General features: G+C 43.5%; 1 long non-coding RNA gene across 1 annotated transcript; it reads right to left on the minus strand.

Annotated features, from left to right (window-relative positions):
- Positions 1-9,888: 9,888 nt before the first annotated feature.
- Positions 9,889-15,758, minus strand: LOC133214119 (uncharacterized). Its single transcript, XR_009725995.1, has 2 exons — positions 15,588-15,758; positions 9,889-15,459 (listed from the first exon to the last, which is right to left on the minus strand). It is a non-coding gene; the product is annotated as an uncharacterized LOC133214119 (long non-coding RNA).
- Between the last annotated feature and the right edge of the window lie 56,331 nt (positions 15,759-72,089).

Consider the following 72,089-nt stretch of genomic DNA (forward strand, 5'->3'; position numbering starts at 1 on the left):
CCCCAGCAGCACGTGTATATACCAGCACCTGTATGTCAGCATGCACCTCACTGGGGTAGGTGCTTGTACATGGAGCCCGTGCCTGCGTTTTGTCTGCGTGTGTTTTGGAGTAGGGAGCAGAATAAGTGGCTCAGAAAACTCTGATTGACAGCAGTAGTTTTAAGCTCATGCATGTCTCGCTACTTGTTCAATTTGTTTAGTCCAGTGGTCTCCTTTATTAGGAGCCTTAGGGTTTTTCTTTTGATTTGGCAGGATGATTATAATGAGAGCTCCTTAGTGCTACTACACCAGGGTATCTGCCCACTTGCTCTCAGCCTCTGCTGTATAGCTTGTGATTAATGTAAAACAGTCAGATGCCCTTCAGATCAGTTGAATTTGGGGATTCTATTATTAACATGAAAAGCATGCTGACCGCACAAAGCCCTTGGTGGTACCAATTAAAGACAGCATCAGTCAGCATTGGCACTTCTCATACCGCTGCTCTTTTTTGTTTCTTATTCTTTATTTCTCTTCATGGCAAATCTTTTCCATGGCGGTGATGTCCCACCCATCTCCACGTACCTGTGCCGTGCTCCAATCCCAAGGCAGGACTTCTTTGGGTAGCAGGGAAACACCTTGTTTTCCACCTTTCCTGCCCAATTTCCGCACCCCTTATCTGGCTCTCCATCCGGCCAGACGTGAGCAATGAGATTTGAGCACAATATCTCTTCAATATCATCATGCAGGGATGGGGAGTCTGGCCTGGATTGCCCCTAGTGGAAAGCCCTGTGGTGTTCCTTCCCCACTGGTGCAGTGGCTGAATTTCACAGTAAGACCCCAGCTTATCACCATTACCTTTTTATTCCAGTCAGTATTCCTTGAATATCAGAAGTGAAGAGCTGGATTATTCACAAAGTGTCCAGTGTTAAACCCTATTTACATGCAGAAGTTGTGCCAGCTTACCCTGAGGTTAAATCAGTGCAAACCCCTTCTGTGAGGACTCTTCTAAACTAATGAGAATGACCTCCCATAATTTCTTTAATTAAAGAACAACAACAACCTAAATCAAGATAAAACATGCTTCATATTAAATAAGGTTGGCCAAGAAAATGGTTTTGCATCCCTTGAAATGCTGACTACATCTTCTGCACTGACTGAATTACAGCAGTGCTTTGGGCAGAGCAAACCTCAGCTCTGGTATCTGACTTCAGCTCGAGCAGCAATGAGAGGGTGTTACATGTGCCCCCACCAAAGGCACCGGAGGTTCTGCCTATGAGGTGGCCAAGCCCTCTCCAGCACTCTGTGATAAATCCCATGCAGCACTTTTGATGTTTCACAAATTCATATAAGGTGTCTGGATCAAGACAAAGTGTTCTTTCTCATGGAAGCTCCCCCTTCCCTCACTGCGCTGCTCTGTGCTTGTCAGGAAGGAATAAACCTGCACCATGGAAGAGCAGAGAGAAAATCCTTCATTTCTGAAACTTTATCTTCCACAGTCAGGCTTTTTCTTGCATAAGGCTCGTCATAAATCTGGGGGTCTTGTAACTTTGATCTATCTGTTCCCTCTCTGTCTACAACACGTACTCTGATTGCGCTTCTTAATGGTCTATGAGGAATTGAGGAACACTCACGTAAGGGAAAAAACAGTGCTGGTTTCTTATTTCTCTGCTCATTTGTTAGGAAAAAAAGACCTTTAGAAGCTACATAGATGACCCTTTCAGCTGTGCAGGCAATGGCTATCCTCCTTCCTTTCATTGCTGATTAGGAAGGAGCTGAGCACAGAAGTAGTGTTGTTTCCCACCCAGCAACAACAATCTCATCACCAATATCATGACCATCTGAGATCATCTTGTTTATCTCAAGATATCCCCTTCTAAACCAGCTGCTTTCTAAGTTTGTGCTGAGAGGTGATTATTCACCTACTGTACACAGATCTAAACCCTTCACTTGCTTGTATCACCCATTCACATAGGGGTTGGTGTTTCCTTATAGTACTCGCCCCATCAGAGCTCAGACCCTCCTGTAAGGGGCTCTATGCACAGCAAAGCCAACTAGCCCCATGAAGCTTTGGGATATCAGTGGTGTTCACTGTGTATCGTACTGTAACAACCTTATGAACAAAATCAGTGTGATTAATCCTAGCAGAAAACGTGGGCAAAAAAGGAGTGTGATTTTCTCCTCAATCAATACAATGGAGCTCCCACCAATCTTTGAAGAATGTTTTATTCATGCATGAAAAGATACCAGGGCCCCAGTATATTATAGTCTTTCATGTTTAGACCTGTAAATGAACCCAAAAAGAATCGCAATATTTTGCTGCCTGCTCCACATATAGACCCAGCTTTCTAGTATATAAATTAAAGATAAACTGCATTTAATCCCATTAAGCATTAAAACGTAAGTAAACAAATTGACTAACAAAATAGAGGGGGATGGCAGCAAAAGAAAATAAGCTCAGCAAATAATTGGTTCTAAGGAAGTTAATGAAAGTTTGTGGTGTGCTTTTTATACGAATAGAGTTCAGAAGAGCTGATGGTTTTGAAGTGTTACTCACAAATCTCCCGTATCCACAATAGATCTTTTGTTAAGCGTACCTGCACATTTATTGTGTATGACAGCCTAATAAAATGAAGTCATTTGAATAAACACTGTATCGGAATACCCTATCTTCTGGGTGGCAATGCACATTTCCCCCGCTGAAGGAAACATTTAACATTCTCCCCATTTTAATACTTTTAATAAATATTTGCAATTCCTGTGATAATGCATAATGGCAGAGCCATGCATTGCCTCCAGAATGGATGTGGCTGCTGGCAGGTGGCCATTTTCCAATTTTCTGTCTCACTAATATACATTTATTATGTATTTCTAAGGGCTTTATATTTTTCCTTCCCCCTCCACTATTTGGCTTGCCATAAAATTGCTATTCCATAAGAGAAAGCGCTCGTGACAAAGAAATTCCAACTGAACCTGCCACTGACAAATGGACATCTGCTGGCCAAGCCAGAGAAGGAAAGCATTTCCCTGATGTAGCTCTCGGTTTGATCCCTTCCCATCAGCCAAAGGCATAATATGTTTGGCTCAGAGACTCCTATTCCAAACTGGTATCAAGAATCAGCTCTTGCTTAGTAATGTGTTCTGAAGTGTGACACTGCATTGCATCATGTTCTGCATGACATGACATGAAATAACAGAACGCTACACGATGGGTTATGACACAGGGAAGTAAGATGCAAGTGAATATTATGCATTACATATTTATTCCTTTCCCTAAATGGTCTGATCAGGGCATATGATGAGCTGTGAGTGGTCTCTTCTATACTGGCTTTCTACAATAGCCGTCATTATAGTATCTGAGCATCCACCAGTGGATAATTAAGCCTCTATTGACAGATGAAATCCTTGAATCTTTCAATAAGCACATATCGTTCTCTTATATTTAAGTATCAGTATTCATTTGAAGAGCACGGGAGCAGTGACTCTCTAAGTATGAAGCATAAACAGACAGGCAATAAGAAGTGGTAAAACTACTCAAATGATGCATACTTATCCTCTAAATGGAAGGAAGCTGATTTTGTAAAACTCTTTAGTGCATTCACAACAAAGCAGGGGATATCCTGTACCACAGCACATGTGCTTCTTGAACATCCTTTCTGGTAGCAGATGATGTTCAGGGAGCACGGTTTGTTATCAGAGAGCTATTTATGATGGCCAGGATAGAAGGCCACTGCATAAATATCTGCAGCTCTCAGGAACTGAAACATGATGGTGAAATAGATGGAAAGGAATATCTCAAATAAGCAGAGGGACAGAACCTCCCCACCAAAGGTGACTGCAAATTCAATAGCTTTTTCTTCTGGTTTTATTCAAAGCTGTGAAGCAACGGGATAATCCAAATTAATTATATACTGTTTGTTACACAAAACTCTATTTTGATTAAACTAATTCCTGGAATGATAAATACAGGCTCTCCAGCAAAGGATAAAGACTGCGCTGTACCGGTACTCAAAACATCAGGAGAGGTGGATTTGCTTTATCAGATATTGTTAAATATGCTCAAAAAGAACTTCTTGGCCATCAAGAAGTGACAAAACATGGTTCATTTTGGCACCTCCCATACACTTGCTAACACCAGGGAGCACAATCCCACCTTGCTTCAGCTGCACCCTGCACAGTAGAAGAGGCACAAGCAAGGGACATGTTGTATGGCTGCAGCAGTGACCGCTGAGTCTTCCTGCAGAGGCTCACAGCATCCTCAGCATCCAGTCTGAATAAAGGGGCAAATCCCCACCAATTTCATTTCACTTCTTTCCCCTTGTGCAGGCCTTACAGATAACTATATTGATGTCAGTGGCAGGTATAGACAGGCTGGCATTTGCTGAACCTACACTGGCTCAGTGGAGCTTGGCAAGCTCAATTAGGTGGTGGTATAAAAAAGGAATGGGGCCGTTTGCTTTGATGAAAGCAAAGCAGAGCTGCTGCAGCTGGAAGCTCACATTTTCCCTGTCGTGCCCGACAGAGTGCATTTGCTCAGGAAAAGTTGCGATTCCTGTTAGATTACTGGTTGGCATTTGACTGTAATTCATAGAGCAGCAAAGGCTACAGAAGGTCTAGTTAGGAAAAACGCTGCTGAGCGGTGTGTAATAGCTGCTGGGGCTGTGTTTGAGTTAATCCACTGCCATCTTTCTTTATCTTGGTCAGACACCACATTCATGTTTCCACCAAAGCAGCAAAGTGACTTTTCATTATGCAAACTACTGTTGCTTCTTGGGCTGGGAAGCCCTCAAAGAGGGTAAGGGAGAGGGTATCATCTTTCTCTGTCCCTTAGCTAAAATAGGACAAGGCTCCAAACAATTAACTGAGGATTAGGAACAGGCTGTTGTACAGGAGGTGAACCTTGGATTCGCTGCGGGATGATGGCAAGTTGCTTTATTGTCTGCATTTGTGGTTTTCCCTTTACTTGACCTGTGCTGGCCCCAGTTCAGGAAAGAACCACTGTTTGGAAAAGTGCTTATTGGACTCAATGTGAATGTTTCAGTGCTTTCCTGAGCCGGTCCCGGCAATACTGCAGCACTGGGGCTGTGCACGGCAAAGGCATATCTCTCACTGATGATCATGGGCTGATGCCAGGGCTCAGACTGCAATTGGGAAGTGCTCAAGTAGAACTCTTTTTGTCCTTTTTTTTTTCTTTTTTAACTGAAAATTAATTGTGTCTCATTCTTCTTCATGGAAAGCATCTATTTTGAAAGTAATTCAGCTGAAAATCATGAGGTTTTGTTGCAAACTTTTCAGTTAACCACCAGATTTTATCACCTGTCTGAAACATTATTGGAATCTCAAGTATGTGTTCAAAAAGAGAATTATTTTACATAAATATTACTAGATATTTATGTAAAACACATATTATATATTTATAACATATAAATATATATTATATATCAGTAAAATATAATATATATGTGTAACTATGTAATATTTAATTATATAACAGATATTAAAATACATAATATATATCTATATATTTATACATCTTTTTCACATATGATTTATGTAATGAAGGATAAAAATGCTAATAAGTAGTTGTATAAATTATTTCTTATAGGGTGATGCTCTAATATCATTTATATAACACAAATAGTGTTATAACACAATATAACAAATGGTTTTATATTGTTCTATAGAAATGCATAATTATATACAGGATTAAATTAGGGATTCAGGAGAAAAAAGAAGTTTTCTTCCTTTGGAATGGACAATATTTGAATGTTGGGGTGAACAAGGGCCCCTCCTAATGCCTCCTCCTGCCATTTCAGTCAGTGTCAAAGTGCTGCTCAGGTGTTACTTCTCTATTACTAAACATTAGACTTTTCAACCTGCTCTGTTTTGGGCTACTTGATTTCTTCTTCCTGCATTTACAGCCTTGCTGCCTGTTGAGAACTACCGTGGGGCTTGTTCCCATGCAAGATGCTCTTGCAATGAACCCATCTCACACTGGAGAACTGTGGTTTGATTCCATTTACTTTGTTAAGCAGGGGATACGTCACTAAGAGTTTGCGTTGCTCATGTTCAATGCAAGTTGATAAGAACCAGATATTTGAAGGAACAGAGAAAAGTAGATTAAAGATTTCCTGTCCCCTCATGGTTAGCTTTCTCTTAGATGAAATGAAGACTCTGTGAGCGGGCACAAGCAGGTGATACAATCGGTTCTCTACCAGTAAGCTGACAGTATCACGGTCTGAATCTGAGCATCTTTTGATAATGATTTCCTTGTGAGAAGAATTCACATATACATATTTCTTCCTTTGGTGCATGCATGCTGTTTCCTTAGCAATGAACTGCGGATTATGGTGCAACTCTGGTGGGTCAGTTGTCGAAGTACAGTAATTCGCCTAAGCATTTTTTCTGAGGGGTGCACTAGTATTTTTGAGGCAGGATGCTCTCTGAAAGGGGGTTCACCTGAAGCTTTAATCTCAGAGCACAAAACTTGCCTCAGATACAAACAGCAGGTAGATGAATGGGAAAACAAAGAGATTGCTGAAGAAAAAGACAAACTGCACTTTGCCCAGACGATGCACTTGAGTGGGGAACCTGATGGTCATGCAGAGATTTCAAGTTGTGCTGGTGCTGCATCGTGGTACCCTGACCCTTTAGAACCTCAACCCCCAGACCTGCAGGAGACCATGTGCATTGTCCCAGCAGCGAGTGCCTTGCTGCTGATTTCATCCGTTTCAGAGTTTAGATCCCTTGCAGAATGTTTCTCTGAGCTAACTTTTCACTACAAAGGGAGGCCACTAAAGAAAACAGAAGAAACAAAACCCAGCAAAATCAAGTACAGAAAAACCACCTGAAAACAGGGAAAACTGGGATTCTCCATGAATCTTCTTTGGCCCATACTTTTTATAAGTATTTAATAGGATACCTTGTAGGAATAGAGGGCAGGAGATGCCTGCATGAACTTAAAGGACAGCCTTTCCCTGTCACTCCTTTTACAGCACGGTCCACTAGTCCTCCTACCAGATATTGCTTGCATAGCATCACCATTTCTCTTCGGATAATCAGTATAGGTTGGTAATAATGCATAGCAACATACAATTAAAAATTAATAGTGAAATGATTACATTATTCTCTTGTAGCAGAACCCCCTCCACCTTCCAACAAAGGCCTTTAAAGCACTTTGGCTGTTTCCCAAAGTAGCTGATTAATACCCTGCCTAGCGCTACTACCATGATGCACACGTGCTATTGCCAGGCAGGAATTGCTACTGTCCATCCAGGAATGGGGCAGGTAGCAGGGATGCTCTGCTCAGCATCCGTCAGCCCACCATGCTTGGAAAACCTGCTCCAATGGCAACAGCACAGCCAGCCAGTGTTTGATACTACTGGAATCATCCGTGGCATTTGCAACTGCAAGACAAGGCGTTGGGAAGTCTGGAGAGAGGGGATTTGCTTTCCTCACCGCCAAAACAAAGGCTTTGCAATGTTACATATATTATTCTGATCACAAAAGTATCTTGCATTAGGGCTTTCAGTGTGAGATAATTGACCTTGACATTGCTTTCAGCTGAGGGCACGTAACTCTTATCGCAGTGACTTATCTTGAAGGAAAGCGTGCAACTGCAAGGAATATTTACTTACCATCTCCTCTTTCTTTTTTCTGTGCTCTGCAAGGACAAGTAGGCAGAAGTGTAGTGAGGGATGGAAGGCATTTTATGCGGATGAACACATGAAGAGGTGATTATGTATTGCTAAAAGTCTAATCCTTGGATAAACTACAGTTTGCTATTAATTCCTTGGACTTGCTTAGCTGCTACTTAACATTTCCATGACTTAACAATTATATTCTTGAGCTAAGAGTAACTTTCCAACCAAATGTGTAGGGATTAGAAACATTGATAATTATATTAATTAATATTAATGGCAGTGACAATATTTGTAGTCATATGACAAACACGAGGAAAGCAGGGCTTTAATTTTATCAATTAATTCTCTTTCTAATTGCTTTCACCATTCAATTGTCAGAACGTGTTCCACTTGCAGCAAGAATGTGTCAAGCAGGAAACGGGAAGTTAAGGGGAAGGGGAGATGTGTGTTTGTATATGGCATCGTCTGTTACCAGGCACACATTTAGCCTTGGCTGTGGGCTTTGCATTTTCTCCTATTTATTATAATTGCCAACCATATGAGTAATGGGTTCAGTCTCAGTTGAGACGGGTTAGTAGGCAGAGGCAGTCAGGAGCACAGAATGCCACTTACTGAGGAGCTCTCCATGTTATCCATGTCCCTCTTCCCACACCTTGCCATAGGTGCAGGATGAGCAGAGGACAGCAAGCCAAGCAGACCTTGGAAAAGAGAGCTCAGTGTGTGTATCTATACAGACTACTCAGATTTGTTTAATACATCTGGTTGGATCGAAGTTGTCTCTAGAGAAAGGCAGAGAGCTGCAGTCCATTGGCCTTAATCCTTCCCTGTGCTCCCATATCTTCATACTGCTCCACCAGCTCAACACTGCCATAAACCCAACCTAATCCACCCTAGCACTCCCTGGTGTGAGGAGAATCCCTCACCAGATCCCTCACTGAGCATCACAGCTGCCACAGAGGCTTCTTGGCACCAGGAGGGAGGTGAAACCCTCCCTGCAGATGTGTCCAGCTCATGGAAGAGCCAGCAGATGATGCTCTTGCTTGGTGTCCCAATAGGCTGGGGGTGTGCAAAACCCAGCCATAGGGATGGGAGCATCCATTGGGGAAAAAACACATATCCATAAAGCTTTCTGCATGAAAATCTTCATGTCCTGAAACCACTTTCCTCAGGGAGATTTCAGCCTATAAAGAAGCTTTAATGTGTTGAAGTTTCCCTCCGCACAGAGCCTTCACCACATAACAATCCAAGAGGCTAATAAAACAAATAATGCCTATCTCCCGGGGCAGTAAAAAGGAATGCCACCAGCTAAGAACTGTGCCTTCGATGGCTCTGCAGGCAGACACCAACAGCCCCTACAGCTGCTAATCCCCTTCCATGGCTTTACATTCGCTGCCCTCCCAGTCAATGCCTGGGTGCTGTATGGGATGTTTCAGCATCTGCTTTTCTTCTCAGCTCATCCCTCCTCTGGTCTTCCTTTGGATCTCATCCCTGTTAACACTGACAATCCCACCCAACACTGCACAGGATGAAGGGAGCTGTCACCCAGTACATGCTGGTTCATTTGCCTTTTGGCTTTGCCAGCTAAACTGGGACAAGTTGCTGTCTGCTCTCCCCAGCTACATGGGTATTGGGGGAACATGTCCTGGGGACTTCCTTATCCCCATCCCAGTGAATGTGGGGGGTACTCACTGATGAGGATTGGGGAATACTCCCAGATTTCTGCTTCTTGTCGGCTGGACGCTCTGCCCATTCCATTCCCCCTCCCTGATGACATCCAGAGCTGCTCCCCAGCACATTTGCATCTACGCATATTTTTAGGCTAAAACCAGGCAGCACGATTCTATCTTGTTGTGCAAGACTATCAAAAGGCATTCAGGATAGATTCGGGTCTTTTGTGTGGGTATAAACGTTGCTGCTTCTCCATATCCCCATCAGGGGACAGAGCTCAGAATTAGTCCTTTTGTGTTTGTTTCCACTACACCGGGATGGACCTGTGAGGCTTTGCTTTTCCCCATCAGGAAGCAGAGATTTAACGTATTGAACGCACCAGAATTGCTTAATGAGTGCTCAGTGAATATTAATAAAAGTTTGGACGTGACTCAGGCTACAATGGATGAGAAGTTTGAAAGCTTTGGTTCAAGATTACAGGAGGCTGTGAGAAAATATGGTCTCCAGCAGCTAGCATATAGTGCGGATATTTCACTATCCAGGGATCTCTAATTACTAATAATGTACAGGAACAGTATGATATGTCCTTACAATCGCAGAATCCTTTTCAAAGATAATCTTTAATAGTTTATTTGACAACCTGTAAAATTATAGAAAATTATTAGGCTGGGGAATTACAAAAATCCCCATGGCACAGTCAAACAATAAAATTATAATTACCTGTGGGTAATTGAAATTTAACTGTTTTTTTATTGTATATTACACATCAATAGCAACATAAGTTCAAGAGTGTCCCCCTCCCCTCCCTTTTCTTTTCCTTACAGAAGCGGGGAAAATGGACAACCCTGCTGGTAGCTTGTGAGCCCTTGTCACAGAACAGGGCTTGAACAATTTCGATTAAAGCAGTACGTTCGAGACTGTCATTAGACCTGCATTAAATTACATATCTGGAATGTTAAAAATAAAGAGTACTGAAGCTTATTCACAGCTGCCTGTGGTAAAGTACGGAGTCAAGGTTTTGATTATCTTTAAAGTTCTTATTTTTCCCTTTTCTAAAACTTATTGTTTCATCAAACAAATATCTAGCACATTTAAGAACAGTATGAGCACATGAGCAGAATTGCTTAAGATGGATAAAGCATTAGCGTGTTTCCATTCTGTGCTCGGTAGTATTGTTTAGTACTAACAATGGTAATTTATCAATTATACAAGGGGGAACAAAGCACTTCACCGGCTCTGAGCTCCAGAACTACCTATTACAAGGCCCAAAGCCTGAGACCCCTTCCATACCTCGGGAGGCATCATTTAACGTGAGCGCTTGCATTACCAGGCTTTGCCTTGTCCTCTCTCGGTGACCCCACGGTGGCTGCTCAGTACTCAGCACCACGGCACATCAAGAATTCCATGGCTTTTTTTTTTTTTTTCCTAAACCAGGAAAATTATAACCTTTTTTCTTCTTTCCTTCTGAACCAGGGCTCCTGATAATGAGGCGCGACTGTTCCCTACCCCTCCTGGCTGCAGCCTGCTCTTCTTGTCTAGGAGGTGAGCCCATCCACTCCCCGCTTGCTGTGTCGCTTGGGATGGCATTAGAGATTTTTAGACCAAGCCTAAGGACAAACCCCAACCTTTTTGGATGCAGCACAAACCCCGAAATACGGTATGTTGGACAATTCATTGCCTATATGACAGCTTTGTTACATACTACTGAGATGCACAATGATGGTGTTTGCTCCTGCACAAGAATCAGGCTGGTTACTTCTATTTGTTTCTGTAAAGTGCTTTGTGATCATGATGTGAATGTAACTGCACAAGCTAAAATAGCTCTGTTTTATTAAGAGTTTCAATTAAAGTGTTTAATAGACAGATTTTATCGTGAGAGAGGCATCACAAAGGCTGAGTACAACATAATAGCAAGGCAGGTATTGTTATGATTATTATTACTATTATTTATGTATAATAATTGAATTATTAACTGAAAACTGGGAAATCAAGTCCCTGCACCCCAGAGAACTCACAATAACATCTTTTTTTGGGCCAAGCAAAGCATCTCTGCTTTGTGGCACAAGTAATGGTGCATATAGCCCGGTCTGGAAATCTGTGACCCTGAATGGGTTTTCCCATTTCCAAAGATCAAAAGTGGCAGAAATTCAGTTGGATCCATCAGTGCCTGCCTTTTCCTCTTCCCATCGCCTTTTCCTCTCTGCCTGCTGGTGTAAGGGCCATCCCTGCACATTAGAGCTGTTTACTCCGTGTCTGTTTACTCAGCAGAGCAGTTGGAAAGTTCTCATCAAAGTGGTATTTGAAGGCCTTTACCAGGAACCTGAGAGGTATTTTGCCTTCCTCCTTGTGTTTTGGCCTCCTAAAATCTAAAGTGGAGCATTTGTATTAGGGTTAAACCAAGAATAAATCTTTCAGAAGGAGAAACCCCAAGAGGGACTGTATCATCAAAGCAGTTAATGGTCTAAGCTAAAGCAGAGAGGCAGGCCCCAAAATCACAGTCCTTATGCCAAATAGCCATGACCTCCTGTAACACAGTAAGGAGACGTAGCTGAGAGAGTTTTGTTCTGCTCTAGCTGTTTCCTAATCTTGACCCTTGACCAACACCTGAAGGCCATAGTAAAGTTTTCCTCCATCCTTACCTCAGCCCTCATTCCCTGGCAGATTCCAGCTGCTGAGCTCAAAAAAGAGAAGCTGGAGAGCAGTTGTCCACTAGGATTTATATATACGGGATGCTTGGAAGCTAAATCTTCCAACCACTAACACGCACCACACTGTAAGACAAAGAGCAGGAGATAAATTTTCCTGCCTTTGAAATTTCTGCTCGTGTCACTCACCCAGGCTAATTTTTACCATTGTGACTCCAGTGAGAAGAGCTATCCTGACGTGAGTGTCTTACTCTGCACTGTGATGCCAGGATGAAGTGAGCGCTAAGGATGAGCAATTGTAGCGCTGCCAGGATTCAAGCCAGGTCAGATTTGTCATTTGCTAAAAGTGCCTTGTTTTTTGACGTAGAAATCAGGGAAAATACATTGATGCAACATGTGGAGAAGGACAAGAAGATCAGTATTTGCCCCTATAAATATGATTCAAATAGACCCAAGCCTCACGGTAATGGGAAAACATTTCCAAGTGAAAACAGAAGATTTTAGGGATAGCCATTGACACTGAGTGCAACATGATGGGAGGGTCCAAAATCAGGGAGCTCCTTAGGGAAATCCTCATTAATGATCCTCATTTTGCTCCCATCTGAGGGTGTTTGAGCTCACAAGTGTTTAGGTAAAGAAGGCTGCAAGCCTCCAAATGAGGTTCGGCTGTTTTTCCTTCTCATGGATGAGGTTAGAAGGTTAATAAAGGAGTTAATCCTGGTCTGCTCTGCGAAATGGAATAGCTCACATATGTGAGGCTTCAAAAGGCTTTGGAGTGTGTGTGTATGGGTGGTGTTATTTCCTGACAGAGCTGCCCAAGAAGACAGGGGGTTGGTTTTTGGAAGAGGAGTTTGGCCTTTAAGTAAATCAGCTGGAGTGAAAATAAAAAAGTAAAAAGTAAAATGGTTTTGAGAGTGAATCCTAATTCAGTTGACTTAAACTTTTAAATATGTTAAGTTTGAAGGGCAAAAAAGAAATAGTCAATTTAGGGAGCATTAAGCTAAAACATCTCTCCTCAAATTGGAAAAACAACAAGGATAATAGTGAGCAATAGGATACAGATTCAGTCACTGGTTTGGTGGACCTGGAAATGTTTTGTGTTGCCTTCACTCTGGCCATTTGTAACCACAGAAGGGTTGCAGAGCACAGGCAGAGGACAGGCCCTGTGGGTAGAGCTAGGGGCTGGACACTCCTGTTTCTGGCCTCCACATTATGCCCAGCTGACTACAGCACCAAGAAGTTATTTATAAGGAGAGCTGGGTGTCCATTTGCTTTCCAGCACTGAGGGAATGCCTATTGCACAGCACACAAAATCACCTCAGGCCCTGTTAGGTTCTTCTGGAGAAATATATACTACAGTCAGGGTTACTTATATGCCTCCATGACATGATATTCTGCACAGATGAGGGTCCACAGTAAGGAACAGTGTAAATGTTATAGTCGATATCCCTTGGCAGAGAAACTGCACTGCAATTTTGTCTTTCTTCTTTCCTTCCTCCTGCACAAGGCTCCTGTGCTAGCAGCTAACCATCTCCTATAAGGAAATGGCATTGAGTTAGAGTTATATAGTGTATCATATTAAATTTTATAACAGTGCTTGGTGTTTTCAGAAGACTTGGGGGGGAAACAGCATCAATCAAGGAACCACATTTGACAGACTTGGAAGGGGCCTCCTGGGTCATTTTGTCCAAGACCTCTATGAAACAGGAAGGCTTCTGCAAAAGACCTTTCCCATAAATGTATCTAACCTTTCCTTAAAGACACTGAGTGATTGTGCCATAAATACCTCAAGCAGGTAAACTAGTCTGATTGACCTTACGATCAAAAAGTGGCTCCTAATACTGTATATAAGGGACAATTTTCCATTCCTTCAGCTGTAGCTAAGCAAGAAAAAAGGCCAAATACACAGTAATGGGCAACAACACAGACTGTGCAAACAGTTTTGCTTTCGCTTTACTGCCATCCCCTACCATAAATCTGGATGTACCACTGATACTTGGTTTCCCAGTGTAGTGGCTGCGATCCTCATGGTATCTATCTCACTTTGTCTCTGCCTTTTGTAGAGCCAGCATTACAGAGTGTAGAAGTAACGAAGACGTACAAGCAGCACTTTCCGATTCAGAAAGCCATTCAAAACCTTATGCCATGTAGTTAAAGTATTTATTTCTATTTTCTATTTATTAGAATTTGTGAGCTGTTTCTCATCAGGACCACGGCAGCTGGGGGAAGCACAGGCCTGTCTATGCCTTCATCAGCAGTGTCAAAGAATAATTTTCATTCTCTCCCAACAACTGTGCATACAGAAAAATAAATACCTGGTAGTTCAGCTGTTTGTGGTTGCAGAAGTAATGCACTGTGTGCTGGTTGTGGCCCCATCCTGCTCTGCTGCCTTTCTCTCAGTGAATATTACAAGTGTCTCTCTGTGTAGATGTGTTATTAAATCACAGATACATTCAGTTCTGAGAGCTGCCTCAGCTGCACATAAACTATCTTTGCCTTGCCTTTTTCTGCCTTTTCTGATGGTGAGAGAGCTGAAGGCTGTTCTCTCTCCCGCCTGTTTCTGTCAAGTGCATGGTACTTATGGAAAGGGGCTGTCTCATGGTGTCCACCTCACCTGGATCACCATTACCTAATTCATTCTGGATGCAGGAGAATGTTAGACACCCTTCAGTGCATCCTTGCAGCTCCCAGGGAAAAGCAAGTCTTAAAGGCTGAATATGCCACCGTGGTGCTGCTGTCAGCTGTAGGAATGAACAACCATCTTATAATCACACAACAGGTTTTGCTGTCACCAGCCACTTGCTGAATGAACATAGAGCATCACACCTAAATGAGACACTGAATCGGTCCAGTAAAAGCCTGTGAAAAGGCTTGAGACAAATGTTATTTTAAGGGATCCCCAGCAGGCCCAGCTGGCCAGCCTGCTTTACCACACAAGCTCCTAACAACTCTGTTCACAACCTGACCCAGAGAAGCATACTGCAGAGAGGCTGAGGAACACTCTAAAGGAATTTCTTCTTCAGAAGACCTGAGAAAGAAGTTTGGCAAGGTTGAGCTGTCCTGAGCTCGGTTTCAATGACCATTCAGTGCTCTAGGGTAGATCAGGCTGTCTTCCTGTTTTGTTTCCTGGGCCAGGAAAACTGGAGTCAGGTCCTGAAAGCAAAAGACACAAAAAAAGTAAGGTAATGTTGACAGAACACGATGATCCTGGGTTTGAGGACATGTTGGTGCCTCCGCATGGCCCTACCTACACTTCTGTGCTGTGCCTCCTTTATGCCTCATGCCTTCAGACTTGCTCTTACTTGTCCTTAGCTCAGTGTTGATCATTTCATAAAGATCTTTTCTATAAATGCCTTCTCTATACAATTAACTAAATGCCATCCTTTCTCCAGAGTTTTAAAGTATTTCCTTAGTATTTAATCACATAGCAATATGGGCTTGAATACACCTTGTCCGGTTGTTTAAGGGCAGAGGGTGGTGAGATCTTGACAACTCAATCTGATATCATAAAACCACAGGGGAAATACCTATGCCAAGAAAAGGAATGCAAATACTAACAGACCTGCTGTTCATTGCTTATATTCTTTTCAGCCATTGCTGTCTTCTCATTGAACCACCAAAGCAGGCTCCCCTCACCATAACAGCTCATCCTCACCCCTGTCTTGCCCTGAGCTCTGGCTGTTCCAGCAGCCCCTTCTCTGCTGAGACAATTTGAATCCCACAGCCATTTGCTTACACAGGATCCGAGGTACCTAACTCACATAACAAACTCAGGTTTGCTTCATGTTGACCTGCTTCAGTCCCTGCATCCCCTGTTTTCCACTTGGTGTTTTCCATTCCCCAGATTGTAATACATAGAGATATATAATGCATAGAGATATGTAATATGTAGAGATATGCAACACATAGAGAAACACAGGTTTGTTCTGTTCCACTGAAGGGGAAATGAAGACAAACAGGGATAGTTTAGCTCTTTTATTATTAGTGTTATATCCTTTTTGAGGGAGGGTTTTTGTTTTAGCCCAGACGAGTTCTGACCTGTACCCGTGCTGTTAGGTACTGCTGGAAACAAAACAGTGCGTTTGCATCAGATGCTCCTAAACAAAATATAATGACCAATATCATAGAGATTTTCTGATCCTGTTCAGTGAACAAATGCCAATCAGAAGCAAATATGGGGCTGCATCTTGCAATCCATTTGGATATTTACAACAGAACATGGCATATCATTTAATTGAAATTTGCAGCATGCTCAGTGTAATTAATGCTGTGCAGTGCCTAGAAAATCCTGATTTCTTAATGTGATACAATGCATGCATGCTGAGACCTTTTTTTTTTAAACTACTGTATCATTTTGGAACATTAATGGGGACGCACAACCATTAACCAGGAAAAAGAGCTTCGCTCACTTGGCTCTTTATGAAACTTCCATGCAGCTCCCCAAAATATGATGCAAACTACAGGTTTGTTTTATGAGAGAGGGGGGAGTCAGAGATTTAATTTTCCCTTGACACAGCATGATGCCTGAATAGCCAGGCAGCTATTCCTAAATTATGTGCATTTCATTCCTAGGAGCTGTGAGCATTTTGAATGGGCTGTTGTTAAATACAGTACACAAGCATAAATACTCGAGGGAACAGCTAGCTGAGATTTTGGCATGAGCAGAAATCTGTTATCTATCGTGGAAGTATCTGAGCACGTAATAATAATGCATATTGATTTGTCAGGAGTGCTAAGAGAGGGGTTTGGTATTCTGGGATGAGAACTGTTAAACTTGGGAACATCTTGTGTGATTATAATAAGCCGTGGTATTTGTGTGCCGTGGTTCTGGCAGGGACAAAACTACTCACACATAATCTTTAGACCTGAGAGGCTGGCCTGGCTCTCAGTTTTGGAACTGAACCTAAGAGACTCAACGCATGATAAAGACATATATATACATATTATATATAAACATAATACATAAATGAAGCATAGGGAGTTTACAGCTATATCTAGATAGGTAACAAAAAGGCAGTGTGCTTGGCAAGAAGGGTGAGGGCCAAAAGCCCTTCAACGTCAGGAGCTTTGCAGCCATGATTTCAGTGAGCTTGGCTATTAGTTTCCTACTTTATCATAGAATGATAGAATCATAGAATAGTTCAGGTTGGAAAGGACCTTAAGATCATCAAGTTCCAACCCCCCTGCCATGGGCAGGGACACCTCACACTAAACCATATTACCCAAGGCCTCGTCCAACCTGGCCTTGGACACTGCCAGGGATGGAGCATTCACAACCTCCCTGGGTAACCCATTCCAGTGCTTCACCACCCTCTCAGGAAAGAACTTCCTCCTTATATCCAATCTAAACTTCCCGTGGTTAAGTTTTAACCCATTACCCCTTGTCCTACCACTACAGTCCCTAACGAAGAATCCATCCCCATCATCCTTATATGCAGGTCTGATTTGAATTGTGCAAAAAGAAGAGAAAAAGAAAAGGATTCACAACCCCTATCACTTTCTACCCAATCACAGTTTCTACCAGAACACGCTATAAAAGCTCTGTTTATAGACTTGTTGATAGCAAAGCAAATTTTTCAGGTCCTCTAAATAAATCTGTTCCTAAATATAATGCTTCAACTTCTATATTCTCATCTGACACCTGACAATTCAACCTTAAGAGTAATTGGTCCTGTCTTTGAACCTCTGCAAATACTGTATGAGGAGGGTGGACAATTTATTGATTTAGATTGATTTTTGCAAGAAGCATATGAGGCAGATACAGTACGAGGTGTCACACGCTGTATATATGACAGTCCTCGAGACCATCCACAGGCATTGAGGCAGGGTTCAAGAGTATGCCCAGGTAATGTTGAGCCAGCGCTTGCTGCATGATACCTCACTGAGTGATTACCTGAGAGAGAGACATCAACCAGAAACAAGTGAACGGGCCACGCTGGGATTTCAGGGTGAGATGACATGGCTTTTCTGTTGGGAAGCAGCCCAAGCCATGTGCAGGAACCCAAAGGGTTATTCTAGGGCAGGTTGCCCAACCCACTGAACTCTTCCTGTTGATGAGCCTTAAGAAGGGGCTGGAGGAACGAACAGCTATTGAAATGAATGGTCAGGCGTTTTCATGCCTGTTAAGTGCGTTTTTCAGTGCTGTGGTTACTGGAGAACCTTAGAAGCCAGGGCAGTGGATTTGTTGGGAGTGAAAACATTTGTGAACTGGCTGTTTGGTTTGTGACAAAAATTGTCATTGATATTAACAGCTCTGAGCCCCAGGAAAGCCCTAAAAAACCCTAGGGAAATAGCAGAACAAAGGGGAACAGAAACAAGATGGCACTGAGGGTCTTATCACTGGGGAGGATGATTAAGATGTGAGACAGAGGGCTGTCCCACTTGTGTACCAGTTTGGCTGGGGAAATCACCCTCCTCCCGCTGCCTCGCTTCCCTCATCTATAATGAGGGAAGGAATAACTTTGCAGCACACTTTACACTGGCATTGCATGCTAACTTCATTACTGTTTGCAACAGCCTGTGCAATCCTCAAGAGGAAAGGAATAATAACAAATGAAAAAAAAAGAATGATAATTAGCAAGCACACAGTTTTCATCTCTAATCTTCATTTCAGGATTCACTCTTCCTGATGTCAATATTTTATAACAGAAGAATGAGAGATGCAAAGTTTCTGTTTGATGGAAGTAAATTCAGATTTAATATTGCTGGGGAGCTGGGTGTTTAATACACTGGAGCAGGCTGCAGGCAGCTCCCCTGTTTGCTGCTCCTTTGTCCCAGTTCAGGAGCATGCCCGTGAGCAGGGAAAGAAATGGAAAGGGGCTGCTCTGAATTTTCAAGGAGTGTTTTGGGGGGGGAATGACAGTACTTTGTCATTTAGCTCTGTCACGACGATTGGGAGTGTCGCACAAGGAAACAACATGACACACTCCTGGTAAATGAAGAGTTTTCCAAGTGATGTACAGCTGCCAAAGCTTTTGTTTGGTCACAGAGTGAGGCAGAAGAAAAAACACTCTGAAGGGGCACACATAAAAGAGGTTTCCTAGAACCATAGAATGGTTTGGGTTGGAAAGGACTTTAAGATCATCCAGTTCCAACCCCCCTGCCATGGGCAGGGACACCTCACATTAAACCATGTCACCCAAGGCTCTGTCCAACCTAGCCTTGAACACCACCAGGGATAGAGCATTCACAACCTCCCTGGGCAACCCATTCCAGTGCCTCACCACCCTCACAGTAAAGAACTTCCTCCTTATATCCAATGTAAACTTCCCCTGTTTAAGTTTTAACCAATCACCCCTTGTCCTGTCACTACAGTCTCTAATGAAGAGTCCCTCCCCAGCATCCTCGTAGCCCTCCTTCAGATACTGGAAGGCTGCTCTGAAGTCTCCAAAGTTTGTTGTAAATTGGTTTCCTCTGTGTGTTTATCCAATTGGCTATACCCTATGAGCAGCAGGAAAACACCCTCTTATATCACACACCCAGCTTCCAACCTGCTGAGGACTTTCCACAAACTCTTCAGGAATTTCCCTCTTCGTTAAATTGGGTTGGCTCTCATTAATAAAAGAATGGTCTAATGGAAAAGAGTTTCTAAAATTATACTGTAACCTAGAATTGCAGGATTCAGCTTTCTGTGCCTGAAGAAAAAGATTCCGAGGCATTAAACTTACTTTATCAAGCATTGCACCTGACATGCTCTCATAAATTTTACATACATTTTAACTTATTTTAATATTATGCAGGCTTGGTTTAAAATATTCCCATGAAGTAACTAAAATGAAGCTGCTCAGCCATAAATTAGAGCTAAAAAAATACTTGTTCCCCCCCCGCCCCATCAATATTTCTTTACTTAAAATGATGCCTTGTATGTAAGTTAAATTCTCCCCTCCTGAGATAGTTTGTGTAGCTTAACAGGCCTTACCACAGAACCAGTGAGCTCTATTTCTGTAGGGTTAAATGAAGGCTCTTCACTGTTTTAAAGTGTCTCATCTAAAAGCACATGAGACAATACTTCAGCAAGGCCCAGGGCCCACAGCTGAAGTTGCCACCATGTTCTTATATATGTAGGAGCAGCCCTGTGTTGGCTGGGCAGATGAAGGGATGATGGGCAGCTCTGTGGTGATGCCTCTTGCAGCCCATCATGGTCCTGACACCTCAAGGATGCCCCTTTGGTCGTGACATCCCTTTGGCCAAGATCACCATCCAGCAGGTAACACCATCATCAACAACTCATCACAAAGCTCTATTTGTGTCCCCATTTCTGAAGCCATTTCAAAGGCCGAGCTAAATTACACAAACATTTGCCTATCTAGACATAACAGGACTGTTATGAAATCCTGTCAGCTTGTTGCCATTTAGCCTGAACACACGCTGCATGTGTCTGTCGGGCCATACTTGGGCAGCTCTGTAGCACGCACCCTGTCCCAGACACTGCGGTGATTATGTCTGAATGCTCCTTATCTGATTGAAAAGCCGACAATGCCGCACATCTGTGCTCGCGAGGCTCTGCTGCCGCACTGCCACGCCAGTATTTATTTTGCTTCTCCAAGTTAGTTTTCCTTGAGAAGCAGCAGGGGCCTTCTTCAATGAACTGAAAAATGTGTATTGTATGAGGGTCTGTGGAGGGTTTGTGCTGGAGTGCAGCGGGCAAACGCGAGCTGGGGGATGACATTTCAGTTGAACATTTGGTTTACATCTTTATATGCCAAAAATATTAATGTCTTGACTTTAGCAAACTGAATTCAGCACATTATAATCTTTTTTTTTTTTTTCCTTTAAATGAAGTAATTATAGCCAAAACATTCTGTGGGTATTTATTCTTCCTTCTCAAAGGTGGACTTTTGCACATGAACATTTGGGTTTCGGGGCTGAATTGTCAGTAGCTGCTCACTTGACACTTCCCCGTTAGTTTGCATTGGAAACCACCAGTAGTTTCTTTTCTTGTGTTTATTGTGTTACCCTCAGAGCTTTGATCAAGACATTTCGGATAACAGCAAATCCAGTGAAATGCCTCTCTGATAGTTTTGAAGCAGAAATGAAGAATGTGGTTTGTGTCAAAGGATCTGTGGAGACAGTTAAGGTAACTGAGAAGCGGAAGGGCATGTATGGAAGCGCAGCTGAACGTCCTCTTCACATCTAATTGCATCAGGAATTCTACATTAACATGCAAGTCCTGTCCAAAGGGAAAAAAATAAAAAGCTTATTTTTAGGTAGAAGCCCTCAGTGGGCAGTAAATTACCCATAATATCCCCCAAACTAGCAATTAGCCCTGTTTGCTGACTACCTGAATTGTTTCACAGTAGTTCGGCACAGGCTTACCAGTTATCACCATACTTATCATCAGAGACGCAGCGTTTGGTTCCCGCAGCGCCACATACTCTGTGCCTAAGGTCAGCCATAATAACAAATATGTTTTATTTGCTTCTTTTGGCCCTTCAGAACTGTTTTCTCAGGCTTTTAGTATATGAGGAGAGCTGATGCTGCCATGCAGCTTTAAATGGCAAGGATCTGAAAACAGGAAGCGATTCAGAAGTGTGAGTATACTTTGGTATTAGTGAATGTGAGTGATTTCTGTCAATTCCCCTGTTAACAGATAGCCTTAAGCATCTGCTCTGAGAGAAAAGAGCTTTCTACCAATTGCTAGGGTTTCCTCTTCAGAAGTTCTGACACTGGAAGATGTTTTTCAACACAAGCCTGTACCTGAGGAGTGTAAAACTGGAAAATATGGAAACAAAAACCTATGGAAATTCTTTCCTTAAGGCTTCTGAGCAGTTTACATACCCCTGAATACAAATGCTTTGCAAAAATAGTAAGTCAGGTTTGAAAACAAAATCTATATTGCCTCCTTTGGCAGTAGAAATGATCATGGGCCTATACGCACACACAAATGCAAGCACACATATCCTAACAGCATTGTTTTCCCTGAACAGGCCTTGGTTTTAAAGAAAGAAAACTGAGAGTGACTTAAGCATTTGAAACAGAACACAGAAATGTTTGGACCTGAAGCATTAAAGTTCTGATTTTAAGCACTGTGCACACCTTTATGACTAATGCTCTACTTTACACATTATTTCTCAGGCAAATCCAACTGAATTAACATACACCTACTATCACCATTTAAATCCCATTTTCCACGCAGGTTCTGCATCCCATCGTACTGACATGGACCTGTAACTCTGCCTCTGATCTGGACTAGGTCTGAGTCCATCAGAGAATGAAGAAGACAGAGCAGGAATTCACGCTGAAGAGGAGCATCTGACAACTGCTGCTCGTTTGCAAATGCTCTCCAAGAAGCAGAAAATGGGAAGATTGCCTTTGTCTGGCTCTGGCTAAAACGCTTCAGCTTCTTGTTTCACAAGCAGGAACATCAGCTCTGTGAGCAGACAAACTGCCTCCTCCGTGTAGCCAAGAGAGGCTCTCAAAAGAGCAAACCATCTGTTAAAGGGTAAGCCATCGCTCTGACTCTTTTTGCTCTTGTAGGGACAGATTAATGTAAAGCACAGTGCAGGGCTACAGGTTGGTAGAAGGAAACAGCCCTGAGCTGCCCTGCCACTTTATACCTACTGATGATGCTGGACAACAAAGGCAAATGACATCAAGAAGACTAGGTGAAAGAATGATTCCCTTCTCAGTCAGAATTTAAGCCAGGACACGGGGAAAAGAGTCATACTGATCAACTTTCCCATGCTGAGAATTGCTCAAAATGACCCCAAACCTCCACTGTTTGAGCAACAGATCCTCATGCAGGGATCCACAGGCAATGAGCTCCAGCTCAGTGAAGCAGTGACCCTACTGAGATGCAAAGTGGTTGGCCATCTCCATCAGGCACTCCAGGGGAAAAAGGGAAGCCTTGGTGGGGACAGTGCCAACCTTTTCCTAGGGAAAGATAAAGTCTTGAGGTTGAATGTTAGTTCCACCCTTATTAAACCAGGCCTTGACTAAGAAAAATAGAAATAAGCTGACCATAAATTCACAGTCATCCCCATTGTGAGCATGTACGTGGATACCTGGCCCAGGCAGGCAAAAGCAGATTGATTAAAACACAAGGTTCACCTTGTTTTCTGAGCTGAAAGCTCATGCTGTGTCTTGGCAGAACAGGCATGTCAGGCCTGTAATAACCACTTGCTACCTTGCTTCAATCAGCATTAAAACCAGCACAATATTAACATCTTGGGGAAAATCCATCTGGAAACTGCGTTCTGGGGAGAAAAATTGAAAGGGAGGGAACTGGATACCACACCCAGCGTTTGTTTATGTCTTGACTTCATGGTGACTTTAAGGAACTTCAACCTTTTCCCTCTCCTCACCCGAAAAGGTTGATTTTCAAACATTCCCTGTTAAAGTGCAGAGCTGAACACTTGTTCAGAACGATGTGGCAAAGAACAGCGGTCCTTCAGCTGAAAGAAGTAAATTACTTGGTCTGGCAGAGGTTTGCATTTGCTACTTGGTGTTACTCTGGAGGAGGCTTTTGTGTTCACATCTTCCCACAAATCCCCATGCTCAGTGCAGCAGGGTGGCATTACCTGGGACCAAGCCAGCCCAAAAGAGGCTGTTGGGCCGTAAGAACCATGTGGTCAGAGCATCCTCACACCGCGATTTGGCACAACCACACACACTTGGATGTGGAAGAGAAGCTCGGTTTATGCCTTAGGGATTTGAGGTCAGAACACAAGAGCTGGGTTTTAAAAAGACTCTGTGTAAAATGGTTACTTTCTGCTGACATGGTAATACTGAAACTGACTTTTTCCTCTTGATGTCCTGGTATGAATATAGACTTGACTTTATTTGACAGCACCTCTTCTTTCTGTTGATGCATCTAACATTATAGCTTCAGGATTCAGGGGACACTTGTGCTTGGCATGAAAAATTTCACGTAAATCCTGTTGCAGACAAGTTAATGCAATGCTAAGTAAGTAAGGGAGCCAAAGAAAGCCTTTGGCTATCATTTACTCTAATTTTTTTCACCCCCTTTTTTCCTGATGTGCTGTATTCCACCACTGATAGAGTTTGAAGACTACTAATGATGTGCAGCACACATGCTCTAAAATCCATGTACTCCATGTGGCTGCATCACTGCATTACTCCGCATACTCCAGATCATTTGGCTCAGGAGTAGTTTTAGATGGCATATTAGGACCAAGCTAAGCTGTAGGTATGTATTCAGTGATGCTTAAATGTAATGCCTTGCCCTTCCTACATCCCAGCCTGTGGTATTCTGCCCTCCAAAATTCTGTTACCATGGGCTTCATTGGCATTGACAAAGTAGACCCTTTTTGCCTTTGTGTCTCACTGGAAAATAAACCACTGGGGCTGGTTTGCCAGCCACCTCTTTTGGCCAGTTGGGTGCAGCTGCCTCACAGACCCAAATTTAAAGGGATTTGGGTAGGACAGATTTAGGCTCCGTTTTTATTAGAGCTGTTGGGTAGGTACCAGGGTGGACAGTCGTCTTTACAAGGGTGAGCATGTACTAAAGGACCTAAGAGCATTGGCCAACTAAGTACTTAGCAGAGTGAGTAAATATCTTATAATTAAGCCTTTAATTGAGAAGTCTGTATTTAAAATAATAAAATCCTGCAGCTTCCATATGAAATATTACCTGTGTATGGCAGGGGGCTGGGGTCACATTCACTTTCTCCCACTGTTCTAAGAGCTGTTTTAATAGGTGGAGATATAACAAGTACAGGGCTTGATATGATAAGTAAGTGAACCACAACACTTAATGTATTTGCAGGAAGACATCTGAACAACTAACACTAATAACTAGCAGGTAACTTTGCTTAAATGAAGAAACTTTGCAAGTCACGTTCATTCAATCAGGGAAAAGAAACAGTGCCAGGGAAGCAGTGCATCCGTGCAGCACACTTTCTGTCTGCAGCACAAATGCTATGGTTTAACTTTGAACTACCTATGTGGGGAGGAAAAAGTTATCCTGCCTTCATAAATGAATTTGGGAATAATTATATATAATGGAAAAAAAAAAACCCTAACAAACCCACATTTAAAAAAATCACATCTGTTCATGGACACTGAATGGAAAGGGATGTGGAGTTTGCAACGGTGCTAATTCATTATAAATTAGTCCCATTTTTGATTGGCAACAGAGACTGAACACAAACAGAATTACATTAAGGGCAACAAGAGTCCAGGTTACAAAGACAAGAGTAAGGCAGTCGAACTTTTGGAAAGGCAGCTACAGGGGGGACAGATCATGCTGGGATCTGTTCAGCACTGGTCAAAAGAGCACTGTAAATGTTTATTTACTTACTTATTGTACTCATTGGCTTCTTCAATAAAAGAACCAATATTACTTAAAATCTCTGTCATGCAGTTCTCTCCTCAAACTGCTGAAGCCTGTCCCCAAGCTTCCTGCACTACTGTTGAATGCATGGAGTTGGGTCAGTGCTGCAGTAGCATAAGCGGGACAGAAAGAATTGCATCACATACAGGACAGAGGTGGAAAACCCTCTGCAGGGTAAGGATGCCTACAGGAGACCACTACAAGGCCTTTCTCTGAGTGCCAGGGTTATGGGCAGGGGTTTAGAACAGCATCAGCTGATAAGGCAAAAAGCACTTTGAATTGTTTTCAAGCCACACAATGATTAATAAATACACCTGTTTTATGAATTTCTGAATTGTGCACCAGTGCAAATCCACGTTAATATGATTGAGGTCAGTGGAGCATCAGTGGGAGAAATAAGGGTTCAGGCAAGATCAGAGGCCAAGCACATTTAAAACTAAGGCTCCATGAGGGATTCTTTGCATCACCCCAGTTTTGTACACCCAAAGAAGCTCACCGCTCTGGCTAGAATGAGGAGGGTTTCATTTCCTTTGGAATGCTGGGGTAAACTGTCCTTGTACAAAACGCGTTCAGGGTCGAGTTTTAGGCAATATTTTGTGCTGCAATAACCACACCATGACAGACAGACAACCTCTGCATCAGATAAGAGGAAAAAAAATCCTCTTCTGCAGGTCAGTACAAGGAAGGAGCCTGACAGAGCTATAAATACAGGCCCAGAAGTGTGGAATCTGCTGCATTAACTGCAGCCATGGGCCGTGTTTAGCTTTTTCCCCAACATTTCAGGTGTTTAGACAAAGAGCCAAATATATACATAGGGGAATCCCAGCTGCTCACTGTGAAGTGATTCTCTCTGATAATTGCTGTGGAGTTTTTCAGACAGTTACTTTAGAAATACATAACTGATGAGAGGGAACTGAACTGGGTCCAATTTGTTATGTGTCCAGCCTCAAGCTGAGAGGTAGAAGCTGCTGAAAAGTGAGGGAAAAGGCTGATCACTTTTCCATTTGCCACGTACAGGCCAAAGAGACTCAGTGGGGCCAGATAAAGATTTTCACATAACAATTTAAATGCTTTAATCAAGAAAACCCCTGGTCACCAAGCAGCTGAAGTCAGACATTTACTTTATGCAGCTGATTTCCAGAGGTGTGTGAATATGCTGCACTGCCCAGTAAAGGCAGAGAGTGACGAGGAGTGCTCGGAGCACAGGACATGATAAAAAGAAGAAAGAACCCTTCATGATGGTCTTGGTGTGTGATGTTTTTAAATCCTAACTCCAAAGGTGCCCTGGACGAGCTCTGCAGGGAGAGGGGTGGTGCTGAGATCTATGCACATAATGGTTGGGAGACAGAGGGGTGAATGGCTGTCAGCAAGTGCAGTCTGGCTTTTCTTGGTTTTAAATGTGAACCCAAACTCTGAAATGATGTGCATTTCCTGTAGCTAAAGGTTACCATTGGCTAGAAAAAGGTTCTGAGACTCTATTTTAAAAGCAGTGTTTAACACCAGTGTTTTTACAGGATGGTGCTGGCTGTGTGGATGCAAGTGGGAAGTCTCTCGAGGCTCATCTACCACTGGATTAGCCGAAGTCATGCCTAGGTTAGCGCAGCCAGAAGGATGGTAATGATAAGGCAAGAAAGGAATGAATGCGCAATGGGAGGGGAGTGACTGGTGATCTATTGCTAACCCAAAGAGTTGGTTTACTCACCTTGCCAGGGAAAAGACAGAGCAGAAGTGACACAAAACTTTATCTAAAGAAATGTTAAAAAGAATCTTCTCCTAAATAAAATGAACTAATTAAAATTAACATTGTGGTTCTTTTTTTTCAACCCAAGAAACAAAATTGCTTAAAGGGTTTTTTTTCCCGAGTGTCACTTTGGAAAACACGTTCTCAGCTTGGGGATGGAGAAAACCGAATCTCCATTCCAGAGGGTTCCACTGAGGCATCCATGGCATTGGGCTGTGCCACAAGGCTGGGGTCCAGAGATGCCAAAGACTCACAGCAAGCTCAGAGACAGTTTGCAAACAGCCAAGTCACTGCATAGAGGTCATCACTACAGACACTCAGCTAATCCAGCTTCCAGGCTGACCTGGAGTGAAGAACTGGTGCTACCACAACCTGAAGTTGACAGCCCCTATGGCAAACCAGTCATCTCATGCTTGAGTTCCCAGCACAAGTGCTAGATTTAGAGTATTATGAAAATATCTGCATTCTGAAGTGCTGTGAATTATACCAAATAATTCTGAATATCTCTTTTGCTAACCTAATGAATCAAAGCGGAGCTTCCCACATTATCAGCAATCACCACGGAGAAAATGGATTTCAGTGTACATAGTTTCTGTATAAATAGTGCATACCCAGCACATTCTTTAAGTAAGTAGTGTCTGATTGCATAATAATAACAATAATAAAGAGTGAGGTGGCCAGCTTGCAAGCAGGCCTATTAAAGTATCAAGTGCACAAGGCTAGCGTGCTCCTAACCGGAGGGAAGGCAGCAGGGATGGGTCCAGCTCACCAGTGCACTCCCCTTCGTGGCTTTTCCTTTCACCAGCAAACCATGGAGCCTGGCGAGCTTCTCCCTGAATCCTTGCATGGAAACAGGCTCCTGGCAGAGCCTGTGACTGCAGCAGGGAGGCAATACTTAGTGGTTTGGGTGAAGTAACTCACATTGCACCTTATGGCTTTGTGGGTAGGATTTTCAGTAGCTGGAAGGACCAGAGCAGCCTCTCCCCCCTGCTGCCATGAGTATCCTTGAGAATTCATGGAGAGCAGTAGGCTGGAGGAATGTACTTTATGGGGTGGCTGGATTGTATGTTTATGGCCTGAAATAAGAGATCCCAACTGAAACCACTTTGTTGGTTTTAACGGTGAGAGGCAGAATATGAAGCTCATATAACTCATGCTGGGGAGTGGATATGAAAAGAGAATGTGGGCAAAACCTGGGACAACCCACAGACTCAGAAGCTGTCTTGCCATTAATTACGTCTAATGGCCTAATACCAGTAATAAACACCTTCAAACTTAATACATTCCACATTCAGCCTGTAGAAACTCCCTTTACAGAGATGGCCCAGAACAACTAAATGCTCTAACAACTGGAATGCCAGGATTAGGCATTGCTGACAAGCAGTAGTAACACAAAAGCAGCAGAGGAGGGGGTGCTCTGAAGCCCTGGAGATAGTAATTTACCACTCAAAAGGAACTTCTAACAGCTAAAAGAATTAATAGGGTATTATTTTCACCCAGAAGTGAGCGGTCGAGACATACCAGAATGACTCTTCCATTTCAGCACTGCTGCAGTGGAGCTCCATAGGTGGCTGGAAACATCCAGTGGCCAGTCCAGTCACCAGAAGGACTCTTCCATTTCAGCATTGCTGCAGTGGAGCTCCCTAGGTGGCTGAAAACATCCGCCCTGTGCTGTGAGTCCATGGGCACATCCCAGCCTAGACACACTGCTGGGAATGGGCCACTTCAGGGAATGAGCCTGCTCAAGATACAGCCACTCACTCTGTCCTCAGCACTGCAGAAGGGGAAATGTCCCTTGTTCAGGTCCTCGGAAATAATGAGGTAAAATGGATCTATTAAAACCTCTCCAAAGGACCAGATATTAGAATATATGATGGGAAAAAAATGATGGGCAAACAGCACACCTTGACAGGGGCCCTCCTCTCACAGAGCCATGGTGAAAACTCCCTGGTCACAAAAGGAGAGCTGGGCATGAACCATGAAGTAGTCTGCAGTGATGCTAGAAAAAACCAAATCAACTGCTAAGGACACTGACTGCACTGAAAAAGAGGGTTCTGAAGGCGAATTTCAACACTGTAGTCAGAGACCAGGGTTTTCCTTGCTCTCCCAACAAAACCACATGAACAGTAGGACAATGTGCTGTTATTCCCATGAAAAAGGGGAAAGAAACCACCAGACATATCCTTAGGGTGAATGTGAGCTGTCTTAAGATCAAACCCAACCTTTTAGCATACATTAACTTGCTGTACTAATGCTGGTTTTGACTATCTGCATTGCAGCTTGACTCCAAGCCACACAGATACTCATGTTCAGGGCCAGTTTCTCTCCAAATACTCCCCAAACTTGGCTTTAGGGTGTTTGAAATAGAACTGATGTAGATTTAAGCATCACCCCAAACACGCAGTTCAAAACATCAGGGTTCCTCAATGGCCTCATTCATGTGCTTGAAATGAAGCACGTGCTGAATGAAGGCCCGTGGAACCAGGCTTCCCGGAATGCCGGGCACTGTTGGGTCAACAGACGGCTCTTTATGTTGGAAGCTTCAATACAGAACTGGTGCCCAGCTTTAGATAATCAGAATCTTATCCTTGCTACAAAGACCTTGCAAAGCACAAGTTATCACCATGAAACTAAAAGCTGCTTTTTATAGCTCACCCTAACTTTATTGAATCGAGAGGCAAAAGTTTCTCAGTACCTTTGCCATTAATTAAAAGGAGTAAAATCCTGTGACCCTTTTATAAGGAAAAATAGAGCGGATGTAGCTCCCATGCCCTGGACACACTTACATTTAGCTTGGTGTACTTCCAAAGGCCGCGATCCAACAAGATACTCAAACACCTGTATAACTTCAACACGCTTTCAAGAACTTTGGTGAAAGTAGGGAAAAATAAATCCTGTGAAAACACCGCTTTGTTTCTTTCAAATCTGATTTTTCAGGACTCTCAAATGTAATGCATCACCTAAAATATCTCCTGCCTCATGTAGAATATTTTAATATTAAGCCAGATATTTTTATATTTCCACAAATTAAATGCAGCATGGCTGAAGGCTTGACAGAAGCTTTAATTTGCACATAAAAAGGTAGAACGATTTCAGTTTTGACAGCATAAGCTTTTGATTTGTTAATAAAGGCAATTCTTTCTCAATTGTGAACCTATTCCCCAAATAAGACAATGCAGTTTGTAACAGAAAAACACACCTTCCTGGCGTGGAGAATAAACTTTTGATCCAAAGTTATGAAAGAAATTCAGACTTTATAAAAATGAAAGGATGAACTTTCACATTGAAGCTTTAGTAGTAACAGCACAAGAACCAGAGGAAGGTGCGTGTTCCTGCCACGTTCTCCGTACCTCTTATTAACATAACCTACCTTCATGATGTTTGGATGAGGTTCATTGCTAGAAAGCACCTGTGAAGAGTTGAAATCATAGAACTGTAGAATCACAGAATAGTTAGGGTTGGAAAAGACCCTCATGCTGGGGGCTGTGTGTCTGGAAATGGGTTTGGTAACAACACAGGTTTTCCTTGTCATGTTCTAATCAAACTCCAATTGAAGAACACTAAGATTTCAGACTCCTTGAGGAAACCCAAGCACTACAGAGCTGTTAAACCAAGACAACCAAAGGAAGCAGAGGCCAAGCTTTCAGACTGACTCCTCTGTGCCCATGTCACCCTTCTCTTCTCCTCAAAGACCACAGAGGAGGAAAGTGTGTGCAGCTATGGAGCAGTTCAAGCACAGCCAGCTTAAGCATGGAAAAACAATTAAGATGTGGATTTCTGATCTCAGATCAAGCACATTATTCAAAGCTTTCCCCATGTGACAGCCAAAAGCTGCAGCATGGAAGCAAAGCTGAAAGTACCCAGGATCCGTTTCAGTCTATAAAAGGGTAATGAAGCACCCGACCATGGGGCTGCCAAGTTCTCAGCTTTTACAGGCTCACAAGTACTCTACCCTGGCACCAAAGGCTGACTAAAGCTTCTCAATGAACTGAGCCATGTGTCCAAACAGTTTGAGGTACAAAAAGTGTTGTTACTACAAGCCCACCACTTCTGCCTCTGAGAGGAGACACTAATCCAGACCCAGTGATATACAGGCAATGAGCAAATGATGTGGATACACCTGAGGTAAGATACACCAACCCACCTGCTCTTGTGAGACCTCACCTGGAGCACTGTGTGCAGTTCTGGTGTCCTCAACATAAAAGGACATAGAACTGTTGGAACAAGTCCAGAGGAGGCCACGAGGATGATTAGGGGACTGGAGCACCTCCCATATGAAGACTGGCTGAGAAAGTTGGGGCTGTTCAGCCTGGAGAAGAGAAGCTCCGTGGAGACCTCAGAGCAGCTTCCAGTGTCTGAAGGGGGCCTATAGGGATGTTGGGGAGGGACTCTTCATTAGGGACTGTAGTGATAGGACAAGGGGTAACGGGTTCAAACTAAAACAGGGGAAGTTTAGATTGGATATAAGGAGAAAATTCTTTCCTGTTAGGGTGGTGAGGCACTGGAATGGGTTGCCCAAGGAGGTTGTGAATGCTCCATCCCTGGCAGTGTTCAAGACCAGGCTGGACGAGGCCTTGGGTGAGATGGTTTAGTGTGAGGTGTCCTTGCCCATGGTAGGGGTTGGAACTTGATGATCTTAAGGTTCTTTCCAATCCAAACCATTCTGTGATTCTATGACTAGAAATCTCCTGGACATCTGTGGCCATGGCATGGAGCTGTTGACTGTCTGGGTCACAAGAAAGAGGGGTTCCTTACAGATGATTGGCAGCAGCATATCCTGCTATAATACTAACTAAGCCCATGACACAGCCTGCTATCAATATTTTACTCTAGCACACATGGCATTTTGCAGTGACACTAGATACAGTGCTCTGAGGCTTACTGCTTCAGGCCTTCCATTTAATAACAAAGGCTCTTGAGTTTTGCAAACTTCTAAGCTCTTGCTGGAGCAAGTCAAGCAGTTCACTGTTATTTTCCAAACAGTATCCCCTTGTGCCTGTCTTTACCTTCATCTCACCACAGCTGCCTCCTAATCCAGTGTTGGTGAAGCAAGGCTGAAGGTATTTTGGTCATATTTTCACACTACTGATGCACAGTTGCTTTGCCTCTTTCCCCTTTCCCTCTGACTACACTGGGCTACGCAAATGCAGCCACATGGCACAATATCTCCTTTTTTATTAAATAAAGCATTTCCAGCTCCAATGCTTGGGCTTACACTAGGCAAGCCACATCCCATTAATGACAAGCAGCAGAAGGGAGGTCACTGGTATTAATAGTAGAAAACATTCAAGGTGAGATGAGAGGGGGAAAACAAGCATCCAGCAATTTCAATGAGATTATCACAAGTCATCTTCAGTGGTTTTTTTTTGCTTCACACTGATTTTTTTGCTTCACTCAGGAATGGCTATCTTAAACCATAACCTCTTCAGGTTTGAGCACTAAAGATCCTGGGCTCAATTGCCCTGATTTTTCAACCCCTCTACTCTGCTCTGGTGAGACACCCCCCCCGCAGTTCTGCATGCAGCTCTGGAGTCCCCAACAGCATAAGAGGGATGTGGAGCTGCTGGAGCAAGTCCAGAGGAGGCCATGGAGATGCTGCGAGGGCTGGAGCAGCTCTGCTCTGGAGCCAGGCTGAGAGAGCTGGGCTGGGTCAGCCTGGAGAAGAGAAGGCTCCTGAAGGGGAGACCTTAGAGCAGCTCCAGTGCCTAAAGGGGCTGCAGGAAACCTGGAGAGGGGCTTGGGACAAGGGCCTGTAGGGACAGGCCAAGGGGAATGGCTTGAACCTGCCAGAACAGGGGAGACTGAGCTGAGCTCTTAGGCAGAAGCTCTTCCCTGTGAGGGTGCTGAGGCGCTGGCACAGGGTGCCCAGAGAAGCTGTGGCTGCCCCATCCCTGGCAGTGTTCAAGGCCAGGTTGGACACAGGGGCTTGGAGCAAGCTGCTCCAGTGGAAGGGGTCCCTGCCTGTGCCAGGGTGTTGGAACTGGATGATCCCTTCCGACCTAAGCCATTCTCTTACTCTATGACAGAAACACGTACGGGTGTCTAGGGACAGGATGTGAGACGCAGCACTACCACACACCAGAGCAAACCCAGCTTGGCATGGCAGGAGCAGTATTTAAAGTGCTCTCATTTCACCTCTGGATCCTATTGTTGAAAAACTAAAATCATTTTTGTCACAGTTTAGTGGTGCAGCCACCTCTGGGAGCAGGAGCGATGCCATAGCTTAGTTCTCTATCTTAGGGTAATCAGCTGTAATCCCACGAACTCCAATGGGTTCACGCTGGGGAGGGCTCTCCCTTTCACAGGGTTCAGTGCTTTGGTCATGCCTGAACACAGTCTTTAAGATCACAACTCACAATACTACTCAGTAAAGCATCAATCAAGCCTCTTTTTTTAGTAACTTGGAAATGAAGTATTTCCATATATTATGTGTATGAAACATAAAAACATTGATGACATATTTGGGGCCCCAAAAATTCAGAGGAGTCTTACCACACGGTGCTGCAGTTGCCAAAGTTGAGTCCCAAGAGCTTTTTCCTGGCCTTGTCTCAAAGGACATCTTTCAGACTTACTCTCTCCTGCTAACACTCACCCTTCCCATGCTAGCAATGTATTTGACAACGCCAGTTTGATCTCCACCTGGCTGCCATCTCCTCCACACATCTGATCCTGCCCCGAACTCTATCCCTCTTGAAATAAATATGGGCACCACCCTGCAGACCAAGTGACCTGGAAACACTGCACAGAGATATATGAGCAATGGAGCAACTGTGCCAAAGGAAACTCACAAATCACACACTCTGGGCAATGTGACAACTGGCAGAAAGACAAAATAAAATGACTGCCTCTGTACCTTTCACAGACTCCCTCAGCCGACACCACTACAGTCTGCTGCTGAAGCATGTCTGCAGCAGCTAAACCTGCTGTTTCTCTAACAAACCTCTTGCTGCAGTCCTTCAAAGCAGAAGGAACTGGGGCAGCCAAGGTTGGGATGGTGCTGAGAGCCAAGACAGCCATTTCCTACCAGCTCAACAAACACCCAAGGACAGAGAAGAAGCAGCAGGCATGGGGGATAAGGGACAGATTTCAAGTGGTCACCTTGTAGTCACCTACCAGACCAGGTCCTTCTAGTAGTGCAGCATGTTTAGACAGGAAGCAATGACTGCAGCTCCTGAAATAAAGACACAAACTCTCAGGCACGGCAGCTGATGCCCCCATCATTCAAGCTGTCACAAACCACAGATGTCAACAGTATGATTTCTGCTGTCAATATCAATTTGGAAAGCACCATCGATAACGTGCCAGTACGGTTCAATAACGTTTGACTCTAGGGACTGAGCCTGCACTGAAATCCTTGCTTTTTTTCCCCCACTTGTTTTAAGCACTTTTCCAATAGACTCTATCTGTAGGTATGGGCTAGGCAAGCACAGTGGGTATCGGTGTCACATCAGCTCAGTGTGTCTTTGCTTTGGTGGATTAGTCAAAGATGCTATAAGCAACTTCCTCTCTGTGAGTGGTCAGCAGGGGCCACAGCATTCTTTCTGGATGGATACATGTCTCATGGAGATGCCAAAGGGAAGGGAAGACGTCTGACAGAAAAAGCTCAATTTAGACCCTATCAGGACCTCTGTGCAGACTCAGAACCAAGCTAGGACAATCTGGACTTGGTTTTTTGAGAAATGCCTGTTTTTCAAGATGCAGACACCTAGAAGATTCCCTTCTTCACTCTCAACCTGAAAACAGAGATGGAGCAGTTAAGGGGGAAGAGAAAGGCCTCTAAAATCACAAGCTGTGTAAAAAGTTTCTTTGCAAATAACAGTTTAACACTAAGAAGTTAGGCTAAAATGGTTGCAAAGTCTAAAATTAGTTACATTTTCAACTAAGAGCATATGCTTTTATTGTCTCTGATCTCAAATATAATCCCAGGAGGCTGTGAAAAGCATGCAAATTACGGAAAGCTAATTTGCTCCAACAGCGACACCTCCCATGTAGTTGGGAGGTCTATTAGACCCAGTGTACTCTCCATTATTTGCATATTAATAGCACCTGCTGAAATACTTTGGGATTTACTTTTCCTGCCAGCAGAGGGACAAAACAACCCCCCAAAAATGATATAAAATTCCTTTTTCCTAGAGATTTGATGAACAATAAACTCCTTAGGCAGGGCTAAGAACGCCGAAGTAGCGAGAGGCGATGGGGTAGGACTGCAGATGCCATCTGTGATTTGCAGAGGAACTGGGCTGTGAGTTTGCTCAAAGAAAAAGAGGAGGATAAATAAAATCCTAACCCAAAAAAGCAAACAACAAAAAAAAAAGCTCTCTCTGGAAAGTGCTGGGTAATTTGAAATCACTCACTTGGCTCCAGTCTGAAGAATGGAAAAGTTTAACTAAAGAAATCCAGACACTGCAGCAAGGATAAAAAAAACACAACAAACCCCCCCCCTCCACATCCACAACCAGGGAAAGCAGAACCCCCAAAGTGGACCTTGATTAAAAATCTACAAACCCTCAGGCTTTGATATTAGCCAGGCCTGCAAGGCCTTGTCTCCTGCACATAAAACAAAAGCTAAATTAAAACCAGCTACAGCCTGAGATTTACTTAAGAAGCCAACTTCCAATCTGTGCTTCTGACCACTGCTTCCCCTCCTGGCCCCCTAACTAGAAAAAAAAGCCCCTTGTATATATTCCTATAGCTCATCTTCTTCAGGGTGAGGGTGAAAGCAGCTTCCTTTCCACGGTAGCAAATGGAAAAAGCTCACTTTTCAGTGCAAAGCTGAGCCAGACCCCGCAGGCTGGACGTTTAACACGTGCCTCGCTCTGCAGAGTGGATTTGGGAAGCTGACCAGGGAGGCCAGGGCATTCCCCAGCACCTCTTTTTCCAATCGGTATTCCTACAGAAGCACCAGCCATGCGCTCGTATTCCCTTCAGGAGTTACAAGGGGCCCCTATTTCTCCCTGCTTTTTGAACCCTTTGCTTTAATTCTGATTGTGCACCCTTTTAGAAGAGGCACTGAAAGGCCCACTAGAGTTACTTACTGCTGGTGTGCTGGGTTTCTGTACCATTTTAACTACCTTCATATTCCCAAGCAAAGGATGCAATGGACTTTAAGTTAAAATGACTAAATTACTCTCCATGTATTAAAAAAGTAGTGAAAGAGCATTTCTGTTTAGGACAGTGAAGCACAGAAAAGTGCTGCAAGGGTAGCTTTGAGCCTGGTGAAACCCTGTGGCCACCTTCCCATGCAGCAGCAGAGCCTCCAGCTTCATCCCATTGCATTGTGTGACTCCAGTGTGAGAGGTGGAGAGAAGAAGGGGTATTATTGGCAAATGCATTATTATTGGCCTCTTCTCTCTTCACCAAAGAACTCAATTTGTCTTCCAGCTTTGCACAGCCAAATGAGACCTATGAAAAACTTGGTCAGTGTCAAGTGTAATTACTGAAGGAGGCAATCAAACCTTACAGCAACGGGGACCCCTGAATGCTCTAGACAGGCAACTCCCACCATGGCTGTCAACAAATGCTAATTCTCATTAATGTGTATGGAACTCTTAAGTGCTGCAACAGTGCAGTATTAGTATTAGCTGGTAGCTAATTAGTAATAAGCAGCAGAACTAGTTAAAGTTGCAGCATGGCAGGCAGATGCAGATTGGAGGACTCAGCTCTGAGCTTCTGATCACTGTTGGTGATAATTGCCAGCATATTTTTGCCTAGTCAAGAACCTCTAAATGGCTGGAAGGGAAAGGGGTTACCAGAAAGGTTCCTGAGAGGATTCAATGGTTCAGGGCACTGAGAAGCAAAGCTCTCTCTTTATGTTTAATATAGCAACTCGAAACTGTTAAAACCTGAGTGTTGCTATCATTCTGACAGATCCAGTGCCCTATGAAAATGGGCTTGCACCCCATTTCCAGAAGAAGAGGGGAGGGTCCTTCTTCTCTAACTTTTCTATATCCACCAATCAATTACCTGTTGTGGGCTGGTCACGGATGCTTAAGGGATGACCAGAGCAGGCACAATGCCTGGGTAGGGGAAGTGTCTTCACTGACAGAGAATAAACTCACCTCCAAAAAACAGGACTTGGTAACCCAAAGCATCTGTCACAGCACAGTCTTTCCTGCTGCCATGCTGTGTCTCAGAGAGATAAAGGCACAAAGAGGCATTCAGAGGAACCTGTCCTCTTACATGGATCCTGCCCTGGGGCACAGCATGGCAGGGAGATACCTACTTCTACTGCTTGCCATGCACGTGGCTAAAAAGTGCCCCAGCCTTTATGCAAAGTGTTCTTCCCGTCACAGAGTGCTATGTATTTGTAATGACAGCAATAAAAATAACAATAAAAACCCACCCTGAAAAGCAAAACCCAGGCCATTACCTATTATACCAAATTGAATTGGATGTTCCTTACCTGAAATTTCATGAGCAATTAGCAAACGGAATTATCCACAAACGCATGCATGCCCTATTATCCTTGCAGTGATTTCAGCAGCCACAACATTCCAAGCCTGCAGTTTGCCTCCAAACCACAGCTTTCTCTTCTTTCTTATTTTTAACATGAAGTTCACGGCAGCCAGTGTTTTACCACCTGCATGCTGGGGGAGAAAAGAAAGCAAGGGGGAGAGGATCAATATATACAGTATGTTTATATTCAGTGAGAGCTTGTTGCAGTGGCGAGCTGTGATGTGTGTGTTTGCATTGTCTGCAAAACGAGCCTTAGTGGCACTGCAGCTGGAAAAATAAGGGAAGAACTGGGACTGTCTTTGGTGACCAACTTTCATCTGGTGAGTTACAATTATATGGTAGGAAATGACAGCTTAGACCACAACCAATTTGTGAATCCCAGGAAAGGCAGAAAACTGATTCTTCATCAGGGCTGCAGAACCTGATCTATAAAAATTTGGGCCTCAGCAGGAGGTTGTGTCTAAGTGTGATTTGCATTTCAATGCTTAGTCCACCACAACCTTTAAATCTTCCCGCAGCACTCTCACAATGGCAATTTTTGTCCTCAGTGTGCTCAAAATACGTATTAGAAAATAAACAATCCTGGTACAGTGGAAGTCAGTTGTTAATGGGAAAGAATGCACCATTGATGCTCAAATTGTTTCACAAAATACCATTACATCAGAGTCTCTCATCATTTTAGGGGGGATCGAGTCCCCTGACTCCATCTTCAGGGACTTCATGTGGTGCTCGTCACTATCATTCCACTTCCACAAACACCCCAGCCCTTTCAACTTTTATCTGTCCAGAACCCACAATATGTTTGTTACATTATCTAGTTTCTGTAATAGGCTTTTCTGTAGGAAGAATTCATAACAAATAAAAGCCATTTCTCTGGAAAAAAAACCAAAACCCAAGCTTGTGAGTGATGGTTAAGGGAATATCAGGCAGGTCCCTTTTACAGGAGGGGCAGCAGCTCTGCCATCCTTCCCGCTGACTGATGGCACAGCTCCAACTGATCCTACATAGAGCAGCTACCAGCTCTGGCAATGATGATGCTCATGTTCCCCCCCCCAAACCTTTCTGGTCAGAAGATGAACCCCGATATGTGCTGGAGATGAATTATTCATAGGAACAGGATTATTTCCCTGTGCTGCCACTGAATCAAGGAGATGAATTTGCAGAGAGGTAAAATCTGCTCCTAACTCCTTTAGCCAAGGAAATGTTCCACGTCAATTGCTCACAGCCTCTTAACCCTGTGTCAACAAAGACAGGTCTTCATGCCCTTCCTGTGTGTTTGTGAAGCCAACTGAGCCAAACTCTTGGAGAGGAAGCCAGTGTGCAGAGCTGTCCATGGGCCATAGAAGATGGCAATTAATGTTCTGGCAGAGCTCAGATGCCTCTCCTTGCTGCATACGGAGCCAGGTTTTGTCCTGAGGAGCTGCATGCAGCCATAAATTCAAATTTACATTTATTTTGGCAATTTGATATCTGTTTTCCAATGTGTAGAATTTTATTGCCACTTACTCAGATATGGCTAAAGTTAGCAAGCCTTTCCAGGGACACGTTCTCCAGCTGATTGAATTTCCAGGGCTCTAAACCTCAAAGCCCAAGTAAAGGGTGCAAGGAGTATGTCTACCAGCAATAGAACATCAAACACACACCCCAAATGTGCCTCTAAGTTTCTTTTTGCCTTTGCTGTTACTGGGGTTGACAGGAATATTCTATTGATTTCAGCAGATATAGTCCTAATGAAGGATGTTTTTCCTATTCACTCATAAAGGCACTTTCATCCCTTCACTCTCATTTGCCATGTTGGAACCCAGAGATTTGTTTTATTGCACAGTGATACACGCTGGCATTTGCAAGACTGCAGCACTTTCACTGTGAACTTTCATCCAAGCTGCTCTCCTATGACAAATGGAAAGCAAATCCCCACAATGAAGGTTACGGCTCTTCTTGAACTGCACTGAGCAAAGTGTGTTGTTCCATTAGGAAGAGGCCAAGCTTTGGAGAAGTTACTCCCAGATTTGAGAACCTGTGCTTAGAGACATTTATGGGTGGCTGATTCTACAATATAACAAGACACTGACTCTCTGAGATTTCTGACCTGGGACATCCCAAACAACCACTTACTTTTCAACATTTGCCTTCACTCCAGTGAGTGTCTTAGAGCCTGATCAGAGTATTTCAGACTGAAAAAGAAGTCTGGTCCTGAAATTCCTCCTATAAATAAACAGGTAAAAACCTTCCTACAAATGAAGGATAAATAAGTTTCCTTTCCTTTGAGGACACTTCCTTGTTAAGAGCACAGCAAGCAGTCAGAAGTACAGATCTTACCAACTGCTCTTCAGCTTAACATCTCTGGCATTCAAAACATACAACTTCTGTGTTTGTACTACATTTCCCTAACAGCTTACATCGAGGCCAAACAGACAGCATTCTGCAAAGGTCTTCTAAAATAAGCTTATTTGAAAGAGCAAGGTCAATGCCCAACATATGTCAGATTCTGTGTGTAGAAATCAAAGAGTTAGGAGCAAATGGAATATGTCAGAGCTCATTGGTTTTCCATGCCAGGCTCTTTTACCAAGTTCACATTTCTGCTGCCAAAAACAGTAACAATCCCGTCGTATGGACTTCAGCTTTGGAAAAGTGTCTGTACATAAGCTACTTAGCTCCATAAATAAAACTAACACAGAGATAAATGTGTTTATCTGGACATGCTATTTATTGTCTCCATAACTGTATTTTTCCTTTAATGGGACACATGCTGGTTTCATGCTTTAGCCTTAGGCTCTATTAAAATCAGATTAAAAGCATTAGTAATGTAGTTAATTCCATTTATAATATGCCCACCAACAGAAAAGAGAACATTAATATATATATATATAGGATTTAGGATATTTTAAAATCATTCTGCTCCATTTTGATCTCTGCAAAGAAAGCTCTTTTTTTAAATCAGAAAGGAAAACTTTTCTCTGTGTTCAGATAAAGTAACTCTGCCATGTCTTTTAAACCACAGCTTTCAGAATGATATTTGTGATTTCAATTAAAACATGCTATTGTCAGTTTAGCCTCCCTCTTTGGTATTTTAAATTGATCCTAATGGCTTTGCCTTAAGTGATTTGCGTCCCATAGTGAATCCCTGTCATTTACAGCACCTCCCACTATTGCCCTCCCGAATAATCGCTACCAGATAATCACTTCTTCCCCCTTCTCCCAACATTATTGCTTGCTTCCCCTCTGACTTTGCATGCTGGTACAGTCTGCAAAGTATTTGCTCTTTAACATCTTTAACATATGGCTTGTTGCTCTGGCACACAACAGTCAAGGATTTAAAAGAAGGATAAAAGCTGCATGAAAACGGCCAAACTAATGGCTCTACAGGTAGGCTTGTATCTCTCCATGGCTGTTTTCCAGACTGCAAACAGAAGAGTGAGGAAATGAAGAGCAAGAGGGACTGAGTGGGTTGTGATTAAAATTTCTTTGGCAACACACTCACAGTTTAGGGCCTGGTAGGTGCTTCTGCAGCCCAGGTCCACTTGCTGCGCACTGCTTTCTAACAGAGCCTTGCGAGATGGAGACTGAGATGAACCTGATTAGGAAAGAAGAAGTTCCACTGGAGGCTTCCCACTGAAAAGAGCAGAGCCCTGAAAGGCTTTGGTTGAAAGCTAACACCAGAGCTGCCCTCTTGCCCCCTATATCATCCTGTCCTTTAACATCGCATCACTCACACACCATGGGATGCATACGAGGATGCACAGGGAACCACAACCTTTCCCCTTCTGAGAGGAGGATCCTTTCTCCTTTGCCTTTCACGGCTCTCATTATTAACTGAAGAATCATTTAGTTTGCATAATTGTCCTATGCCATACATAATTCCACCCTTTCTCTTTAAATTGGCTGATTAAACTAAATAAAGCCTTTTGTTTTTGTGGCTCCATCTATCAAAGCTTCTAGATGGACAGTCAGTGTGATGCGAATTAAAAAAAACCCCAAACTAATAATATTGGGAAGCATCCTTTTAGGTACATTCATGAGATCTACCACCAGGTGACTCCATTCTAAAATAGCTGTATTCTCATAAAACAAAATGCTTTCTTTCCTACACCCTGAACATCACCACAATGCCCCCTCCATAAGATATAGCACTCTGACAAAACAGTATTAAATAAAGCACTGTTACTTAAGGTATGAACTATTTCTTCTGGAATGGCACATGAAATTGTATTAGAGAGCTTCCAGAACAGCCTGATCTGTCCCTGTCTAATCAGACCTGATTAATTCAAATCAAATTGCAAACCTCAGTTTTATTTTGCTTTAAAAACTCCAGATCAACAACAAATCAGCTGTATGTAGATATCACAGAGGCAGTTAACACAGACAGCCTACAGACACGGAGTCTCACAGAGTCAAATGGATATGATTAAACATTTGGAACCACCTATTAATATTTTATATATTCAAATATATACAGAGCAGACAGGACGACTTAGAGGGATGCTCTTCACTGGGGACTTTATTACATTGATGCCTAAGAAGAGGAGATCCAGCTCAGGTGTCAAAGGGGGTTTCTTCAAAATAGGAGAATTATTAACAAATCATAGGGTTATGGGGAGGGTTTGTAACACAGAACTGCACTAAACCATGCAGTGATCTACACAGAGAATCAAACTGCCCGTGCAACACCGAGCATAGCACAATACAGAAAATAAGACAAAACAATCTCACAAATGCAAGATTGCAAATGCAAAAGAGGCAGCCCTGCAAGGAGTATATCAGAGATACACTGAGCCATTGTTTGTGTGGAATGTGTACTTCGATGGGCTCTCAGACCTGACCAGTTTAATCCACATCAGACCAGGGAGACACAGGGTCAGGAGGCTGAATGTGGATTTGGGCGCTTGGCACAGCTGTTTTCCTTAGGTGCAATACACTTGTCACTAGTGGTGGCACTTTGCATTTGCTGTATGGCAGCATATGTGCTTGCCACATTTGGGACCCATTATATCTCTTTCCCCTCCAGCCACTTCCCTTCCCTTCTTGTTAGCTGCATGTCCATATATTCTTCCATCCGTTATTGCTACATTGCAATGCCAGCTCTTTCCCCCCTCTGCTTTGCTCCACTGACTAGATACACTGCATGGGCTCTTCACAAGCTTCCCATATAACAGCCATCTGTAGATGGGGCAGAATTTTCATATATATTAACAAATATACATATATATATGCATATCTATATGCATATACATTCAGACATGCTCTACAACAAATCATATCTATTCCATCACCAAAACACTTACTTGTACACAAATATTTCTGCTACCAGGGAGAGCATACATTGACAAAGTTGAAGAACAGCCAAGGAAACCCTCCAAAGCACAGTGTAAACCCAAAGTAAAGCCTGAGGTGTAAAAAGGGGAGAGAGATGGACTGTATGTTCACATTTCAGCCCCTTCAATTAAAACCATAGCTCCTGCAATAGCACAGACTAATTAATACATGCTGATATATTGGCTTGCAGATAAAAGAGTGTATGACTCCATGTCCAGGAGAGGTAGTTAAACGTTTAGGCTTACTTTGTACACAGCTGCATGGACAGGACTGACTGCAGGACTCAGATTTGCTCAGTGTTGGGTCACTGGATAAGACAACAACAGTTAAGAAGGAATTTGGTTGATGTCTCATTTCAGGGGCTGTACTACCAGCTCCTAACACCAAATACACAGTGTTTCCTACCTGGATGATGGGACACTGCTTCAGGGGAAAAAGTCTCTGCTCTGGAGGGATGAGCTTGCCCAGGCAAGTTCCCCGCTAAGCAGTGCCCAAGCCCAGCAGAGGCTCTTTCTCAGGCTCCATGGAAGTGTGGGTGTGAAGGCAATAAAGGAACACTGAGCTTCACATAAAAGAGCTTTGTGCTCTTTTAAAGATCAACATTAAAAATGCAGCAGCCTCTGATTCACATTTTCATAACTATCACTATATCCTCGATGATCGGTGTTCAGATAGAGCAGGTCTCCTTCTCATCCCCCTTCAAACCAGAGCAACCCAGGGGCTGGGAGCTCCTCACCTCATTCAGCAACAGGTCAGGCCAGGAAAACCCCTTGCTTAGTTTCAGGCTCCCTAAGTAACAGTAGTGGAGTGCAAATCGCCTCTGGCTTTCTCTGCAGCCCCCATTACATTAATGAACAGCATTACATCAAAAACTGATGCTGACAACTAAATCCTTTCATAAGTCATGATGCTGTCGGACATGTTCCTCTGTTCTCCCACCCTCCTGTACAAACATAGAGGGAGAAGGCTTGGGAGGAAGGCCAAAATGTTGGTCTCTTTGAGGCAACTATTTGTGAACCAGCATGGAAATCAGTTTGCTCACTTTGGATGCAGTTTACAGGTAGCTGACTGCAGAGAAAGAGACCATCTGCAGATCAGCAAGAGACAGGGCTTCTGTTGGTACCTGCTGCTGCAGAGGGGGAGATCACCCTACCTCTAACACAAGTGACATGAAGGAAAATTCGTAAGTGGGTTAGAAAAGATGAGAGGCTGTAAAATGCCTGTCTGTTTTAATGTAAATAGTACAATATGCACATACATTTCATGCCATCTCACTGCCCTTACAAATGTCAGGAATGTTAAGTAGGTAGGAGGCCCCTCTAAGTACTGAGATGTTGATGCTGCGCTCTCCTCTCTGTGCTTTGCACATGTGATGCAACAGAAAGGTTCTGTGTTTTGGGTGAATCCTGCTCAGTAGCTCCCCATCCATGTCATTAATACGCCTTCCAATACCTGAAGTGGGCTACAAGGATGCTGGAGAGGCACTCTTCATTAGGGACTGTTGTGACAGGACAAGGGTGAATGGGTTTAAACTTAAACAGGGGAAGTTTAGGTTAGGTATAAGGAAGAAGCTCTTTATTGTGAAGGTGGTGAGGCACTGGAATGGGTTACCCAGGGAAGTTGTGAATGCTCCATCCCTGGCACTGTTCAGTGCCAGGCTGGAAAGAGACTTGGGTGATATGGTTTAGTGTGAGATGTCCCTGCCCATGACAGGGAGGTTGGAACTGGATGATCTTAAGATCCTCCCTTTCCAACCTTAACTATTCTATGTTTCTATGATTAAGTAGCCCTTCAGGAACCAAACTTTGCAAACTCCTTGCTGAGGAGCTTGGTACCAAAGCCACAACCTGGGATGTGGGTGGAGGTTTTATCAGCCGGTGAAAGCACCTGTAGTACGTGAATGGCCAACTCAACTGCTTGGAGAAAAGAGTCGATTCAGGCTGCCAATATTGGCTCTTGCACAGATAATAAACTAGACTGGCCTTTCTCCTGACATCACACTTCAATCAAAAAACTTGCTCACAAAATGTCACTTTCAAAGTTGCAGCTTTAAAAAAAAAAAAAGAAAAGAAGAAAAAGTCTTTATAAAAAATTCATGGCCACAATGATCTGATAATGCAGCTTTCTGATACCAGCAGATGTTTTGTCTAACATGTTCCCTGAAGCTGTACTCTGTGCCTTCATATCTTTCATTTCCAGTTGCTATCTGCTGACTGTGGGATGTCATGTACGTACCCTATAGCGATGCACAGCAATTCGCATCTAACACCGCCGTGCGTAATGAGCTTCACAAGATGCTTGTCGCAATAACTCCGCACTTCCCCAACCATATGGAACACAACACTCCAAAGCCCACAGACACTTTTTTTTATTACAGTTCAGATCCTTAAAACATAATCTGTGTGATGTCTAGTGAATGTACGTGAAGAGCTGCTGAAAACAAAGTTAACACTTGTTCACATCATCTGTTACAAATGTCCAATTTGGGACAATAAATTTCCTCGGAACCTGTTCTTTTGCTGACTCGTTGCTTTATCTTTTTTCTCTTTCTCTCACGTCGTTTTTTTTATGAACTATGCATATGTATTAAATGGGATTTGTTGTCCCTAGATACCAATTTGCATAAAGTGCAAGCCATCATTGGTTGGAGAGAAGCAAATTACTTCTCCAGCAAGATCACACTTCTTTTTTTTTTTTTCCCCCTTTTTCCTTTTTTTTTCTTTTAATTTTAACAAACCGCAGGCAGAGGCTGTTAACAGCACTTAGCCAGATATGCAAAGTATCCTTGTTCTCCAAAGCAGCTTGATCAATGAGCAAAGGAAGAAGGAAGAAGAAAGAGAAGTGAAGTACAACGCAGAAGTGACCCGCGACTCAGCGGCTAACCCAGACATTCACCTGGAAGGCGAGCTGCCTTGCTCTCAGTTAAAAATACAAGTCAAGTATGGCTTAGCACTCAGGACACAAAGCAAACTAGCTTGGAATCACCATCCGCTTTTCCAAGTATCCTCGGTGTGTTTCTGGAAGTCCCAAGTGTGCTTGTCACTTTTAGGTGTTGATCGGCTTGCAGAAGCCTTGCCACCCCTTTACTCAAGCTGGGCACCTTCTGAAGGACTGTGTAAGTACTGACTTGAAATATCACATAGTCACAGAATGGTTTGGGTTGGAAAGGACCTTAAGATCACCCAGTTCCTACCCCCTGCCATGGGCAGGGATGCCACGCACTAAACCATGTCACCCAAGACTCCATTCTCTGCCTTGCCCAATTTCACTACCCCCCTAGCTCCAGAGGTGCTCTATAGGATGGTATCTCCCATCCTAGTGGGCTCTGGACAATTCCAATCTCCTTCTTTTCCTGATGCACTGCATTGTGCACACCTGTAGCATGTTGGCAAGAGCCTTGGCTATGGTGACATGACAGATTCCCAGGTTCAGAGCTAGCCCTGTAGGAGCCCTCTGCTTCTGGGGAGGAGGAGAAACAGACGAGGGGGCATTACAATGATGGGATTTTACAGATACCTCAAGAAACAGATTATCTAAGCAAACCTGTGATGCATGGGATGATGTACAAATTCACCAGCCCAGTGCTAAAAGGATTTGCAAGCCTCAGTCACAAAGTGTGGGATATTAAAATCACTAAAGGAAACAAAATAGCAAGGATGCTGAATCACAGAATCAACGAGACTGGAAAAGACCTTTAAGATCATCAAATCCAACCATTACCCCAGCACTGCCAAGGCCACCTCTAACCCATGGCGCTGAAGGCCTCACCTACACGGGGTCTGAACACTTCCAGGGATGGTGGTTCCATCACTGCACTGGGAAAGTTTCCAACTAGGTCTGAACTTCCTAAGAATTTCGTGCTGGGACACTGCTAGGGGTGTTGGGGAGAAGGGATCCCCTCTAAACATACTCTTATTCTCTTGAGCTGCCTAAAAATAACAGCAGGATCTGTCTCTAACTAAGTGTTCACTCAGAGTTTGATCCCAAATCCATTAATATCGTGTGCCTGGATTATTTTACCTCTGAATTTAATGGACTTTGTAATGGATACTCTTTTAGGAATGGATCCTGAGATCACACAGAACATTAGTAATTGATTACAGTCATAGGACAATTAATCTGGGCAACTGTGACAACTAGATGCTGAAATGCCTTTCAGGGAGCTGTGGCTGCTAAAAGAACATGCAAGGACCCAGGGTGTGTAAATACTTAAGAGAAAGCCTGCATTTCCTTGTTACCTTTAGCATCTATCCAAGGATACACAAATACCCACAGATTTTATGTTGTGTGATGACTTGAAGGCGGAAAAAATAGCTTCCGTCTGCAGAAATATTGGCAACTTCTTGTGGCTTTTGCAAAAAGGCACAAAATCCCACAATTTCCCACATCTCCACTGCTTTATTTTTGTATTTATGTTTGCCATGTTTAAAAGGGATAAAATAGCACGTAAAAGAAGATCCTCAGTGCCCAATGATCACAAAAAGCACAAGAAATGCAAAGATTATGAAAAAACTCACAAGAGGGAATTAGGTGCTGACTTTGAAAATGGGGCTCTTTCATAACCAGGGGTAATGTCACTGTTAACCAACCTCTTTGGGACCAGGTGAAATCATGTCTGGGACACTTACCCTTAGATGGTAGCAGCACATGGACCTCGTCTCTCTGAATTTGCTGTCTCAAGGGGCAGGAAGGACCAACAACTTCCTCTCGCTTGACAGCCCTGGCAGGCTCGAGTGGCAGTTCCAAAGGCAGTGCCCTGGTGCCTCTGTAGAGGTGCGTCTGCAGCTTCATACCTCTGGAGACAGCCCTAGCCAAAGAAATAGGTTGCCAAAGCTTAGCCAAACACAGCATATGAGACCCAACTGTACAGTAGGCACTAGATAACATGCAATCACGGCCTCCCACTGCAGCAAATTCTACATAAACCCAGGCCTTTGAAAGAGAAGGAGTAAAAAAAAATGTGTTTTTCTCATTCCTTATCTGTACCTACTCCATTTCACCTAAGGCTGGCTATTAGCTCAGCTGGTGATGTCACTTACTTCACTGGAACCTGTTATCATCCAAGATTTCACATAGGATTTTCTGTTCTGTTAGCTGTGTGCTTTGTGCAATGTTGTATTCCATTCCATTAGATAAAGGGTTAAGTAATTCCCGTCTTACCCATATAGACAAAGTTCTACTCCCTGTGGATTGCTGCCTTCCCATTGGCTACAGGGATGACCTTGGAAACAGACAAAAATGATGCATTGTTGCAATAAATATTATAGCTTGCACCTGGTTCGAATTAGATCTGCCAAACAATTGCACAGATAGTGAAAAGAGAAATGTGTTGGCTTCTAATCGGGTGCTCGTTGCTGTTTGATCTGGATTATGCAGCCCCCCACATGACCTCGCTTTCCTGGTTCTTGCTTTTCTTTTTGGACTTGTAGAAAGGGATGGATTGAAAAGAGTCTTCTCAAAGAGGAACAACTCTGCCTTAAAAGGACCTGAAAATGGATGGATTTACACCAAGACTTACAGTAGTTCATCACAGAATGACAGAAACAAAGAATCAATCAGGTTGGAAAAGACCTTTAAGCTCATCAAGTCCAACCATTGCCCAGCACTGCCAAGGCCACCACTAATCCATGGCACTGAGGCCTCGTCTCCACAGGGTGTGAGCACTTGCAGGGACGGTGACTGCAGCCCTGCCGTGGGCAGCCTGTTCCAATGCCTGAGCACCCTCTGGGGCAGGAATTGTTCCTCAGCTCCATCTAAACCTGCCCTGGTGCAGCTTGAGGCTGGTTCCTCTTGTCCTGTCACTTGTTACTAGGCAGGATACTTCAGAAATCTCCATTATGGCTTCTTGATTCCATAGGTCTATTGTGGTCTTCTTTTCCTTCACCTCCTCTCTCTTCTCCTTCTCTCTTTTAAACTTCAGAGCACAAACCAATCTCTAGCTATTAGCAATCAGGATCAGGCTGACTGGGAAGCTGGATTTCAACATGTTGGGGAGATAGCTCAGGAAGGATTTTGCTAATAACATTCACCAAACAGAGCAGTGATCACCTCTGCAGCTTAGTGTGATGATACCTTGGGAAGATTCTGGCAGTTGCTGCCTACCAGACTTTACAGAGCAGTCATAGTTTGCAGTTCAGCATCATGCTTTTCACTCACTATGTTGATTCTCAAGTTCATTTCCCACTGAAAGTGCTTCTTGGTGAATGAACATATAGTTTCTTGCATAGCCACCCACCCAAGCTGTGCACAGTTCACATAGATTTACTGCTTGCTCTGTGATCTAGCTCTATGGACAAATGCAAACAAATGTAACAAATGTTAACAATGTTCTCTTTAAAATGAGAGGTAAAGAAACAAGGCATTACTATTATTTCCATTTTCTAAATGGCGACGGGAAGCCACAGCTCAGCCAACTCTTCTAGCTGAAGCGGTCCAGTTCCTTTGGTCCCTACTGGCTTCCTTGACTCACACTGGGATGAGCATTGTGCATCTGTATTTTGGAACTGACTGCGGAACTTCTCTGTCTGAAAACCAATCCAGGGAGGAACAAAAAGAGTTTTCCTTTCAGCCACACCAACTTTCTGGCTTTGGTTTGCACACAGCTTGGCAGGACAGGACTGAGCAGCCAGGACAGAGGGAGTGCATGGCAATAGTGTGTGATGGAGTTACATGAAATCACAGAAGAAACATGTAAGGATATCAAGAAGACAATGTAAATCTCTGCAATCCACAGATGGCTTTTCTCTGTTAATGTCACCAACCTCACAATCTAGCTAGTAGTTGTACCAGTGCTCTGAGCCACCCGAAGGTTCTTATGTATAGACAATACATCTCAGAAGTATTATGTCTGGTGGAATTAAATGACCCTTTGCTCTGTCAAAAATTAATTATTTGGGGGTGGAGGTTGCAAGGGGATTATTTCAGTAGCCATTCTAATGAAGGTAGGATCAGACAGGTTAAAAATAAGCCTAGACACAAAGAAGATATGGTAAGGGAATAGCTTAGCCTTTGCAGAATGATGAAGCCCTGCATCAGTATTATCGCAAGAGTTCTGTTCAGGAGGAGAGGCAGAGCTACAGAGATATTTGCAGGGTTAACACATCTTCCTCTGTCTGATGCACTCCCTCTTTCCCACTTTTCCCTTGATGGCAGGTAATAAAATGCCTGCTGGTACCCCCCATGACTGGAGGTACCCAGAGTGGTTCAGCCCATCGTGAGTGCTGTGCCAATCATTTAACAATTCCCACAGCTGCCTTTGTGAGAAGCCTCTCTCTTAAGCCTCTGGTTTAAGAATTTAGAGTAATCATGTAAAAATGATACCCCTGTGCTCTATGATCCGCTGAATCTCACTAATGCCGGATCCCAGAAGAGGGCTTATTAATGAAAAGATGCAATGCCTCTCTCTCTGCTCATGTTTCACATGAATATCTGTCATGGATTCGGCAGTAAACCTTACTGCTGATAAAGTAAGTATAATGAACCTCCGTGCTCCACGAGAATGAAATCTTGGACTGATGAAGTAGTTACCTGCTCTACTTTCCAGCACAATGGCAGGCTTGAGAGGTAAAAGGAGAAGTACTTGGCTGCTATGGGAATAGCGGTGCAGTATCGCAACCTCCTAAATCTTGGGTCTGATTTGCTAGCGGTGCCTTTGGCTGTGTGAAAAGATCAAGAGTTTGGGAAGGAGCAGTTTGTAATTAGCTGAGAGAAATGAAATTATGCTTTGTTGTAAATCACTGAGTCAACAGACAAAAGGAGGGTTTTTAAAGGGACAGCAACACCTTGAGGCTACTCTGTGTCCTTTCAACATTACACAGTGGGCAGAACCTCAGTCAGCTCTTGCCAGTTGGCTAGCTGCTCAGAAAGGATGAGTACCAAGTGTTCTGCACACAGCAGGATCCTGCTGCTTCCAGCCCCTGACATCTAACCGATTGTCAAGAGGGCACTGAAAATACTTCCGAGTACCGCGTCTGTCCTGAAGCTCCTTTGCTAATGGCAGCAGACTTTGCCATCAAGAGGTTCAATTGTTACAAATCCTTTTGCTGTAGCTGCTCAAAACCAACCAAACCAAGGAAAACCCCACACTAACAAGAAGAAAGGGTGATTCCATGTCTATCCATGGGAAAAGAAAGTGAGTGACTGCCCAGAAAGCACTGTGAGGCTAAGAAAAGGAACAGGTAAAACACCATCTGAAGGGGGCCTGTAAGGATGCTGGGGAGGGACTCTTCATTAGGGACTGTAGTGATAGGACAATGGGTAACAGGTACAAACTTAAACAGGGGAAGTTTAGATTGGATACAAGGAAGAAGTTCTTTACTGTGAGGGTGGTGAGGTACTGGAACAGGTTGCCCAAGGATGTTGTGAATGCTCCATCCCTGGCAATGTTCAAAGCCAGGCTGGACAGAGCCTTGGGGGGTTTAGTGTGAGGTGTCCCTGCCCATGGCAGGGGGTTTGAACTTAAAGATCTTAAGGTCCTTTCCAACCCTAACTAGTCTATGATTCTATGATAAAAAGAACACATTCCTTAAGAATTACCCCTAATCTTAGGATGGTGTAGGACAAGCAACAAGAGTCTGGAAGGCGTCACTCTGGAGTACACAGAAATGATCACAGAGACTAACTTTAAGTCCAACAATCAGACTGTATATGCTCAGCGCATCTCTGATACCTGCATCATGACTCATCTTTACAGAGCCAGCCCCAGTCACCAAGTCCAAACTTCCCAAACCTTTGTGAGGCACAAATCTGAATATGGAAAGTTATTGCAGAGATGGCAGCCCTGAAGAGTGAATATAATCCCATCTCAAACAGTGGTTATTATCCTCTACAAGTCTAGTCAATAATTTAAACAACCCATGAAAATGTTAGCATCATCCCTTACTTCAAGGGGATTCTGTGGTTTGAAGGAATTCTAACATCCTGAAACTCAGTGGGACCTTAAACCAGGGGCTGCATTTTGTATTAGAAGCTTGGATATAACTCCTGGTATTATTAATACCTAAATGCCCTATATGTTGTCTTTAGAGAGGAAGGCAGTCACATCACCTTTATATGTGTGCTTTCTTCCCTTTGCTTTTACATTTCTTCAACATGCAGAATGTACTTAACTCACTGCTTATTGAATGAAGGATTAGTATTATTTTCTTTCCTCCAGTGAACTTTGTTTCACTTCATCCTGCATATATTTTGCTAGGCTGTGTTTTCCTGCCAGCACACCACTGTTCAGCAAACTACCATACTTAAGGCCAGCCAGCTAATACAGTGATACCTTTTTTACTCACAAGGAGTGTTTCTGTAATCATGGTTGTGCTTGTGGTATGAATGGCAGCTTCAAAAGGCACAAAATACACTTCCAGAAGCTTTGCTGAGCTGGGACAGAACTAAAGCAGCTTCAAGCTGCCAAGACATTGGAAACACCAAGGGGAAGACTTGAAATGCAGCCTGCTACCTAGCTACCGTGATAGCGTAAATGCTGACCAGGGACTGCAAAGGCAGCTGCTTCCTCCTTCCTCCCTTTACTGTGCTGCTGTATCTCATGTTGAGCTAGACTGGGAGCACTTGGAAAGATGCCCTGCTTTGGGTCCTGTAAAAATCAGTGTAAAACAAATAGGTAACAAATTTGCAGTGGCTCTGTAAGGTTTGCAGTATTCCCTTTTTGTTGTTAAAGATAGCTCATGTTGCCCAGTAGGAAAGCAAGTAGAAAAGAAGGGTAACATTACAACTCACTATGCTCTTGGAAGAGCAGATGGGAAGCTCCTGTTCAATTCACTGCAGCAACACAGACCTCTTTGGTGGAAGTATTTCCTTTTCCTTGTCCTCAAGTGCTGCTATGTAGTTACTCTCTGTTCCTGCGAGCCAAGCTAGTTGCAAGATCATGCTATACCATGCTTACAACCTCACACTAAAACAGAGGAGATTACAAAGGGGGCAAAATACCCTAGAGGGTTCCCCTTTATCAGAACCTTCCCTGTCAGTTTGCCTTCTCATTTCCCGAGCTCTTGTCTGATTATTAGGGTACTGACAGAATAAAAATAACCTCATATTCCTACATGAATCATAAATAAAACCCTTTTATTTCATCAAAGAGGTTGGCAGGTTTATAGTCCTTTGCAATGCATGCACGATGTGAATGACATACCTTTAATTTTGCTGACAAGCTTGTCGGGGTCCTAATGAAAAGGAGTGAAAAGTGGGTGACTTCTCTAAAGGTTTCGCAGTTGCTTTTTGGTGAGGATATATTTCACCTTGCCACTGTAATCAAGGAGCCAACTGATCTTGGTAATGAACTCTTCAATTACAGTCCTCTTCTAACTCTTCAAGAATGCCTAGGCAACAATACCACAGTGATTATTGCTGATATTACAGATTAAAGAAACCTGGGGGGGGGGGGGGGGGGAAGAACAGGGGAAAAAGAAAGGAGAAAACCTGAGCAGTGTCCTTACTAGAGGTTCAGGTATCAGGGTGCATCAGCAACGAACACAGAAAACAGAACATAGAATAGTTAGGGTTGAAAAAGACCTTAAGATCATCCAGTTCCAATCCCCCTGCCATGGGCAGGGACACCTCACACTAAACCATGTTACCCAAGGCTCTGTCCAACCTGGCCTTGAACACTGCCAGGGATGGAGCATTCACAACCTCCCTGAGCAACCTATTCCAGTGTCTCACCACCCTAACAGGAAAGAATTTCCTCCTTATATCCAATCTAAACTTCCCCTGTTTAAGTTTTAACCCGTTACCCCTTGTCCTATTACTACAGTCTCTAATGAAGAGTCCCTCCCCAACATCCCTATAGGCCCCCTTCAGACACTGGAAGCTGCTCTGAGGTCTCCACGCAGCTTCTCTTCTCCAGGCTGAACAGCCCCAAGTTTCTCAGCCTGTCTTCATATGGGAGGTGCTCGAGTCCCTGATCATCCTCGTGGCCCTTAAGAGTGAACAAATTCCACATTTTGGACAGCTACATTTTATATCACTGTTCTACACCACATAGTAATAAAATCACTGCTCTGACCTGTACTTTGACATCATGAGTTCTTCCCCATTTGTTCAACTAGCCAGCCTGCTTTTAGAAAGCACTATCGAGTATGGTAGAGGTTATCTTGGGACAGCCCCGTAAAAAAGGACAGTGCCAAGTACGGTGTCTTTAGCAAGCAAGTTTCATGATAAAGGTTGCACATAGAACGGTCCAGGAGAACAGAAAAGGGACACAGTAGAAACAATCAGAAATTCCTATTTCCAGCCTTTCACAGAGTGAAAAGTTTCAACTGCTGCCGAGTGGGAAGCAAATAGTTAAATATATCTATTTTTAGCACTGAGAAAAGTCTTTTCCCCTTCTTCACATACTTCATTTCTACTTTCATTTTGCTGTCTGTTTTGCTCATGCAAAAGTCATGAATATCACTGAAATCCTGAGTTTGCTTTCTGACCACAAACAAATTGTCAAAGCCACAAGTCTTCCCCCTTTCTTAAAAGTCCTGCTTCTTTGGAAAGTCTTCATAATTCGTAAAGAGATTAAGGGAATAGGACTGCTTTATTTGGTATCTTAGAGATTATCTTTTGTTTTATTGGTGACTCCTGTCTTCAGCGATTAAGTTTGGGATTTGACAAGTTACCCCTGCCTGATGGCTGATCTTTTTTGTCTTCTTCTTCTGGTTGTCTTCTCTTTGGGGAGGTGGGTGGAGAGCTAGAGGTGGAGCTGCTGAGACATAGAATCATAGAATGGTTAGGGTTGGAAAGGACCTTAAGATCATCCAGTTCCAATCCCCCTGCCATGGGCAAGGACACCTCACACTAAACCCCTCAAGGCCTCTTCCAACCTGGCCTTGAAAACTGCCAGGGACGGAGCATTCACAACTTCCCTGGGCAACCCATTCCAGTGTCTCACCACCCTCACAGTAAAGAACTTCTTCCTTACATCCAATCTAAACTTCCCCTGTTTCAGTTTGAACCTGTTACTCCTTGTCCTATCTCTACAGTCCCTAATGAAGAGTCCCTCCCCAGCATCCCTATAGGCCCCCTTTAGATAATGGAAGCTGCTCTGAGGTCTCCACGCAGCTTTTCTTCTCCAGGCTGAACAGCCCCAACTTTCTCAGCCTGTCTTCAGCAGGGATTCAGCAGGGGTTGTGTGTGCAGGATTGAAGGGAGATGGGACAGAGTAAGAGAAAAAAAATCACAGTGAGTTTCAGATCACTGTCTTGCCAGCATTTTACAAGATTCCAGAGCTGCACTTTTAATTTTCATTACTTCCCATTTTCCTTTGATAATCTTGGAAGCACTATCTATTTTTATTAGGAGCTTTTCATCAAACGTGGATATCCTCCTTCCTCGAGGGATTCCCTAGCCACAAAAACATCAGGTTCTGTGAAACATTAGCTAATCCCAGTTAGAGTTACTTGACCCCATCAAGCTAAGAAATAAATTTTACTCTTCATGAGAGTCCTACTGTTTACACTCCAGACAAAATTCTTAGATCTCCAAGTTTTTGAGAGGAAAAGCATTTTTCATAATGCCAGAACACTGGCCTGGAAGACCCGGGCCATACAAGCCTGAAACTGTTTCTTGTTTCAAATTAAATACGTTGACAGACTTCCTCTTTACTGTGGCTGACACCGGTGCCTGATTTTCTTGGCGTAAAATCCAAATGGGTAACGGTAGGAGCTGTTACTGGCAACAGCCAGTCTTACACTCTACACATCACTACTTCTTGCCCTCGACCTTCCCCCATGGGGCTGCACACAGAGGGAGATTGCCAACTATCAAAGCACTTCTCCCTGTTCAGTGCAGACAACACACACTTCAATGGGAGACTTCAAGTTTGGTGAAGCTCTTATAGGAAGTGTTTGCATAGTGCCTGGCCATGCAAGGCACTGTGGCACGGCTGGGCGAGGGAAGCAGGAGCAGGCAAGCAGGAAGAAGCAGGAACTCCTGAAGAGCAGAGCTTTGGGGATGCATTCAGAGCTGAGAGAGAGCAAAACACATGCTCCAATTGCAAAGGGCCAGAATCTCTCCACATCTCTAACACATTTAACAGTTAGAATCATCCCAGCACATTAGCTTGGTACATTCAAAGTATACTGTGGCACACCATGTTTTAAAACATAGCATAGCTTATTTTAAAGGTGAAACGGAACGTGTTTTGTACTTTCTTACTGCCTTCCTTAATCAGCATAACACCAGTGCTTTGGAAAACAGGGGATCAGGCACTCTGGCAGTAGTGGTGTTACTTGTTCAGCTGTTTGCAGTGAAAGGTCTTGCTGGAGAAGGTTAAGAAAAGCCCCATATACTCCAAAATTATCAGTTTATTATCACTATTAATAATACTTTATAGTACTTAACATGCTACTTTTAATCTTCAAAGCACTTTGCAAATATTAATTAATCCTCACAATCTGCCTGTGGGGTAAGCAAATGCTGTTGCTCCCAGCAGTCGAGTGACACGGTCAACTGACTTGCCCAAGCCTAGAGGGTTGGGATCAGCCTCTGCACGTCCTGCTTTGGTGCTCAAAATACTTCAACAGAGTGTTTCCCTTCTCTTAGATGGATGCAAACGTGTACCGCTTTCATCAGTGAGGTGTTTTCTTATAGCACTGGCTTGAACTGATAGCTGTGACTTCAGATGCTTGAACAAGGCTGTAGTTTTCTCCCTTCCCACCTATTTCTGCATTGATGCAAGATGTGGACAGTTCTCACCTGACAGTTAAAGGACTAAGTGCATGGAGGAGCTCCTAGCTGATATCTAAAATGACTCACCAAACTCTGCTTTGCAGTGGAGAATAATGTATGGGCCACAAGTGATCAGAGAGCCACAGCTTAAAGCAGAAGTAGACTTCTTTAATGATTTAAGAGGCCACCATCACTTGAGATATAACTATTCACTGAAAGCAGCCTGCACTGATTAGCCTAATGTTTGGCTTTTTTCACTTGTGGGTTTAGGTTGGTTTATTTTGTTTTCATGCAATTTGCAATGCTTCACGTGCTAATGAACTAACCAAGGTTTAGGGGAATGAAGGACAGGTCCATGATGTGGTTTCATTTGTCCATGCTTCTTTGAGTTGGTAAATCACACTGCATTGCTTTATTGAGTGTCCCTTTAGGAGTATATTGGAAAAAATTCTATCTGCCACAATTAATACAGTGCCTAGTGCATCACGCTGCACAACCCTGGCGTCGGAACTCAGCATTCTCTGGGAATCCTCTGGTCCCACACTGGATGCCAGAAAGGATGGTAGCTGTGACATGTGATACAGCTGCTGATAAATGATGGGAATAATGCAGAACAAAAAGGCTAATGAGTTCTCTCCAACACCACGCTACTTTCATGAAATGAATATGAGGATGACCCTATTTGCTACCTTATTTTTTGGCTAGTGAGTTACTTTACCTGCATGTTAGCTTTATCTTGTATGCCTGTACAATGCTATGGAAAGACAGACAAAATTAATGTCAGCATCTCCCTTCACTTTTAAACCATAAAAGAGCCTTTGAAGGTAGAGTAAACCAAAGAGGCCAGTAACTAATTATAATCCATTGTACTGGACTTCGAGGAATAATGAATAGAAGCTATTCCCCATGCGCTTACCAGAGTGCTTTGCAAAGACAGTGGTGCCTTTGTGGGAGAGGGACATCCCTTCACTGGACCAGAGAGAGAAGAAATGGGATTGTTAATATATGTAAGAGGCAGGAGAATTTCTATGGTACTATTTCATTGCAGAGGCAGAAGGTAGAAGAGCCAATCATGAAAAGCGTAAAGGTGTGAAGGCACAAAGATGGAGAGTTGATTAAAAGCACCATGGGGAGTGTGAGCGAACAAATCAATGGTAATGATGGAATTATGCCTGAGCAGAACCCAATAGTCTACAGTGTCCTGGTGACTTGGTGCTGGGGACTAAACACTGTGAGGAGCAGAGCTCCAGCCTGTCGGCACTCGGAGATATGCTGATGGAGGGGATGGGTTATGCTACAAAATCAGGTGAGGCCTGTTGAGGAAAGGCTGAGCACCTCTGCACCCAAGAGGGACATGATGGGTGAATCCTGTCCAAGCAGCAGTGGTGATGAGAAAGATGGGAGTCGTGGCTGTCACTCCTGGGTGAGTGGGACAAGGCTCATCTGAGGAAGCAGAAGCATGAAGAAAGAAGAGGTAAAAGATGAGAGAAGGGGCCCTGAGGATGCTCAATGAGGTTGGAGGTAGCACCTGGCAGGGATGCAGGACAGCAGAGCTGCGGATGCTCACAGCAGTGGGGAGAGATAAGCAGCACTGGTGGCTCTGTGGGGCAGCAAGGCAGGGGCTCGGAGAAGCACAGATCAGAGTGGCTGTGAAAGCACTGCCAGAAAGGCCTGGAGCTGCCTGGAGGGAGGGAAGAGAGGATTGGAGCAGCTGGCAAGATCAATGCGGGTCTGGCTCTAGCTGGGGCAGCCGTGGCTTAGGGCTATCAGCACTCACTGGGCTTGCCCTGTGCTTACAGCCACTACCACGTTAAGCAGGTTGGTATCAAAAGTACAACAGAAGCTGTCTGAGCAGCAATGCCTCTACGAGTAGTCTTACACAAATACAACTTTAGTTCTCTTCTCCTTCACTATTTTAGGGATTGCTTTGCATGAGACATGCATCTTTATGTACACACATACATCACAGATGCTCCTATCACTATGGCATCAGAACCATTAACCTTACTTAGTTTTGAGGTTAGTGACCTCAGGGGAAAGGGCTTGGTGCCATTTTGCCTGCCCCAAGATGGCCATACAACGTTGCCACAAAGGTTGGATGGAAGGATGAGTAAATAGCACCTATCAGGATAGACAGAAAGTGCTGAGATCTATCCATAAGGGACAAAAGCATGAGCATGGCTGTGCTATAACACTAAGCAACCTGGAATTTTTCCCTTTGATGGCAATTGCCATGTCACTCCAGAGCCAAGTGTAAAGGCAGCACTGTACAAGCAATGCAAGGGGACAGTTTGACGTCAGGCCTTGCCTGACAGGCAATGCTCCCATGCCACAGTGCCAGAGCCAGACCTTTAGCAAACACAACAAAGCCATACCTGCCCCTTTGGCGTGAGCTCATGGTGGAATAATTGAAAACTAAACATTTCCAAACTCAAGTATTTGCCAAGTGGTGAAAGAGGCTGATGCAGCCAGTGGAAAGCTGCTTCCAGGTGGCCTCAGGCAGTTCAGATCCTGCTTGCAGATGGGACCACTGTGGTGGCCTCAATTAAGAGACCTTTCTATTGCTGGAGTCCACTTGTGCTCTCAGCAGTCAGACCAGCTGGGTAGGAGAAAGCAAGTTTTAAACATCCAGAGCCCTGATCTCCAGAAATGCAATTCTCAAAAGGTAAAGGTTCACAAGTAGAAACCACACGGATTCATTCCAAATGGTCTTAATGAAGATTACTTCAATATGGGCAGTTAAAATATCCCGTATGTTAGCGTCCCACAGTCAGGAAGGAGATCCAGGCCTGAGCACAAACTAATAAACCACTCAAGGAGAGGAGGTCAATATTGGAGAGTAAGAATCTGGGATTTAGCTGCATCTTTGCTCTTTCTTAGTAGTAGCAGGTAAAATCCTGAAAGGGAAGTACAAGGCTCAGAACTGGGCTCAAGGATGTGTCCCTGGATGGGCCCATTCTCCAGATACGGTGATTTCACTCTTGAAAGCAGCAAACACCGGAAATTGGAGAGGGAGATCTAGACAGGGCACAAATATGAAACGCAAACACAAGACATTCCAGTACAGCCCCTTCAGTGAAACAAGCCCTAGAGCAAAGCTGTCTATTCCTATTGATGACAATGCAAAGGACTTCAGCATAACAGTATTTACTCAGCTAAATGAGAGCTGTAATGCACTTCAGCTTTAGAAACAAAACTTGAGCTATTTTAAGGGTAACATTTTCAAACCTGAGCATTTATTTGCATGTGGCTGTTGGCTTCAGTGGGAGTCACTGCTGCAACCAAAGGCACTGCTTTGAGAGCCGTCTCAACAGGCAGAAAGGCTGTGTCAGACACCCTGGAAAGTGATGCCTCTTTGCTTTAAGCTCCAGCAGAACACAGAGCAAGGGAGTGCAGACTTAGTTTAGACACAAACAGAAGTAAAAATACATTTTAACTTTGCAAGTGTTAACTTTCTGGAGTCAAACTAGCCCTAGAAACACAGGCACAATTTGACTGGGTTTCTTGTATGTTAGAGGCATCCCAATCACATTCCATGAGGTTTACAGTTTAGCATTACCTAAGACTCGGGAGTCAAGCTTCAGACCTATTTGGCCATTGCTTAACTCAGTTGCCTTATGCAAGTCACTTCACCATCCTTTACCTTACTTCTCTTCAGTAAACTGGGAATAAATATATTCATCCCCTTGGAGATCACTGAATGAGAATTAAGTATTATTATTAGGTATGCTCATATTTAAAGGGGTGATGTTAATATAGGAAGTAACATATCTTGTCTAGTGAAGAGCGTTTTTTTCCACATCAGGATGCTGGGAAGTTTTAATGAGCACCTTGACTTTTGCCTTCCTACTGGTGAGAGTCACCCACTTGCTTACAAAGAGGGTAAGCCTTAGTCTTCTTAAGCCTTTGAACACAGAAACAGAGTATGCACTGAGCTCGTATGGTCCTGTTTGTTCCAACCTTAACTCCCCCCAACTTGAGAAACTAATCTTTCCCAGGATGAGGTTTTCTTTACGAACATGATGTAGTAATCCTCTTTCTAATAAAGACCACACAACTGTCTTAAGCTTTGCCCATGCATGGAAAGCCCTTGAAAAAAGCCTTTGCTTTTGCAGATCCAGCAACTTTAGAAGACAGGAGTTAGTAAACAGCAGGCTAATCATTCCGTCTCCATTGACAAGCAGTGAAGGAGTTAATTATCTGCCTCTTTTCACTAATTCTGTTGCAGAGCTTGGTTGTGCATATTAAATGTCCAAGTTACCAGATTCAAAGAAAAACTTGATCTCAATTTGGCTACATATTAGAAGTGCCATTCCCTGTTGTCCTACCTAGCACTGTTAATTGCATACATTTAGCCCTCTATTGGAGAATAATTTAGCTTCAGATTGAAAAGAAACAGCCCTGGCCTTGGTTATTTTGGCATACAAGTCTCCAGTATGACTCTGTTTTCTAAGCAGACATTAATGATTCTAAAACTAATATTCATTGTTTGAAGAGGCATAGCTGCCTTGGCATTTACTTAACCTTTTGTCTCATGTATGAGACTGAGTCAGCCTAAATCCTTTTCTTAATTAATATCTATTCTTCCTTTTTTTTATAGTCCAACATTATTTATTAAACAATTTGCATGCAACAATTAGAATTGAGAGATTAGGAAAAAACCCACTGCATGAGTAAGCTCGCTTAGTGCAGCAACCACCATGAAACTGGTCCTCCAGCTCAAACAAAGCTCCGAGCATGAACGAGAAGGGAATAGGGAGTTAGTAAAGTCAGGTGAAAAAAATGGAAAACCAAGTCCCACCATTTATATGCTAGCCCTAACATTAAGCTATTCCCTACTAAAAACATAATCCGAGAGGGAAAGAAAGAAAATACTCATCTAAAAGCATAAAACCCAGGGATTGGACACCTCTAGTGAGTATCAGTGATGTTTGTTATGATTGTGAATAAACTGCAGTCGCTGAACCTGTCTGCTTATTGGTGGGGTAGAAAGAAATTATCATTGCAGGTTTCTGCAGTGTTTCACAGGACAGCTCTGTCTGCTCCATTTCAACTCTCCCAGCTGGAGCTTGCCTGTTTTTTACAGCGTGTTTGTTTCTTGTTTGTGCTTTCGTGATCACAACTACTTTGGGCATGCTGCTGAGTATGCAACAAAACACCCTTATGGATGTTCAGACTGACATGGAAAATGGCGAGAACACCTTTGGCAATGAAAACAGAAACATTCTGAGGTTGCATTACCAGTTGTATGACATTAAGGAAGAACTGGATTGCAGCTGGCTCTCACATAAATACACACAGAAGTAGAGACTCAAACATCTTTCCTCACCTATACTTCCAGCCAGTGGCTATGTGCAATCAGATGCTTTAAGCAGTGGATTGACTGTCTGCAAGATGAGGGACTGAATCACCATTTACATCTTACCAGGGTTGGATGACAAATCAGATCTACATGAAAACTATAATGCTCTCCAGACTTTGAAGTCATAAACAATGCGGATGCGATAACATGAGCCACATCTTGCTCCCATTAGAAGACCCACAGGAATAAGATTCACTCTTGGAATTGGCATCAATGTCAGCCTAAATCTTATATTAGGCAATGATCCTAAACCTCTAATGCTCATAGGATCTCCCTTCTAAAAGGCTTTCAGAGATCTCTGGGTACCACACAAAGGCTCTTGAGCCACATCTTTCCCATGAACCCATAGACAGTGAACCTTCCTACCCATATGACAAGGCCCTAAGGGCCTATGCATGACTTGCTGCTTTGCAGGCAGGGAAGACACAGTTAAGAAACAATGTGGGACTATTGCTTAGGGACCATTCCTGAGAGCGGAACTGGACCACTGCCACTACCTCAGAGCTGATGCTCCCAAAAGAAACAGTCTAGCCCTAGGGATCCAGAAGTGTCATTTACTTCAGAACTACCTCACCAGTGTGGCACTACTTTAAATATTATCCCAGGCATATCGTTCAGCAGGTAATTTCTGGGCATGGACTCAGACAGCAGGTTTTAAAATCCAAATGCATGTCTATAAAGCCAACAAATTAATAACTTAACAGTTTTCAATAAGACATCAACATTTGCATGCATCTTCCTACTTGTTATGTGCAGTACTACAGTTTTTAATGTTTCTTGGATGCTAGCCAGAGAGTCTGAGTCCCTAGTTAGTTCATCTATTACTTTCTTGCCACAATAGATCTGGGCCTTGGCCAAGTACTGGACTCATACTGCATACAAAAACACAAAATATTCTCCCTTATCTATTGCTAGTCTTCACTTCCCAGGGAAGGGGAAAAAACCATCATAAATTAAGACAAATAACTAAATAAAAAGCCAGTACTAGGGGTAGTAGAAGCATTTTTGACATCTTTTAACACTATGTGTAATCAAACGATTTCCTTATGTATGTCTACCGCCTTAGTCTCCCAAGAGTCTAATTCATGACTATTCACCTGAACAAGAGAGGAAGATCTCTTCTTTAAACTCCTCCTGGAGCTCCTCAGGCTTTCCACAAGAGTGAGCAAGGTTACATGACCTGAAATAAAACAGGGGAGGAAGAGGCTTCAGTACCATCCTTCCTTTTTTCAGTGTTTCTCAACCTATGGACTATGGAAGGACTTAAAGAGGCCATAAAGGGCTAGAGGCAGGCTCTGGTTTACATCTGACCTTCAAAAATCTTATCAGTTACTCAGGGTCTCTGGTGTCTTCAGGGGAAGAGAGATGAACACAGAGGAGATGCCTTTTGAAAGAGTTTCAGAAACATTATCCAGTGCAGTTCTGATGGCAGGACAATGAACATGGACTTTTATTGTGTATTGAAGGCAGCAAACTAATACTTACATTAACAAAGAACAAGAAAAAGGGACTGAATGATGTAACCATCCTGGCTATGGTTTTACAGCCACTTTAATCCACCAGAAGTCTGAGCTGCCCTTGAAAGGGCTGCTCCTGGCCGCCCAGCCCTGATGGGACCACTTTGGGCCTACTCAAAGATGTGCATTTGATCAGAGAACTCATATGCTAAAACATCATCTGCCCCTAAAAATGCTCCTTGATGCTGCTGAGCACATGCAAACACAACACTTCGAGCAGGGCAGGCACGGATGAGGAGATGGGGATGGGATTGGAAGGATGCGCCTTGCCCTTGGGTACCAGCCCCATTCATGCTGACCATGCAACCACCACTGAACCTGAGTCAAGGACGTGAAGGGCAAAGCCAGGAGCAGCAGGGGAGACGTCTCATCTTCACCTGGGCTGCAGCTAAAATCACAGCTCGGTCCACATGGAATACTTTGCTGTCAGTGTAACACTAATCACACAAGTCCACTGGGTTGACTTGTGAAGTTTTGCTAATAATACCAAGGTAGCTGACAAGTTAATAGAACACATGATTCCTTCTGCTTGAGCTGGGTGAGTATTTTTTCCTGCTTCATTTGCCCAAACAAAGCATCAGGGCCTTAATTTCCGTTATTTCAGAAATGAGATCCTCTTGAAGAATGAAAGGATGCTGTGTTTGAGAGGGAGCTCTTTTATGAAGGCACATAATAATGGAAGCCATTAAAGATACTTGTAAAAATGATTCAGGTTTTTATATCTGATGACTAACTAACTTATTATTGCTCTTCTTGGGCAGAGACTGATGGGAATTTCTTAAAGGATATAGACTTATTTAGCAAGCTGCAGGATATGTACAGGCTTGGAATACACTGTGGTAGTGTGAGTAATAAGAACTGTGGCTGTTTTTTTCCTTGACGAATGAACTAAAGCTAAATTCAGAGGCAGCAAGATGTCAAAAAAATAAACAAGCCCAAACCCCCCCACCCCCCCCAAAAGCCTAACAAGGGAAGTGGATGTTTTTTACATGAATCTGAACACGTACTTCAGTAAAGAAACCCCAACTGGTAAGAAATTCAGGTTCTCCTGGGCTCTAACTCAAGTTGCAATAGGAACACACCAGCCTGATCTCTGAATGGACTGAGAAGCACCAAAGACTTTAAAGAAAGAGTTTTAAATCAGATGATGCTGAATATTCAACAGCTTCTTGGGAAGGGAGAGAAAGAGAGAGACAGGCTGCAAGGCACAGAGAAGAAACTGCTTCACTGCTCGTAAGAGCTTTCCACAAAGATACTCTCTTTACACTACTGTCTGGGTGACATGGTTTAGTTTGGGTGGCATGGTTTAGTGTGAGGTGTCCCTGCCCATGGAGGGGGTTGGAACTTGATGATCTTAAGGTCCTTTCCAACCCTCACTATTCGATGATTCTATGATTCTACAAAGCAATGACAACAATGTGTTTGGTCAAAGATTTCTATGCAAGGAAAATTGACTTCTATGACCATAAGTAACAGTCATCTGATGATTCCCTTGATACACATGGATAGCTTCCATTTTTCTAACCCTTTCACATTATAAGTGACCTCAGAGTGTCTTGAAGCATCTCGTCCCCACTGTGTTGAAAAGCAGAGTGAGCAGAGTTTCTCTCGGCTGACTATGGCACTAAGGGAAGAGAGCAGATAGCATTTGAGGAGAGAAGGAAATGGAAGGCAAACCAGTTTCCCAGGCAGCTGAAAACACTGTTTGGTTCTTTTCACCACTGATTTGCCAAGTATTTCCTGCAATAACTGTTCTGAGCAACAAATCACAATGATTCATATGCCCAGGTGAAACAGTAATAGCTCCCTTTCTCTGCCTGAAACTAACACACCTACTCTAGCTCTTTTCCAAAATAGATCCCAACCAGGTTAGGTAGTAGCAGGGAGCCTTCTGCAGCTTGACACCCAATTATTTTAATATCCACCCTATCTTCCCCCTCTCAGGTTTCATTGGTGGTTTTTTCTCCTTTAACTTTTTGAAGGCACACAAAGAATTGAATAACCTTTTCTCTGTGTACCTGGCTGCAGGCACCTCACTGACGGGGGTCCCTTCGACATGTTAAAGGACCTGAAGTGCCTGACAACATGGCACTGCAGTCAAGAATCTTGCCTGGGAAGGGAATAAGAAGATTTATTTTATTTTTAATATTTGAAAGATTTCAAAAAGCATTCAACTGGATTTCTCACTAAGAGGATGAGTGAAGAGAATCCTTTGTAACTAAGCTGGGAGGCCCAAGTCTTTTATCCATTGTTACACAGTTTTTCCCCAGGGCAGAGTTAGGAAGGCCTGCAAGCCCCAGAAGCTTAACAAGGCGAGTGCACTGGATGGGCTTTTCTGCCATTGCCTAAGCTCCTCCTGAGGTAGGAGCTGTCAGAGCCAAGCAGGTCCTGTGCTCTATTTCAGCCACTGACAGATTATTTGGGAAGGTGCTAGCAATGGAGGGGAATCTGCTCTGTACAGAGGTGTACGCACACCCCCTCTTGATATTGAGCCACCTGTACATCTGCTTCCTTAACAAACTAGAAGCAAAACCATTCCACAGAAGATTAGTAGCGAATTGGCACTTGGATTCATCACTGTGCATCAGACTTTGCCAAGCTGCCTTTTCCTGTCGGCTTTTTCAGACTATTATACATGACTGGGTAGCTGGAGATACGTTATCTCCTTCAGGATAGACTGTGTAAAGGGAGGAAAACAGTGTAACTGTACTGCTAACACCTTTCTTTCTACCTATTGAACTTTTTGCATTTCTATGTGAAATCCCTACAACCTTGATGGAAATGAATCACTGGGCTTTGATCAAATAGATTTTGGTGCATATTCACAGAGCCTGGTTTACTGCAGTGATGGATTTACCTGTCTTTCCCACTGATATTTGGAAAGTGAGACCTTGCCTGAGTGATTCCCAAGTGCCAACAACGTGAGAAGGAGCTCAGGACCTGAGGCAGGACACCCAGGACACATTCTTGCCCTCTATTCCCCCAGAATCTTAATTTAGGACTTGCTCAACCTAGTGCACTACAAACCCATGAATATGCAAGATCTCTATGGGTAAAACGTTGCTTGGCAGCATTTCATAGCACTGTTGGTCTCTGTGAGATCTTCACTGTTAATACAGCCATAGAGGTGCATGAACTAGAAGCAGCAAAAGGCAGTCGTCTACTCATGTCCATTTGCGCCTCAATCAACGTGTCAGAGTTCACCATTCAAAGCTGCTCTCAAATAAAAGGGGAAATAAAACAGCTTTTAAGTAATTAAGCACCTCTTTCCTGAAACAACACTTGTTAGATCCTAATATAGTGAAATTTTAAAGGCAAATGTCTTATGTATGAGTCCACTGCTCAGAAGCAGGAGGATATGGAGTTTGTAAATAACAACGGCAATACAAGTGATGCCTATTTGCTTACTTGATCCCACTGAAATTAATGGTCTGTGGTTTAGGTATGTGTCAGTGCCATAAAGCAGGATACGCTTGGGGACCAGGAGGTGTCTGTTTCATGTGTTAATGATGGAGTTATGGACTGGCAGCAGCCATTTCATAGATGAAGTTGCAGGAGGATTTTTACTATATGCTCAACTCTCCCTTTTAATACTGCAACAAAAAGCTGAAGCAGTTCCTAGGTCAGACGTGGGGCCAAGGTTGAAGTTTTTCTGCTAAATTTGAAAGGGATCCAGCTAGAGGTTTTCAAAGGATGCCACCCCTGAGAAAACACAGCTTGCAGGCACAGACTGTGCCCCTCCTAGCACTTAGGTGTGTACTCACACAGGAGTCTGGGTATGAACAAAACCGTGTTCAACAAGATTATTGCCCCCCCATCCTCTTCTCCACTAAAGCTCTTCTTCTCTAGCCCCACCATTCACAAGGAGATGCTTCAATAAACCCAAGAAAAAAGCATCATTCTAAGGAGTTATATTTTAATGTTTATGCTATGGCTTCTTGTATAATAGGAATAATCGCTATTGCTTTGTAGTACACTTACAACAAATAGCTTTTGAGATTGCTCAAACACTTTAGCTCCACTTCAGCTCTTAATCAAACTCAGCAGCTGTTTATTGCAATTACACTATAAAGCAATAGACATTATCCCTTAACTAACTGTCTTATTAATATAGGTAGTTACACAGCTATTTCATAGTTAAATAACTGCTTTTAATTATTTTATTAACATAAATAACCATCTCCATAAATTTCAACTAAATGCATATGTGGGAAACATAATTTAAAGCATTGCACAAAATTGCTGCTGTTTACTAATGGTTAAATTGACGTCATTGTGTAACTGAAACAAAATGCAACTTTAACTTACGTGAGTTTTTGGTCACCCTGGAACACCTCGGACACTAGAACTGCCTCAATATTCCTCAATGGGCACCGTCTGGTCTGTCTTCTGGTGCTGTATTTTCTTTGCAGCATTAGTCTGCTGTCAGAATAAGATGTCTTTTTAACCACAAAACTTACAATTTAATATCCCCACTTAATTTTCTCTTCTCCCCATTCCTAGTCAAAGCAACAGATGAAACCAGACTGCATTTTGCCTTCCGGTTCACTTGTGCAACTCTGCTTTCAATGGAGAAAAGGATTTTGTTCTCCTGTGCGATGCTGGATCCTCCATGTCTTATGCCATTTGTTCTGGTAGGATCAAGCTCTTTGCCTTCAGCTAAGGGGAAGCAGACTGCCTGACCTGGCTAGAAATATCTTTATTCTTCCTTATGGGGGCCAGGTTACTGTTTAGGGGCCTCATTCTACCCCAAAACCCTCCACTGCAGACTACACTTGCACCACGGCACAGATTAGTGTGCCACTTCTCATTTTGCAGCATGGTCTCCCCATCACACTGGCTTGTTCAGAGCCCTTTTCCCCAGAGTCCTTGCTGTCGGGGATGAAACAAAAATCTCCCATCCTTATTCTGTTTTAGAATCCTCCCCTGAAGGATAAAGAGGAAAAACACTTGCTGAAGAGCAAGGAGAAGAGCAGAGGGACTCCCTTCACCGCTTGTTTGCCATAGACATGAGATGTTACAAAGCGCTGGGAGAAACTTAGTGGCAAATGTAAGTCAGGAAGGGGGTGAAAATAAGGCTTGAAAATATAAAGGTGCAAAAGGAGATGGAAGAAGTCTGCCATACTTTCTTGCCAGCCATTTTCTTCTGCCACTCAAACCTTTTTGATTTAGTTCTATGGTTGGTGCAGGGACCTGTAAGTGTGAACTGCTACCACTGAAATAAATCACAACAACGCCCCTCAAAAGTAACTGCGACGTAGTGAAAACCAAGTGTTGAAGTCAGGAACATGTAAAGGGTCTTGATTTGATTTTCACCAGCTTTTAAGCTGCAGAACTGAGGCATATTTGGCTCTTGGACATCAGTCAATGTTGAAGATGTTACACGAGATCAACAAAAGGAAGAATTTGGTCCATGAAATCCAACCCACTGATGGTGAATTCTGTTAACTAGCAGTGCCCATTCTATTCTCCAGCTGCTAATTACAGGGCACAATCTCCCTCCAAGGAATCATTAAAGAATGGCATTTCAATGCATGCACACACTCTGTATTAGGACGAAGGGTGCCTCAGTGACACCGTGCCTATGGAGGAGTGGAATGTAGCTGGAGACAACAAGGAGGAAAACGATGATTTATTTATTTGAATACTTCTATCTAAATGTAACAGGTAACATGAAGGGATAATTACAGGCTCTGTCAGAAAGGGGTTGCTGATGCTGCGATCTGGCAGACACACTAAGCTCCTCAGGAGACGCGCTCTGAAAAGTTTACAGTTTATGCTGGGGATTCAGTACAAAGGGATTTCACATTAAAAAATGTAGAAACTAAGAAGTGAGGGAAGACATGTTTAAACTTCAGGTAACTGAGAGTTATCAGGGTTTGGATAATTGAAGTTCCAATGTATATTTGCCTACACTGTCGCTCACCTTTGCGCCCTACCTAGGCATCTTGACATTTATGTAGTCTGAAATCCTGAAAGCTCTGAGTTTAGACAACTAAATTGTTGCTTGTCAATTTAGCCTTGACTGAAAGACAGGTGTTTTGTTTCACAGGAATCCTCCTTTCAGACTCCTCTATTCCCAAGCTCAGATTACTGAGCTAAGGAACTATCAAAAATGCAATAACTTACAAGTGGGCAAAGACATTTACATACCTCGAACAAAGGAATTCTTTGGGCAAAATAGGGGGGTTTTAATTATTGCTTGGTTTTTGTCATATGGGATTCTCAGCTCGTGCTCTCTGGTGGGAGCTGGAGGAGCTTGGAGGCTTTGAAGGTTCCTATGGTTTTGGAAATGGGGTAGATCCTTCGCTCCTGCTATGCAGTTGTACAAGCTTGTTCTGCTGAATGCAAGCTCTGAACAAAACCCTGAACAGAAATGCAGCTGAGAAACTGAACCAGAATTCCCCAAATACGTAACTCTGGAAGCAGGGACACAAATAAGGCCACTACACACACAGCAGTCCAACGCCAACACTGCAAGCGAGGAGTATCTGTTAGCTACATTCTAACTTACTGTCTAATTCAAAGTGGGTCGTTATTACTGGGCCTTCATTATTATCCTTAGTAAGTGACTGGGATCCTTTCCTATAATGAACAAGTTCTCTCTCGGCACAACTTTGCACAGGGAACTAACACAGTCCAAGAGCTGCACATGCTGATGGTGCCACCGGGATCCCACATCTGACTGTACAGGTTTGTACTGTTAATGCAATGGGAAGTGAATCAGGGAGCCCAGAAAACAGCTCAGGCAGAACACAGCACCATCCATCTGACCCCAAATGTAGCCTGCCTTTCAGATGCTACTGCCTGTGAGCAGCAGAGGAGTCCATTACGATGAAATGCCTCATTGCAGAAAGCAGCAGCGAGACCTACAGTGCCCTGACCCAACCCTGCCTACATTCGTGTCCTTTGATCATTCAGGTTTTTCTCTTTCCATGCCTCTGTATCTGGGCGCTGGTGACCACACACTTATGGCTTCTTGGCATTGTGGCAGCATTTGGACCTTAATTCCTCTGTTTATGCCATTAAGTGTGCTGAAGGCAACAGAATAGAAGCTTCATCACACTGACCTGCCAATAACCTCAGCTCTGACCTGGAGGGATCGTCTGTTCTGGCATGGGTTAAAGGGTCTCATTTAATTTAGAACCTTAAGCTGGATTTGAACTGGAGCCCCAGAAGTAAAAAGCCAGTGTTTTTATCTGGGGAAGCCACATGGCTCTGGTTTCCTGATTGGTACTTGTGACATCCCAGTATTGGCGAACCACGGAGATATTAACTGCGTGCTCCAATTTCTGCCCTTAATTGTGGCCAGCTAGTCTGGTTTTTCCTTCTTTATTTTTTAAAGGATTTGAGTGACAAAGTGACTATGCATATCATTCCACATTTGAACTGTAAGACTTCAGTATTTCTACCTCTAGTGTGTAATTGGATCAGCTGCCAGTTACAGAAAGGAGCTGGGTGAGTATTAAGTGTGTGGAAAATGAAGAAGAGTCCAAGTGTGAAGGGGAGGAATAATTTGACAAAGCCTGCAGTGAGCTGTACGGGGTTTTCTCGTTCCAAAATGGAGTAGGTTTTGAAGCACATGAGAAAAAACTGGCTTTGATTTATTAGCTTTGGTTCACAGAATGCTAGCCACAACCTTGGAGTGACTCAAGGCATACGGAAAGCCACAGTCCCTGCCCCAAGGAGCTTGCAATACCCACATTATCACATCAAGGATGGCTGAGTGCCAAGCTGGAAAAGGGGCTGCTTTTATCTGACTCTCTAAAGCTGTGCCTTGAACAACCTTGCCAGGTAGCACACAAGTCTATTGCCCTGGGCTTGGGGGCTTAATGTGGTCATGATATGGTGGTCCTCAAACCCTTGCACCTAATGCTCTTCTGTAGGTCCCCACTGTAGAATTTGCTTACTTCAGTTTGGAGTTTCTCAACTAAAGGAGCAGAGCCAGCGTAAAATCCAAAGTAAATCTCAGCCTTTTAAGAAGGTGAGAAATAGATGAGGACCTTGCCCAGTCAAAAAGTGGGACTGTTTCTACTGGGACAAGATGTGGCCTTGCCACCGAGTTCCTCCTTTAACCACAGTTGTGGCAGGATCATACAGACAGAAGAATGGGAAATACCTGGAAATTCGTGGATAGTTGTCCCTCAGCTGTACAAATCCACCACACTGATCTGTAAGGAATAAGCAAGAAACATTAATCAGTGGTGCAAACAAACAGAGAGGATAACAGATATGCCACGTAGACTGAATGCCCAGTGGCAGCGAGGATACACACAGTATTGCCATGAAGGTGAGGAGAGTAAAGAACAACTGAGCTTTGCTCTCTCCCAGTTCTAGGTTGCTCTAAGCTACACTTGGTGCTTTACTGCCCATAGAACCAAACTGATACTCTGGGATTTGGAAATTCTTCTGTGATGCCTTCAATGGCAGCCACTGTTGAGAGGAGCAATGTCTGAAAGGGCCCTGAGGCTATGGCTGTAGAGTCATATCCTTTCTCACTGGCACAAAAGCTCTGCAGACAGGTCTAACAGGCAAAAACACAACAAAAACACTCAAAATCATTTCTGTCTGGCTCTCCAAGGGGGGTAGGGCATTAAAACAGAATGCCCTACCTCAAAGGAAGTCAAGATTGGATCAGAACATCTCAGTGAGATAGAAAGGGAGAGATGGCAAGAGGCGGTAGTGTAAAGGTTTTATCAGCGTGAGTTTGGGATGACCACATTACTCATAGGTCACTGGGCTTTCCAGCTGACTAGCAACAGATGAAATAAGAAGACAATGGCCTCTGGATTTCCAGGTAGCTGCTGCAGCCA

Source organism: Neopsephotus bourkii, unplaced genomic scaffold, assembly GCF_033783945.1.
Source record: "Neopsephotus bourkii isolate Nb327-2 ecotype Australia unplaced genomic scaffold, CSIRO-AGI_Nbou_v1 NB_873, whole genome shotgun sequence".
NCBI classification, from domain to species: domain Eukaryota; kingdom Metazoa; phylum Chordata; class Aves; order Psittaciformes; family Psittacidae; genus Neopsephotus; species Neopsephotus bourkii.